General features: G+C 36.4%; 2 protein-coding genes across 3 annotated transcripts; one reads left to right on the forward strand and one right to left on the reverse strand.

Annotated features, from left to right (window-relative positions):
* Positions 1–4,768: 4,768 nt before the first annotated feature.
* LOC112698218 (uncharacterized) lies at positions 4,769–6,539 on the reverse strand. 2 transcript variants are annotated; one of them, XM_072196458.1, is made up of 5 exons: positions 6,374–6,539; positions 6,208–6,304; positions 5,883–6,120; positions 5,687–5,779; positions 4,769–5,162 (listed from the first exon to the last, which is right to left on the reverse strand). In XM_072196458.1, the coding sequence occupies exons 1-4, from the start codon at positions 6,532–6,534 to the stop codon at positions 5,688–5,690; spliced, it is 588 nt and encodes a 195-aa protein (XP_072052559.1). In that variant the 5' UTR covers positions 6,535–6,539; the 3' UTR covers positions 4,769–5,162; position 5,687. The 2 variants fall into 2 exon arrangements, with proteins under 2 accessions (XP_072052559.1, XP_025607351.1); XM_025751566.3 differs by having other exon boundaries at positions 4,769–5,165.
* A 1,535-nt stretch (positions 6,540–8,074) lies between these two features.
* On the forward strand, positions 8,075–9,892 carry LOC112805697 (protein FAR1-RELATED SEQUENCE 5-like). Its single transcript, XM_025848041.1, has one exon. The coding sequence runs from the start codon at positions 8,075–8,077 to the stop codon at positions 9,890–9,892; it is 1,818 nt and encodes a 605-aa protein (XP_025703826.1).
* Positions 9,893–72,089: the final 62,197 nt, after the last annotated feature.

A 72,089-nucleotide genomic window follows, 5' to 3' on the forward strand; every position in this document is an offset into this window, starting at 1 on the left:
GGGAACTTGCCTCTTGATCTATTCCATCCAATTCTTCATAAGGAACATGCTCTGGAGGTTGTGTACTATCCTTCTCAACATCAAATTCAAGCTTATTGGAGGAATACTCTACAATTCTGGATTCCCATAGAGGTTCAACGTCTCCTAAGTCTTCAACTACTTCTTCCTCTTCAACTATTACGGCTTCCTCCACTTGTTCCAATACAAAGTCACGTTCCTCATTGTCCACTAGAGTTTCTAGTGTCTCCTTCATGCTACGCTCTTTATTAGATTCTCCACATGTAGCTATGGGAGTTCCTTGAGTGGCCAACTGTTGGGAGGCTAATCGATTTACTACCTCGATCAAGGTAGCTGTGAATTCTAGTACCTTCTTATTCATCCTTTCTTGCCCTTGAAGAAGTACACCAAGGGTTTCATTCATTGGAGATTGGGGTGGTTGGAAGGGTTCATCGCATGGGAAGAATGGTTCATGATAGGAAGGTGGTTCTTCTTGATAAGGATAAAGAGATGGTGTATATTGAGGTGGTAGTTCTTGGGAGTAATAATTGTGTTGGAATGGGGGTGGTACTAAGTATGGTTCATAAGGATCATAGCGTGGTTGGTATGCTGGATATGGGTTAGGGTCATATGGGAGTGTTTGGTGGTAAGGGGCTTATGAGTATGGTGGTTCAAAGCTATGTTGAGGAGGGGGTTCATAGGCGTATGGTAGTGGTTGTTGATAATCAAAAGAGTGCTCACCATAGCCATTATCTTGATATGCTTCTTGGAATGGCTCTGGTCATAGTATGTTAGTGGAGGCTGTTGCCAAGAGGGTTGATCAAATCCCTGTGGCTCCTCCCATCTTTGATTCTCCCATCCTTGATGCATGTTCGCATTGTAATCTCCTCTTCCTGCAACATGATTATAACCAAACTCATAGCCAAAGGGATGAGAGTTCATAGTAGCTAAAGAAAGATAAAAACAAAAACTAGTAAAAATAAGCAACTAATTCCTAAACTGACAAGAACTAGTAAACAAGCAAAAAGCAAATATTTACAATAACTAATAATAAGGCACACATTTGCAATTCCCCGGCAACAGCGCCATTTTGATGAACGGATTTTTGTGTGGTCTAAAATTTCATAAATATGTTCTCGTTGAAAGTATAGCTTCTAAACCAACAAGGAATCCTTTCATACAAAAGTTTGGTTGTCACAAGTAACAAACCCTTAATAAAATTGATAACCGAAGTATTTAAACCTCGGATCGTCTCTCAAGGAATTACAGGGAAGTGTGCTTATAATTGGTTATGGAAAAGCGCATTTTGGGGTTTTGGATAGGAAACAAGGAAAGTAAATGGCAATGAAATAAACTAACAACTAATAGAGACTCTTGGCAAGGTATGAGAACTGGAAATTCTATCCTAGTTATCCTTATCAATTGTGATGAGAATTGTTCATCGCTCCCACTTAGTTAACCCTCTAATTTTGAAGGAAAGTCAAGTGGACGAATCAATTTGATTTCTCAAGTCCTAGTCAACTCCTAAGGAAAGACTAGCTTTAGTGGAATCCAAATCAATCAGCAACTTTCAATTATCAATCAACAAAGGATTTTGATAACTCAAGTGTCACCAGTTACTCAACCAAGGCCAAAAGGATAAAAATATACTCTAGAATCTAACCAAGCATTCTATCAAACACTTGGAGGGCATAACATAAACACATAGAAGAATAACAAGGAGTATTAAATTAAAGCAACCAATTGCAAGCATCAATAACAAAAATTAAAGAAAGCAACAAATACCATAGAAAACATAAATTGCATTAATATGGAAATTGAATCTAACATGAAATATTTATGAACTAAATTGTCAACATAAAGTAATCAACAAGTAAAATAGATAAACTAGAATGCTAGAACAAATAGAAGTAGAAGAGAAACTAAATTAAAAGAACATTGAACCTAGATTTGGTGAAGAAATAAACCTAAAACTAAGAATCCTAAAACCTAGAGAGAGGAGAGAGCCTCTCTCTCTAGAAACTACATCTCAAAACCTAAAATTATGTGAATGAGAAATTGTGTCCGAATGCCTCATGATTCTCCCACTATGCAGCTTCTATTCTGTGTTTTTGGGCTTGGAACTGGGCCAAAGTAGAGCCCAGAAATCGCCCCCAGCGTTTTCTGCACGAGGTGCATGTCACGCGTATGCGTCAGTCACGCGTACGCGCACGCGTCGCTGTGCAAATCTCCAAATCACGCGCACGCGTCAGGTACGTGCACGCGTCGCTCCTCGCTGGTTATCTTCTTTAATTCTTGTGCTCCTTCCATTTGTGCAAGCTTCCTCTCCATCCTCTAAGCCATTCCTGCCCTATATAGCTTGAAAACACTTAACGCACGGATCACGGCATCGAATGGTATAAAGGGGGATTAAAAATACACAATTTAAAGGCTTAGGAAGCAAGTTTTCAATCATAGAGCAAAATTGGAAAGAAATTGTAAAATCATGCAAATTGTATGAATAAGTGTGAGAATAGTGGATAAAATCCATTCAATTAAGCACAAGATGTACCACGAAATAGTGGTGCATCACCGTCCTCTGTATTTCGTGGTACATCTTGTGCTTAATTGAATGGATTTTATCCACTATTCTCACACTTATTCATACAATTTGCATGATTTTACAATTTCTTTCCAATTTTGTTCTATGATTGAAAACTTGCTTCCTAAGCCTTTAAATTGTGTATTTTTAATCCCCTTTTATACCATTCGATGCCGTGATCCGTGCGTTAAGTGTTTTCAAGCTATATAGGGCAGGAATGGCTTAGAGGATGGAGAGGAAGCTTGCACAAATGGAAGGAGCACAAGAATTAAAGGAGATAACCAGCGAGGAACGACGCGTGCGCGTACCTGACGCGTGCGCGTGATTTGGAGATTTGCACAGCGACGCGTGCGCGTACCTGACGCGTGCGCGTACCTGACGCGTATGCGTGACTGACGCATACGCGTGACATGCACCTCGTGCAGAAAACGCTGGGGGCGATTTCTGGGCTCTACTTTGGCCCAGTTCCAAGCCCAAAAACACAGAATAGAAGCTGCATAGTGGGAGAATCATGAGGCATTCGGACACAATTTCTCATTCACATAATTTTAGGTTTTGAGATGTAGTTAACAAAATTGGAAAGAAATTGTAAAATCATGCAAATTGTATGAATAAGTGTGAGAATAGTGGATAAAATCCATTCAATTAAGCACAAGATGTACCACGAAATAGTGGTGCATCACCGTCCTCTGGTTGGTTGTCCGCCATGGTCGTGGGATGACTTCCAACTCCCCGGCAACGGCGCCAATGTTCCGAGGGTTACCTGAAACATTGATTCGGGCCTGAACCTGAGGTCCAAATCTCTTTGTGTGGCATCGTCCGATCTCTTCGGTACCGAGGTGCCAGCTGCCCGAGTTCCTCATGAGGAGGTGGGGGTGGTACCTACAAGAGACTCCGATATTTAAGTTAGTAAGGGTTTTAGGCAGATTTTTGTAGAGTAGAACGTGAGTTATATCTAGGGGTTCCAGTGTATTTGTAGTAGAGTAGATAACCACCTTTGTTGGAGTAGTTCTATCTTTTCTGATAGATAAGCGTTTCCTTTATCTTGCGAGTTTGTTGGGATTCAACTTCTAGATGCTGTAGAGATTTTAGGGAGCAGTTGATCTACTTTGAGCGAGTAGGGCTTTTGCTCTTGAGAAATCGATATCCGACCTCTTAGAAGAAGTCGGGCTTACCCTGAGGCCTACCTTTCTTGGTGGGCCTTTTAACATTATTGGACCTGACTTTCACTCATTGGATCAGAGTATAAACAATTAACTATAATGATTTGAATGAAATTTTTTGACAGCATATTATTTTTTAATTTGAAGTAAATTTATTAAAAATTTAAAAATTTTAATCATTTTTCAAAGTTACTTTTTCTTCCAATTAAACACAATATAATTTCTAGCATACAGTTATTGTAGATTATAATATCATAATTTATCTAGATTAATATTTTAAATACTTGTGTTTTTTATGAAAAAAAATAAAAAATAAATTAAATAAAAATATTAAATAAATGACTCGGTGCATATTTTGTATAGAGATATAAACTAAAACTAGGATCTCTTGTTTTTAAAATCGTTCCTTCTTTTTCTTTTTTTTTTCCTAATTTAACCATCAAAAAGAAATTTGAAGGGAAAAGCCCAATGATCAGCCTATCTCCCAATTGACACTAACCCTAGTATTTTTTCCTCCCTCCTTTGTTATGCTGCACTTGAAAAGAGAATCAAAAGATAGGAGAAAAGAAGTTTCATTAGTGATTTTTAAAACCGAACCAAAAATATCACCGATTTTCATTAGTGATTTTTCTATAAAACCGAACCAATAATATCACCGATTTTCAATCCAATCAACCAATTCGATTTGATTTTTAAAACCGTACATTAAATTATTTATTTTTCTAAAAGATATTTAAAAAAAAATCACTTGGAAAAAGATCATTTCGCAAAAACTCACACAACCAAGCATTTTAACTTTAGTGATAATCTCTATCATAAGGCAGATAAATAAAATCTGATTTCCTATCACCACCTGTTTTGTCCCCAGAGTATATGCATTTTCTAAAACTTTCAGATCCTTTTAGCAACACATGTCAATCTACTAAAGAAGACACCTAAATGTCCATAGGTATGGATATTTTTCAGTGTCTATACCTTAGACCTCTTGCAAACGATTGAGCTTCGTGTTTTGGGAGATTAAAAATAGTTGAGATTAAATTGGGTCAATGCATATCAAGCTCTCTTGGCTTCAATTATAAGTACCACAACAATTTGGGTTTTAGTCTATTCCATCTATGACCCAAAGAAAATAGTCTATTACTCTATTGCATCTACCAAATGCCAAGAATGTCCAGGATACATAATCCAAATCAAGATGCAAGCTTTGTTTAAAAAATAAGTAACGATAACAATAGACATGAAGGAAACTGAATTCTCTGCTTGTGTTATCAGTTACTGTGTTGTCAATTAGAAAAAAGTCCAACCAACAGTTATAACTACGTACTTCTAAAAAGGTACTTCACAGTCCTTCAAGTCTTCTCTGAAAGGGCACATCGTATCATGGCTCTCAAATAGTTCATTAATTTCGGACATTTGGATCCCTACTGCATCAAATGTAAAATCAAAAAGGAAAAACGCAGAACGCAAAACAGTTAACATCATGTATAAGCATGTTGAATAAAAGTATAGAGAGTAATACTCAATTCATTTTCTAAGAAAATTTTGGTCGAAAACAAATTTTAATCACTAAATTAGTCTCTAAACCTTTTTGCTAAACAAATCAGCTATATCAAATTGTTTGTCTATATAGAGGAATTGATTTGAGAATTTAAAAAAAATTCTTAAGGACAATTATGTCTTTTATTAAATAACAATTGACCGGACTTATATTCTCGATACCAAAAATAAAAATAACGGATGAGACTGATTTATCTAATTTTGTACTAAAATTTGATATAAGAATTGATATGTCTAACAAAATAAAAGATTAGAAACAAATTTATTGATTAAAATTTGTTGAAGACTAAATTATTTCCTTAAAAAACCTTCAGAGACCGATTTGGGATATTATTTGCAGGGAAAGGTATGATCAAAAGCAGAGCAGAAAGTAGTAGTTAAACAAAACCTCATTTCCCTTTATTTTTTGCCTTCACAGCTTCCGCATCAGCAAGACCACAAACTTCGCATCGCAAGGGAACATATCGAGAAAGAGGAGTACCTGCACCATAATACAAAAAGTGAAAATAAATTGCTAACAATTTGTAGTGGCAACATTATTATTCACAGAACAAGGCAAACAACAGTTAAGAGAAAATATATACCTTTTTCTGGAGGGTTCGGATTAGGATTACGCTCACAGTAACTCACATGAACTTCATCATTAGGCATACGATGGATCAAGGCAAAAAAATCCACAGTAGGAACTTCATCTGATGAGTTGGGCAAGATTTCACCAACTCTTTTAGGCCTAGCCCTAAAGTGCAATGCATGAAAACCACCAACCTTCCCACACCACATCGATATATCCCGAACATGATCAGTAACCTTAAATTGTTCCTCCTGGAAAACAAATAACAAGGAAAAAAACTGTAAACACCAAAAAGGAAATCAACAGAAATACATAAGAATGAAATGTTAATAATAAACCTCTTTCCTGTCGTTGTTGTAGTGCTTCATTGCCATTAATGGATAAGGAAACAGTTTCTCAAGATAGTATTTCTTACATAAGCGTTCATATTGATCCCTGTAAAAGGCACTTATAAATAAAAGAAATAATGTATGTTATAATAACCAAAAAATCACGTTTACTTACTCTATTTCCTCTTGTCTAATAGGATCATCAAGTTGAACCTGTATTTCCTCCTCCTCTTTCCTAATAGATTCTTCACGTGTAACCCTTTTTGGTCTTCGATAGCTGTAGTCAACTTTACGATCACGAGGTCTAAGATTGTATGGCATTCGCGATGGTTCCATGCGTGCTGGCTTTGAATAATTTCAATAGAAACACAAACCAGAAACCATGATTTGTATATAGAAAAGAATAAATAATTACGAGCTCAATTAGTTTCTAGAGGAGGAATTCTAGTAAGGTGAAACCCTAATTAAGCATAGGGAAGTGGTGCAAGTTTTTCTAATTAGTTGCTTCTAGTCATGATCATATATTATTCATATGTTAATCAAACCTCCGTTTATCACTAATAATCATCATATATTCATAGAGACGAAGAAACCTAGCAAGGAAGAAGAGCATAACGATTTGATGAGAAGAGGGAGAAACTGGAGACGATGTATTACCTGGTTGCATGCCGCAGAGATCCTACGAGCTACGAGTGAAATTAGGAATTTTTTTAAATAAATAATTTAAATATTTTATTTACTAATATAAATTATTTATAACATATTTATTCATTTTTTACATGGTAGAGACTCTGGTGGCTTATATTTTTTTGTGGCTAAGGTGACTAAATGGGCCAAACCAAATAAATGCTGGCATGTGGCTTAGTAAGTAGAAACCCAAAGGTTTGTTTGACTTTGCTGACCATAGTAACTTAGGTAATTATACAAGGTAAAAAATTTAGATGGTAAATTAGGAATATTATCTTGAGAGTTAATTAGATTTAGAGGAAGGGCCAATTAGAAATTTCAAAAAGCTACCTAAAAAAACCTAAATGACCAAAAAGCTCTCCACACTTGAGTTTGAAAGCTTTGCTGTGGACGGCGACCATCACCCAGAGTTCATGTTGCGGTCAACTTGGGCCATTGTTGGCGGTGAGTTATTAACCGGTGGTTTCATGAGTCAGCCCCCGGTTGTTTCGGGGGAGGATTCTAGTTGTTGATCATCTTGTGGTTCGGGCGCATTTGGTACAGTAGCAGATTCAGCCACTACTGCGTCGTTCCAGGTCCGCGACATTCGCCGCCGTGTGGGTGGCTATCGACGCCGAAGCCACCTTTGATCTGAGGTAAGTGTAACTTTTGATTTGTTTTATTCTTTACATCACATTTGTCTCTTGTATGATTGACGATGAATCTGCATGTTGCCGACTTAAATGCCCAGTTAAATCCCAAGAAGAATTGCTCAGTGTGGAGAGCATTTGCACTAACTTCGTGACCTGCATACTTTTTTTGTGGTGTGGATTGTAATTAGTTTATTGTAGCAAATAAGTTCACCTTTATTCTTAGCCATTATGGTTAATTTAAATTAATTAGTTTAATTCAATGGAGGAATTTATCATCTTCCTTGTTAGCCATGATGGTGCATAGTGCTTTTGTGGTGTTGCCAGTTATTAATTTAATTCATCGCACCATGTTATCATGTTCTTTCGTAGCAAATATCATGCATGTTGTTTTTGTCTTGTTGATTGTGTTTAATTTAATTGTAGTATTTAATTTAATTCCGCTATCGATCTATCTTGTTAGCCGTTCTGCTAATCAGATATCTTGTCCTTGGTCTTTGGTATTAATAGTTAGCCTTTTTGAGAATGAGAATTTCTTTACATAGTGCTGCCAATTTGAGATGGAAAGCCATGGAGAAGGAAGTTCTGATTTCTCCGTCCAATGGACTGATGGATGGAGCACGGACTCAACAGATGATGATGAAGGAAGTGCTGCACGGTCACTAGAGACAGAGGAAGTTCAATCAGCAGCAGGGGATAGAGAAGATGGTTCAGTGGCTGGTGATGAGGGTTCCATGCCAGTACCAACTGGAATACACGTTGCGGCTGACACAGAATATGGTGACGAAGAATTGGGATCAGCGGTTTTAACTGCCGCCGCATTGGAATCAGCTGAGTATAATAGTGTGGAAGAGGCGTACAAAGCATATGTGGCTTTTGCGAAGGCAACTGGATTCGCTGTACGAAAGGGTGATTCTGTGAAAAATGAGGAAGGGAATATCGTGCAGAAGTTCTTTTATTGCAATCGACAAGGTTTGCGTGAGATGAAGCACTATGAGAGGGTCGATAGGAAGAGGGCTCATAAAGCAGAGACAAGAACCAATTGTTATGCCAAGTATGTTGTATACTTGGACATGAGTTCTAGAAAGTGGAGGACGAAAACGTTTATTGTGGATCATAATCACGATTTGGCCCCACCGGATTTCACCAACGTAATGGCGCCGCATCGGAAGCTGACTGATGGAGACAAAGCTCACATACATAGCATGCATGAGGCTGGATTCCAGACAACTCAAATCATGGGGTTCTTTGCTCACTTGTGTGGTGGATATCGGAATGTCAACTTTATCAGGAAGGATTTGTATAACTATATGGATGATGTTCGGCAATCCCGCATTGTTGAAGGGGACGCTGCGGCAGCAATTAGTTATCTAAAGGGTAAGATTGAGATGGATCCGTTAGCAGTTGTAAAATATTCTTACTGCGCTGAGAAGCATCTAGGTAATCTTTTTTGGTCAGACGGCCACATGCAATATGATTATGAGTGCTTCGGAGATGTGTTGGCATTTGACTCCACTTACAAGAAGAATCTATACAATAGGCCTCTGGTTATTTTTTCTGGTACTAACCACCATAGGCAGACTATTATGTTTGGATTTGGTTTGCTAGAGGATGAAAAGATTCCATCATATAAATGGTTGTTGGGCTGTTTTTTGGAGGTTATGCAGAGTAAGGAGCCAAAAGTTGTTGTCACGGATGGTGACGAGTCTATGAAGGAGGCGATTCGGAGTGAGTTCCCTAACGCGACCCATCGACTCTGTAGCTGGCACCTTGCTCGGAATGCACTTCAAAAAATAAAAGATAGTGATTTCTGTGCTGCGTTCAAGACAGCTGTGTATGGCCATTTTGATGTTAAGGAATTTGAAGATTACTGGGCAGAAGTGGTCCGTAGCTTTGGGTTGGAGGATAATGATTGGATTGCAAGCACATACGAGAAAAAGGAGCAGTGGGCGCATGCTTACTTGTGTGACAAATTTTGTGCAGGCTTGCAAACAACATCTAGATGTGAGGGCATCAACTCATCATTAAAGAAATTTATAAAATCTGGAAATTTTCTGCTTGAGCTGGTAGAGAACCTCGATCGTGTTGTGAAAGATTACTGCAACAACGAGTTCATTGCGGATTACAAGTCATTGTATACTGATCCTGTGCTGACAACCGGATTGGAGTCTCTTGAGCGGTCGGCTAGTAAGTTGTACACAAGGAAAATATTCTTCGAGGTAAAGAAACAAATCGAGAGTGTTGGTGGGATGATTGTACTGCACAAGGATAGGTTTGGTAGCACTGAGAAGTTTATGCTAAGGAAGTTTAGAAAGCCACATCGTGTTCATGCGGTTCTGACAAGTTCGAGTGTTCATGCAAGTTGTGGAATACTGTAGGTATTCCTTGTGGTCACATATTCTGCGTTCTGAAAGAGCTGGACGTAGAAGAGTTGCCTGATCGATTGGTTCTCAAGAGGTGGTGTAAAGATGCCAAATCCGATAGAATTAGCACAATAGAGGTCCAATCAGATCCGGACCGGGCAATCCGCGTTAGGTACGGTGCGTTGTGGGCTGCTTGTTCGAAAAGATGTGCTTCCTGGGAGCTCGGGGTTCAGAAACCTACAAAAAAGTGGTCAATGTAGTCGCGAAGACGTCTAACGAGTTAGAGTCCATGTGCTACATAGGCAACAAGGGTGGACAGGCACATCCTGCTGGAAATGACATTGACATTGGAAATCCTCATATCATAAGGTCAAAGGGTGCTCCTCGAGGCAGCACTCATGTGAAGAATGGGAGACGTTGCAGAAGGTGCTTTGGGTTTGGTCATGACCGCCGTAACTGTTTGGCAGATGAAGATAATGCGGATGAGGTTTGATTCTTCTTCATAAATGACATCAATGTTGTGCTCCATAATTATGAAGTTTAGATTTTATAATCAAATTATAAGTTAAAATTGACTACAGTGTGCATTTACTTTTAGTTTGTTCATGCTGCTTCTTAAATTGCCATATGTTTCCCTATTAAAGAACATGTTGATTTTGTTGCAGGAATCAGTTTCCAGGTCGAGGAGAAGCCACAGCCGTGGCAGGAAAAGGGGCCGGGATACATAGTATTTGCAACAATGCCAATCAATGTGGGGTTGTTGGAAATGAAGTATGTTCCATTTTGTTGTGGTCCTTTCGGTTGAAGATGTCATCACATGGATGTTGAGTTTTAATTAATTTATTTGTAAATTTTACCTGTAAAGTTTTGATGCATTTTTTAATCAGTTGGGAGATTCATATTTGACATTAATGTTATTGAAGACCTACTAGGATACCTTTAGTTCAAATAGAATTTCTCATGGTTATGCAAAGATTGTAATGCTTCATGAATTGCTTGGTTGTTATCAGGGTTTAAATAGAATATCTCATGGTTAGGCAAAGATTGTGATGCTTCATGAATTGCTTGTTCGTTCCCAGGGTAAAGGTTCACATTTGATTTGTTTGAGTTCCAGGATTACCTACTCTACAATTTTAAATTACGATGGTCTTATTGTTTTATTGTTCATGTATAGGTTAAAGTGATAATGTTCACTGCTCACTTGGAAAGGCATTTGGTGTTGTTTGATAGGGATTTTGCTGAATTTTTTGCTTAACCTACAAAACAAATTTCTATTTTATGAGTGCCACCTTTGCTAGTTTTACTAATTTGACTGTGAAGGGCTTGTGTTTGCAGTTCCAGTAATACTACAATTATCTACTTTTATCTGCAACTATCATTTATTTTTAACTGCCACAGGTGTTTTTCAGAAAGGCAAATTAGCTTCCGGAGGGGGGGGCATTGTTGTAGTGATTAATTGCATATTTAGTTGTCTCAATTGGACTGAGAAATGGTGTTGAAAAAAATAAAGAATATCTGCAGAAATTAGTCATCAACCTCAGTGTGTTCCTCTATGGACCAATGAATCTGTCAAGTATTGCTGGGTAACTAATCGAAAATTTAGGACTGTAATGTTTGATATTGTAGTTGCATCAGTAGGCACTGACCTAAAATAAGTGGTATTTAAAAGGCTAAAATGTATAATGTATAGGCACAGGCAGCTACAACACATGAACCTTATTTAAAACTAAATAGAGTCAGCTGAATAGATAAACAAAAATACACACTAGGCCTTTTATAAGATCCAAGATTCCAATAAATCTTTTTAGCATAAGTTTTGGCTCCTGAATTTATACATACCCAAAAATAAATCTTTCCTATAAATCAACATGTATAAATTATGAAATCACAAAGATGAGCTGGTTATGGCCACTTCATGTGAAAATGATGCTATAAATCAACATGTATAAATTATGAAATCACAAAGAGGACTGTAATGGCCACTTCATGCGAAAATGATGAAAATTTAGGACTGTAATGTTTGATATTGTAGTGGCTAATTTCATTTTGATTTCCCCGTAAAAGAACATAAAAGAAAAGAAAAGGGTGCTAATAATAAGAAATGAATGATGATAGATAGATAGATACTAACATGAGCATATGCAACATCTAAGTATGTAACATTGATCTCTACAGAAACCCAATCCTGCCAGACATGGAGAGTCAACACAAAAGAGACCTTACATATTTAAGTCACCGGTTCCACACCTAAATAAGTTTAAATATTCAACTTTCCGGTAATGCCCAGTATAGGATAAAATAATTTGCCTAAACTACTTCAGTGGCAAAAGAAAGCTGTATCTATGAGTGCCTTGTTTACTCCAAAATTTGCGCTAAAGTACCAAGTTCAAATGAAAAGGTTACTGTAAAGTACAGATGCTTTCAATATTAAATATTGATAATGTTTTGGAATACAAGTTTTGCACGAGCGGTAGTAGTTATGTGTTATGCAGTTTCTAGAATTGGACATAATAGATTACAGGCAACACTAAAAGAAATTTAAATTCCATGTCATCCTTAAGCACAACCATGCAATAATCAATGCGTTTAATTACAAGTCAGGAACTGGAACAAAAAATGATCCAATACATCAATACTTGTGCTAGAAATATTTACACTGACCCCTGCTATTTGTGTGGGTGTTTACCAAAAAAATAATTCTATTTCTAGCTACCTGTTGAAGTCCATGGGTGCCGAATTAGAGGGCAAAAAATACCTTTCACATTAGCTATTTCTGATAGGGTTGGTGCCAAATTACAAGGCAAAAAATACCTTTCACGTTAGCTATTTCTGATAGGGTTGTCGCACAACGAAGGGCATGATCAAAATAAAGGGAATATCGGCATGTTCATGATCAAAATAAACGGAACATCGGCATATTCAGACCTTATAGCTGGGTTTGAGGAATTGGAACAAAGTTCCTCCAATACTCCAATGCAGCATTGACGATCTTTTCCCGATTGTCATTGTGATATCTGAGCAACATGTCAACAGCTAGGCGCATGCGGCTGTAGTCGGTTACTTTCTGTAGATGTTGGTGTCAAACAGTTGGTGTATTTAAAATGAATATACAACAGATTTGTTGTGACATTGGTTTACCTCAACATCGTAATTACCCCATAGATGATACATTATCATCCATTGAGCAACAAACATCCCACAATCGTTGCTAGCATGTGCGGAGTAGTGCAAAGAAACAGAACCACAAATTAGTTCGCCGGTAAAAGAGGACAACCTAAATGAGCCCATTTGGCTAGAATAGACATGCTAATATAGACAGTAATAAAATACTTATGAATAAAGTTAAACAAGAGGAATGGATATAATTTCCAAAAAAAGTTTACAAGTTGTAGAACAACAGTTAGGCATACTCTATACTTGCATGAAAGTAGTGTAGTCTGAATGAGTTTACCTAAGCATGTGTTTTTTAAACTAATACAAGTCAACTTTCTTTAATTATATTTTAGCCTAAATTTTTAACCTGTAAAATCCTTTAGCTGAATCTGAAACCTTTAATTCAACTATTAAACTTCTAGAAGCTGCTTGTAAAATACATGAGCCACAACATTTATTCCCAATAAAACATCGGTTGCCTTTCAGTCAGGAAAAATTAACTTCTCACATTTGTGGAAACGTAAACCTTTCAAAAGGAACATAACTTATTCGAATTGCAAGAGAATAATGCAATTATTAGAACGGTCTGTGTGATGGAAAACCAATGTGGTCGACAGAAAAAACGTGAATGCATAAAAAATAGGAACATATGAACTCTTCATTATTTAATACTTTCTGCCATTCATGAAGCAAACTAGAAACGCAACTCATTACCACTGTCGACTACTCATTCTATTTTCTACAATAGTACAATTCAAAAAACATAGAACTAAAAGTACCTGTAAGGATCTTGTTGTACTACTACTGGCTCGATAATTTCATAGTCGCTGACAAGTTCTCGACCCTTCTCAGGTGCATCGTACCAACTGTCATGGTCGAGTAGCTCCTCTAGGAATGTGGTCTGTTCAAAGAATTAGGTTTTTTTAAAATTTACATCAAGTAGCAGCAATAAAATGGGAGTCAAAGGAAAGTCTGTGTGTTTTGCTAACCACTTTCTTGATCTCTCTACGACGCTTTGCTCTTGTATCTGCCGACTTGAGTGAATCAAGATAAACTACTTGCCGGCGAACTACGTCGATAACCACAAGAAACCAGTGATTCTCACACCAGATGGGACAGTATATCTGTGGATGTCATACATGATTAACATACCTGGTCAGCCATTTTAGCGTCAGAGTGGACAAGGCCAGGTATTAGTACAAAATTGCTGTTGGCTTACCTTGCAGACACGGTTGACCTTGCCCATGAATGTTGTCTCGATGGCTGTTAAAGTTGCCTGCGGAATCGGGCCTCTGCTTGTTGCAATTTGCTGTGAACGAAAAATGGCACACCCCATGAAGTGTTCATGTTACAGAATATGAACTTTGGGGACGACCGATAAGTCAACCATGAGAAAGTTGTAAAACAATACACAATAATTAACGATATACTCACTGCAAAGGTTGTTGGCAGAAACCAGTGTAACTCAGTTGTCTCCATTCTAAGCCTTGACGCCACAAGAATCAGAACCTGCACCATAGTTAATGGAAAAAGACAAACGAGATTGTGTTGCATGCGGAAATTAATTTAATATTTGAGGCTAACAGGTTAATTACGTCATCTACGACTTGTTTTCCTGGTTCTAGCGACCTCAGCGCCCTCCTGGTGATTGCGCAGTGTGCGTTTGGAACAAGCAACTCCCTACAACAATAAAAGCAGGTTTAGTAATATTTCTTAAAACATCACCACTTGATTAACAAACTGCAAGGTTGTATGGTGGAAGGAAACCTACTCTTGATCCATTACTGGGCTGAATATATATGCTGCAGTGGCTAAGTCAACTCCAAGAATCTTCATGTCATTGGTGGGGACGAACGTCATCGGCATTCCCTTAGATAAAAAATGGTTCAAAGATTACTTGTGTGAGATCAGAGGTATGTGACCACTCCTCTACGAGACTTGGTTTTAAAGAAACATTTAGTAGAGATGCATTTTACCTCAGGAACCAAGGGCCCAATCTCATTTGCCCATGGGCTAGGATCAATACATCGTTGCTGGAGGAAGTTTGGGCGGTCTGAGGTTAACATAATCCGATCTGTGCTAGTAGTGACATATGACCTGTCTTTGTTCAAACCCTCATTCCTATCGGTCGACGAATCGAACAGAATCCTTTTTCCCTTACGCAAAATGCCTATAGACCCCTTCTTCCCAGATGATTTGGATCGGATGTGACGGCGAATAAAGTGGAAGGAGCCGTTGTCCGAGCTTGTCAGTGGTGTAGCTGTGGGTACATAATCAGGATCTTCTCTACTAGTGGTTCTTGTACTAGTCTTTCGCATCTTGTACGCATGGGTTGTCCTCTTTGCATCGTTTGTCGTTATGCTAGCCTTTGGAAAAGCTTTCATGTTTGACTGCATTGCGTGTGGAGAGTTACTGCCAATGACCGGAGAATCCACCCTGGGATCCAGAGCTTGTTTGAGCATTCCCATCACAGACTCATTGAATTGACCCTGGTTTGCCACGATAGACTTCAATTCCATTATCTGGTTCTGGATTAATTTGACTTCGACCGCCAGGGCGGACCTATCCTGTGCGCTGCCTGCCATTGCGTCACCGTCATCCTTACTGTACATAGATAACACAATAACACAGCTCAGCCGATAAACAAACTAGATTCATTTTGAAACCAAAATAAACAATTACAAGCAAGGTCAGGTCTAACGGGGTTGAGTACTGTCCTTGTCCCCCAAGATTTTGAAGACGTATATATATCAAGTATGTGAATGATAAAGAAATAAATATTTAGCGATCGTATACGTAATTATTTTTAATTGTGTGATAGGTTTAAGCTTTAGTTATCTACTTCAATATTTCACTTAATCAAATTTATATCATACACTCAGGCCTTTATACTCTTTCAAATTAATTTCAATATGCTGAATTGTACAGATATAATAACGTACATCATCTCATTTTAACATCGTACTCTCTATTTTAGATACTTGTTTCTTGTAAATAATACAGAGTACTTTTCTATTTGTAATATTTTTTATATGTAATTCTCATATGGAAAACAAAATTACAATCGAAATTTCTATATTTTCTCTTCAGAAATCCTTAAAAGTTAAAAAAATGGCAACTAAGGAAATAAATATCATTCATAAATTACTCCTATATAATAAATAATACAGATAAATAATAAAAATTTTACATAAATAAATTGGCTCCTGCATCAAAATTTTTAGATTCGTCCCTGATTATAAGACAGTTCGATTACAAGAAACGATTATAAGAAACGATTATATGAAAACGATGAAACGAAGTTGTGATTAGGATGCGACCAACCTGGTATTCGGAACCACTGTTGTGGAGCCCCTTTTTCTACGAAGCACGCGATTAGGTTGCGGTTGTTTGTATCGATCCGCGGTAGACTTTGGGACCTCCTCATCGGAAGAAACGTCCACCGTGGTTGGGCTCCTAATTGACGCCATGAGATTCGTAGCGTGGACCTGGTATGAGAAGCCATAGTTAATTCTCCACTCGTTGAATGGTGCGTGCAGGTTTTCAGCAATTAGGAGATATGATAAATTGTTTTTAACGAGTGTGTGAGGGTTTCCATGTTAGAAGCAATTGACCTCTAAAACAAAGAGATAACCATTGTGGTTAACAGTTCTGGGCCCAAAATAAAGAGCAGTTCTTTTTGGCTGCCAAGGCCCTAATCATTCTCCTTATTTGGGGCTGCTCATATGGGCTTTTCCCAAAAGCCAAGTTAAAAACAAATAAAGATTATACTGAGATGATTATTGGGCCAAGCATGTGCTCCATTGATTCAAGTAAGTCTCACGTGAATAACATAGCGTCTGCCGGGACTCACACATGTCAGTTCTGGTGCAATCAATAGAACACCGATACATGATTAAGAAGTCAACATTTTAGTATTTTACACTTGTGTTTACTTACTAACACGACAATGGCTAGTTTGTTAATGTTTTCTAGAAGAAAAAAAGAAGACAAAATTGTCCCAGCTGACTTTGGTAACTAAAACGATATTAATTATCAACAATATTAGTTTACCATGTGAACAATTAAGAATTTCATTTCGCAAAAAATTTTGAATGCAAAACTTGAACATATTCATAGCCGAGAATGATTACAAAACTTGTAGAACCATTTTCTGGAAATAAAAAAAAATACAAAAAATCATAAAGTATCCTTAATCACAAGCGGCTGGTAACGACATTTTGATTATTAGGATAGAGGCAATAAGAATCTTCAGCAACAAGACAAATGGACTAGTCATATAACATTTAATAGGATATTGGGTGTTTAGTATAAAACCTAAAAAAAGGTCAATCTTGTGGTACTTTTTTTCCTATCACTGCTACAGACTGGTCTGGATTTCCACTTGTGTAGTCGGCAGTTTTGACGGCGACACACATTTAAACTGTTACCTGTATGGATTAATGTTGCACTGTGTATTATTTTAAAATCCCGTCAATGGTGCCTCCCCGTCTGCTTGGATGCATTCCACTGCAACACACGTGTAGTCCCAAAGCAAGAAGATTCTCTAAAAATAAAGAAGAGTTCCTCAATAACGTATCAACATCGAAGAAAAGACTATCGCAGATAGTGCCATGGAAAGATGCAAGAGAACTGATCGAAGGGTGTGGGTAGTATCGGTTTAACCATGCGAAGAAGACAGAATAAAAAATAAAGGAGATGTCTTTAGTGGCCTAGAAATCCCCGTGGAGTAGGTGAAGAGCACACGTTTTTAGTAAATCCTTTGGCGCCAAGAAAATCTACCCACATGGTTCACTCATAGTATAGTCACATCATTTGATGTATCCAGCTTTTTCAAACCAGTAGGAGTTGCTTGGCAAACTACATTGTATAGGGTACCTTTGGATTAACCTTGATAAAAGGAAGTTTGTTATAATTTATTTCTTGTCATATGTCTAACAAGATCAATATTCTTCAATTAAAATATTTGTTAATTTTAAATAATAACGATAATTAACTGAACATCAACAAAGTTACTACACACCATCTCGACCAACACGTGGAAGCAGAACTTAAAAATAAGCTAATTCATGTAAAATTTTTTGAGAGTTTATCTATTTATGTTATAAAATTGACTTAAATTTTTAATTCATTTCTTATGATTAAGACTTTCAAGTCAATTAAGAATAGAATAGTCGTCTTTTAAAATGATATTTTTTTGTAATTTTTATTTTTTTGTCATTTTGCGGACAAATTTAAGAATAATTTTTTTTATAACTGTTATTTTAATATAAATATTGTTATAAAATGTTTATTCTAAAATTTTGTATTTTAACTGGAACACATATTTTTAATTTCCGCCACGAAATTACAATGTCAATAATCGTAGGATATTGATTTTTAGGTTAGAATGTAAATCAGTACTAGCTGGGAATATTTATGAGCTAACATTAGGTGACTATTATTCCGCTAGTCAAGTAAAATCCAGAATATTAGTTTAGTACCAATTGAATCGATTAATAGCTTTAAAAGTGTTGTGATTTGTTACCATTTTGTTCGAATTACATCGGTTAATATTTATTGGAAGTGTAAATTAAGGATAAATGTACTCGAAAGATTTTGTGGTTGAAAACAATGTACTCCAATTTTGTCTGCGACAAAAATGTCATCAATTAATATAAAAATATGACAAAATTATCTGTAATTAAACATGTCTTTCTTATAAAATACTTGAGACCGAGTGTTTTTATTTTTTATTTTTACAAGTATAATTAGAAAAATGAGATATTATCCTTTTTAAAATTTTGTTATTTTTCGCTCAGTATGTATTTTCTGTGTTTTTTTTTAAGTATTATTAGTTGTTACAAAAAAATAAAAAATATATTTAGTGAACAATCACCAAATAAAAATATTAAAATATCTTTTTTTAAGCATAAGATATGTAAAATTTTTGAAATATTTTATGAGGGGAGGTATTTATTGTTGGACATAATAGAAATATTTTAAAATTATTTGAGAATATTTTTATCTATAACTAGATGTGATGAGGCTATTTTTGTTATCAACGGAATTTTTTATTTGTGTTTTTAATAGTTTACCTTTCATTTAAAATTTAATTTCCAAGAATGTGATATTTTGGCCATTCAAAAAGGATAAAATCTAAACTTAGTATGAATAACGTAACTCCTCTTTTATGTTACAAAATAATTAATACGATCAAAATTTATGTATGATATGATTTAAATTAAAAAATAGTTCACAAAGAGAGATAAAAAACTCTTAAAATTTTTTGACAATATTATTGCTACTCTTAGAATCAAAAGAATATTAGATATCTTGGTTTAGTGATTTTACTAATAGTACGTGTTTGGATTCATTAAATCGGTCAATAAAAAAAAAATTTATTGAGCAAAGGTATTTTTTTGTTTTTAATAGTGTTTAACACATTTCTAATAGAAGATGTAAAAGTACTAAAAAATTGATAATAATAATAATAATAATAATAATAATAATAATAATAATAATAATAATAATAATAATAAAAAGAACCTTTTTTTAGTGGTTACGTTTTACTTTTTTTTTTATTAATTCCCTACAAAAAGATTTTCTTCGCATAATAAATGAGAAGAAAACTATTTTTATTCTATTTTATCCAAGCATAATTCATAAATAAATATATCTTTTTACATGAGATCTCTAGAATTAAGATAACTTTCATTCTTGTAAAAGATCTCTTGAAAAAATAACACCTGAAGGAAAGATATTATTCGAGAATGGTGCCATAAAGAATATCTTTTTTTTCAATGAAAAGGGATTTTTTTTTGTGTTTAACAAATTTGTAATAGTAAAAGTAAAAGCAGTAGAAAAATAAAAAAACGTCAGTAAAAAGGCTATACTTTATATAATTTTTTTAAAGATCTATTTTTCTAAAAAAAATATTTTCTGCATAATAAATGACTAACAAAAATATTTTATATTATTTTATTCAAATATAATTGATAAATAAAAATATCTTTTTACATTATATATGCAAACATAAAATCACTTCTACTTTTATAAAATATCAATTTAGAAAATATCATATTAGAAAAAATATTTTTCCGAAAATAGTCTGTGCTTAAAAATACTTAATTAACAACAAAATATTTAACTACTTAGGATACGAGTTAATCATAACCTATAAACTATTTCAATACTATTTACAAAATGTGAATTACTAAAAATGTTACACGGTCTTTGGATATATATCATTATAATAAGGAAACTATTTGATTTGAAGACTTATTGACCTGCGTTTATAGTTCTCAATAACCGTCGTTACTAGAATGTGTATGCGTATATGTAACACAAAAGAATACCATCATCCACTATATTTCTTACCTATAAGACGGAAAAGTGAAAAACTCAATGTCCAGCTTTTTTATGTTATACATAAACATCACTCGTAGAGTAATGGAATTCTTGTGTTCAGTGGGCCACCCTCATCCTTAACCACCAGTAAAACTAACATCACCTCAACACAAACACCTTTTCTTATCAGTTATACCACTAAAAAATCTTTTGTACTCCCTATAAAACTAACATCACCTTATGCTTCCTACTTGAAGTAGCACCTATATATCCTAACTCCACAAAAATCATGGAGCCTGAACACGGTGGAGGATACTTCTGCGTGTTCAAGGGATGGGTACCAGGTATATACACCACTGTGGAAGAGGTTCAGGAGCAGATGGACGACTATGATGATAAATGCTGGAAGCACTACGAAACACTGAAGGAAGCGCAATATGGGTGGGAAAAGTACTTCGGCGTAGGAAATCATATAGAAGGCCGACGACGGATTCAGGAAGGAAGCGCACCAATGGGGATTCAACCTGCTATCCGCCGGGAGAAGGAGCATATGGCTATCCATATAATGAAATTGCACTACAAGCAGTACCGTGAGACCATGTTCGAGAATCTCAAAGGTAAGCCCAATCATAATAGTTATTTACAAAGCGGTTCTGTTACCACATGCTCACCTATTTTGAGTTGTAGGTGATGATTTTGTTCCAGACCCGCCAGCCTCCCCCCTCATTAGCCCAAGCTTGCAAGATTGGCTACTAAAAGTATGCAAACAGCTAAGTATCCCAGACCCCATATACCGAAGTGTTGTTGGGACCGCGGGAGATGCTCGCCGATGTTATCGCTATCTAGTTGCCTTGGTTCCACCTGAATCTGCAACTGTAAGCGTCCTCTGTAGCCGAATATCTTTCGATCCCGCAATTGCCCATGAGGATGCTGCCCGGGTCGGCCTCGACATGCTTTCTCGGTTGCTGGGAAGACCAATTCATGACTACAATTTTGAAGTGGTTGACAAGTGGAAGGATAGGTTCACAGAGCTTTCAGTTGATCTAGAAGCAATAGAAGTCAAACTTGACTACTTGAACTACGCAAAAAATCAACTGGAGGACACACTTGACAGTATCGGTAGAGCTCATCACCCAAGGGGAGGACGTGGAAGAACCAGCCGCCGCAGGGGTTAGTATTCATGTGGTAAACTCTCACATACAACTCACAACTTGCATGCACGTAGCTACCTCACGCTTTATCAAGCTAATATTACTTTATGTCGTCCACTAAGTTGAATCTCTATCACAATCTTCAGCGATATATTTACGAAAATGTAATCGTGCCCAATATGTGGTCGTGGTCATGCTATTTCGAAAAAGGAAATGTATTCATCGTTTGATTAAGATCATTTAACCAGGTATTATAGAATTAAAATGACAAGTTCATCTTAATTACGCATGAAAAGGGGTTTCATAGATTGCACAACATGAGTAAGAACAATTAATTGTCTTTACAGATTAATTATAACATAAAAACAAGTGGATTTTTTATGATTATTTTTGTTTTTTTAATATTGGAAATAAATTTTATTAAGATTTTTTTTAACTGTTGTCATTCACATTGGAATATATTTAACATAAGAAAAAGTCTAGGGGCATTCAACTTTGTTAAATTTTGGCCAGTATGTAACCAGCAAAGAAAAGTGAACCATTGAATGAAATCTCACATCAATCTCACACCATTAAAACCATCATTGATGACTATTTGATTGCTACAAATCAGAAAAGTTGGTAGCCCCTAACATTCCTCTTCATAATTTACGATGGGTAAATATTATCGAAACTAAAGTTCAATACAGTAAAATAATTTTTATAGGAATTGACCCTAAAATACGTTTTTATAACATTATTAACTTTGATTGTGCTTTCGAGGATAATATCTCATTTTTTTATCATAAACAATTTAAGATGTAGTCTTTTGGATGCAACACCATATTATTGAAGTTTTATATTCTCCTTTTAAAGCAAATATTTTTCTGTTAAAAAATATACCAAGTTTTTATTTTGTGATTCGCGTAGTTAGTTGTACAAAATTTGGAATGTATAAAATGTCATGTATTTAACAAATCCTTCACATTAACAAACAGCTAAAAATATCTCAAACTATTAAATATCAAAATGTCTCACACTATTTAATATCTGAGTGTCTCTTTTTATTAAGAAATTTTAATAAAACATGCATGAAGAATTAAATAATACACTAGGTCTAGTAAATTACAAACATTTCAGTTTTTAAAAATTTTAAAAAGTTATTAAAATTTAGAAGGATTTTGTACTTCTGTATTTATTAAATTATGTAATTTGATTACACAAAATTTAACAAGATAAATATAATGCATGGAAGGTTTATGTTGTAAATTGTTAGAAGATCTTGATACAATTGTGCATGAATTTAAAGTCAAATATTCGGTCATACTCGACTAGGATAACAAAAAAATCAAAGAATATAATAATTATTTTACATGTCACAAAAGTTTTAATTTTTATTCAAGAAATTTATCAGAGCAATAACAACTCATTGTTAACAAACAACTTTAATAAAATAACAGATATTTATGCTGTAAATGATAATTAAGAAAATGTATGTTTTTAATATTTTTATTGTAATATGTATGATATCTATATCGTAATTTGTATTTGTGCCCATCTTTAAAAAAAATTTAGTTGTGTCTTAAATATTTTTTATATTATTAAATATTCAAACAATATTAAAAGTTTTTGTATTACATAAATATAATTTGTTAAAGTCAAATTTATTTATGATAAGAAAAACAAAAAAGATAAAATAACCATAACCGAAAATTTTTGCCACACAGACCGAGTAGTTAATCAAGTAAAGCTAAGCTTAATTTGTCAAACATGAAAGATATTATTAGTTATTAATAGTTTTCTTAAATTTATATATATAAAATTTAATTATTTTTATTATGTTATATAAAAAAAACTATTCGTATACTGAAATTAGTCACCGAAATTAACAATTAATATATTTGTACGAAAATACATGTGTGACTTAATTTAAATTTGACTAGTATTTTTATCCAAAATAACATTAAGAGAATATAAATCTCACAAACTTATGTCGGTCCTAATATTGTTGATTATGCGTAAAAAAAATTATAGTATTTAACTACTTTTACAAAAAAGGTTGTAAAGAATAAAAGTCTCCTTTAAATACGACGACTAGGGTCTCTGATCCATAGATACAAAAAAATAAATAATCAATTCTTTAGTTATTATTTTCATATAAAAGAACTTAATTTTTAATTAATTACTAATTTTTATATTCGTCATGTAAAATTTGAAAGAATTTAACTTGTATACTCTTATATTTGATTAGGTATTAAGTCTGTTGCATAAATAAAAATAATTTATTTTTATATTTGTCATTTAAAATTAATATTTGTCACCCTATATATATATATATATATATATATATATATATATATATATATATATAAATATAATTACATATTAGCATAAAAAATTTATATCGGTTCTAACTTTTAATAACCATATTAGTATTTTTTTAAATTATATATAATAAATATTTGATAGTACAAAGTAAAAACATAGATAAGAAAGATATCCAATAAAAATTTAAAGCTAAATAAAAAAAATATGCATATAATTATATTTTTTATTTAAATTATATCATATTGTTAATTTTATGTTTTGTAGAACAAAAGAATAGAAAAAAATAGAGAATGACAGAAAAGCGAGAAGAAGATAAAAAAAAAACAGGAAAAGGAGTTTGTCAATTTTGTAGGTTAAATTAAAATTTTATTTTAGTTACAATAAAACAAATTTGGTAGTACATTTTGATTTGTCAAATTACTAACATAAAATATAAATTATATATAGAGTGCGGCGAATATAGAGAAATAGAAAAGAAACAGAGGCATATAAGAAAACAAATGTCCAATCTGAAAAAAACGACTCCGAGAATAGGCATGCGAGTCCGCGATGGAGTGGAGGTGCACCGGCAAAAAAATACCGTCAACATGGCTTACAGTAACCTGAGCGACGCCGACGGAAAAATTAAAGTTGGAGGAATCAGCATGGCTTACAGTAACCTGAGTGACGCCGACGGAAAAATTAAAGTTGAAGGAAGAGGTTAGCTTTTATCCGGCGGCTACGGCACCGTATGGCCGACGGAGAGTCCATGGGCAATGAAAAACGTGGATTTCAGTAGCTGATAGGGTTCAGTCAATGTGAATTTGTCTTTAGTTTTTGAAATTAGTTTCAAGCTCACTTTGCTAGTAAAGGAAAACAAAAGAATCAAAATTACTAATTAACTTAGTGTCTCTCGTAATTTAGTTTTACTGTCCGTTAAAAATGAGCTTATTGTTATCAACTTCTTATTAGTAAATGCTATATCAGTTTTGCAATTTTAATTTAACCATAAATTGTTAAAGAATATGTATTTTTTAAAAAATGGGTTACAAAAATAAGTTTCTAACATCATTGTTACATTTTAATTTTAACAAAATGCTACTAAAATGATTTTTTTTTGTGACTACTACTAAAATGATTTGATTTTCCATCTCTCTTTACAAATTAATTTAAAGCTTATTGTTTGTGAAATACGATGGAAAATAGGTAACGTGAGATTTTTTTTCTCTTATGAATCAATATTTTCTAAACGAAAAAAAAGTCGGTAATAACTTAATAAAATAAACAATTAATTAGTCTTAAATTAAAGTAATAAAATATATTTTATAAAAGTCATAAAATTAACGATAATTAATTTTTTTATTATTTTAATTTTTTCATCTTAAAATATTTAAATTTTTTTATGTATAAAAAATTCATTATATCATGATTTGGAAGTGGCGTATTGATTTTCGCCTGTTTATGAGAGACGTAAAAATCGTAGCGGACACCATGACAAAGATGGTGATAAGATCACACTCTCTATATGTCGATTTTGTAGTGCCTTACAAGGAGTTTGAGTTGAGTATTCAACGAGACCGTGTACATCTTGTTAATCTTTTAGAATTTTTTTTCTTTTCTTTTCTGTTTGGTTTTTTTTTGGTCACCAAATGACAAAAAAAAAACAATGAGCTTCCTACTAAGTAAGAGATGATTTATATCTACTAATATAATATTACAAGCGGATGAAATATTGAAAACTCAATTTTTTACCATATCTGATTTAAAATACTGTGAATCAAACGACAGTAAAGTCTTTTAAATATTCTTTGAATTTAGCTGCTCTTAGTTTTTTATTATATTTTTATTTGTAATAAGAAGAAAATACATGATATAATTAATGAGTATATTTTTAACAAATGCTTTTAAAATGAATATATTAAAATATAATAAATATAACCGTTAATTTAACATTTATTAATGGATAATTACCAAAAACAAAAAAATATTGAATAAATAATATAATTTAATAAAATATAGACTAATTTATACTATTAAAAGAAAATAAAATAAAAAATAAATATATAATTATAATTTTCTATATGTGGTACGATGTTTTTTTAAAACATAATAAGCCATAATATTCTTATACATAAAAATGTAAAATTTAATATTACTCTTTTTTGGGTTTATTTCTATACAAAGAATAATAATAATAGAAAAGAATAATATGTGATACAATTAGAGAATTTAAGTAAAATACTAATTGATAACTTAAAAAATAATGAAACTAAAGATAACTTAATAAATCAAATATAAAATAAAAAAATACAATATTATTTTTTATGAGAATTATATAAAATTAATAATTTGGTAATAATTTTTGTTTATTTGAATAAAATCGAAAATGAGTTCTATATGCTTTTGAAAATATGAGAGTTTTGATTATTATAGAACCCATGGTTATATATATATATATATATATATATATATATATATATATATATATATATATATATATATATATATATATATATATATATATATATATATATATATTCCAAAAATAGAAAAATTTAAATCTATGATCTCTAATTGAGTATGGAAAAATTATGCCATTTGAGTGATAGTTCGTTAGCGTCGAAAGAGTCTTGATTATTATAGAATTTTACAATTTATTATTTCATACGTCATATATATTATTATTTTATATTTGACATTTCAGAATTATAGTAATATAAAATTATGAAAAAAACAAATGGCACTAAATTGAGAACCTCCATAACCATAGTTAATCTTAATTTTCAAAGGGTAAAAAATACGTTAAATTATTACCTTTTTTTTAATTTTGGTGTTTTCATCCATATTGGCCTCTACAAATTATTAAATGGTTTATGTCTAAAGTCCAAAATTCATTTATTTATCTTTTTTGGTTGGAGACCAAACAGGCTTTTAATTTGATTAGTTTTTGTCCACACACTTATAGGCCCACTTAGCATAAATGATGTTTGACCTGTAAAATTACATAATTGTCCATGCGGTAAACTTTTTGAAGTTACCATACTTATCTAAAAGCTAGTTACATAATACAACATTGATTCACTATATTCACAAAATTTTTCTTGCCACTTGTCCTCAAATTATTGGCTGATCAAATCTTGGGCATTCTTAGCCACTACTATCCATGCTACCACAAAACTCACCTTTTTACATATCTTGTTTACAAAAATATAATTTTTAAAAATAATAAAAAATATTAATAATTTAATTTGGATCAATTTAAAAAATAAAAGTTAATATATTTTGTTATTATTTATATCAACTTTAATTAATTTATATCTCATCTATATTTTAAATTTTAAGTTAATAATTTTGTTAGTTTGTGCTGAATTCTTAAAAATATAATTTTTTAAATAATAGAAAAGATGGTGATTTCAAAGAATAAGAAAATAAATGGATTTAAAATAAGAGACTAGCATACACAATTATTTTAGTGTTGGATACTTCAATCTTCTTCATGCCAAGCAGATTACTACATCACTTAATCACACGAAAAAAATTACATAAAACAACTGGAAATTTTATTTATCAAAATTGTATAAATTATCTCACTAAAAAAGTTTAAATAGGCCCCTAACAAACTAACTAAAAGATAAGATAAGATAACTTAATTTAAATCTTCTAAAGATAAGATAACTAATTTAAATCAGATTTAATCTTATTGGATTAGATCAGATTTGATTTAAATTTAAAATCTTAAAAATATGATAACTAAGATTTAACCTTATTAGATTATATCAGATTTGATTTAAATTTAAAATTTCTAAAAATACTACTAAACAAATCAGAAGTAAATAAAATCTTTTAGCAAATTCTAATAGCAAAATAAACTAAAATAAAGGCCTAATAAACGTGACAAGATTACTATTCTATCCCTTGTTTTTAAAATGACGAAAATGACCTTCTAAACGAGTATCATCCTCTCCCTCTTCAAAAAGATTCGTCCTAGAATCTTGTCTACAGTTTAGAATTAGTTGTCTTTCTTCCTCTTCATCCAAATTAATGCCTCCATAATTGACTAGTGAATCTGCAAAACTTTGAACAATTTCTTTGGAATTCAATGATACTAATGTGCTCTTGTATAAGCTAGAACCATCTAGGTCTCTCTCACAAGTGTGTTTGTGTCTCTCAATTTCTTTTTCGCTCATTGACTCTTCTCGCTCACTATTCTCCTATTTTCTCTTAAAACTCGTTTTCAATCAAACAGGGATGCTTTTCACTCAAACACTCATTCTTTTTCTCAGTTTCTTTTCTCTCATATTTTTCAAATTGCTCACATCCTAAGAATCCAGTTGAGAAATTCTGCACATTTAGATCCTCCAAGACACATCTTTATCTACAGCATACTCAACAAATTTTTTCACCCCTAGCTTTGAAGAAGAATTAAAGATAAGCGTATTCTTCTTGAAATCAGGAACTTTGACTTTTGTCTGATCATCAAATTTTTCTCCTTTGGAACCCCAAGTTGCTAAAAATTGTTACATCTGCTCCATGTCAATGGCCAATTTGACCAAAACTCCATGGTCGCATAATGATAACGTTGGACTTTATCTGCAAGTTCTGCGTTTAATCCAAATAAAAATCATTCCATAAGAACCTCAGGACTCCTTTTAATATTAGCCTTGTCCGTTAAATACAAAAACTCCTTGTAGTACTCCATCACTGATTGTGAACCTTGCTGCAACATACAAAATTTTTTAAAAAATTCGTTGTGGTACGATGATGGCACAACCCGATTCCTTATGTGGTATGATGATGACACAAATTGGTTTCTCATAATTTTCTTCATCTTCTCCCAGCTGCAAATTGGATTTTTTCCGTACCGTTTTCTAGATTTTTCTAATACAATCCATCATATACGGGCATTGATGAGCAGATAATTTATATACTTTTTGGCATTATTTTTAGGTAGTTTATAGTAGGATCTAGCTACTTTTAGGGATGTTTTTATTAGTTTTTATGCAAAATTCATATTTCTGGACTTTACTATGAGTTTGTGTATTTTTCTGTGATTTCAGATATTTTCTGGCTGAAATTGAGGGACCTGAGCAAAAATCTGATAAGAGGCTGAAAAAGGACCATAGAAACTATTGGATTCTGACCTCCTTACACTCAAAATGAATTTTCTGGAGCTACAGAACTCCAAATGGCGAGCTCTCAATTTCGTTGGAAAGTAGACATCCAGGGCTTTCCAGCAATATATAATAGTCTATACTTTATTTGAGTTTCGACGATGCAAACTGGCGTTCAACGTCAGTTCCATGCTGCATTCTGGAGTAAAACGCCAGAAAGACGTCACAAACCAGAGTTAAACGCCAAAAACACGTTACAACTTGGCGTTTAACCCCAAGAGAAGCCTCTACACATGTAAAGCTCAAGCTCAGCCCAAGCACACACCAAAGTGGGCCCCGGAAGTGGATTTCTGCACTTAGACTTATTTCTGTAAACCCTAGTAGCTAGTCTAGTAATTAGTATAAATAGGACTTTTTACTATTGTATTAGAGAGTTTTTGGATTATCTTTTGATCCTTTGATCACATTTTGGGGGCTGGCCTCACGGCCATGCCTGGACCTTTAGCACTTATGTATTCCCAACGGTGGAGTTTCTACACACCATAGATTAAGGTGTGGAGCTCTGCTGTTCCTCGAGTATTAATACAATTAGTATTATTCTTCTATTCAATTCAACTTATTTTTATTCTAAGATATTCGCTGTACTTCAACATGATGAATGTGATTATCTATGACACTCATCATCATTCTCACCTATGAATGCGTGCCTGACAACCACTTCCATTCTACCTTAGATCGAGCGCGTATCTCTTAGCCTCCATTCCAAAAGATCGAAGTCTTCGTGGTATAAGCTAGAATTATTGGCGGCCATTCCTAAGATCCAGAAAGTCTAAACCTTGTCTATGGTATTCTGAGTAGGATCTGAGATGGGATGATTGTGATGAGCTTCAAACTCGCGAGTGTTGGGCGTAGTGACAGACGCAAAAGAATCACTGGATTCTATTCCAACATGATCGATAACCGACAGATGATTAGCTGTGCTGTGACAGCGTATTTGGACCATTTTCACTGAGAGGATTGGAAGTAGCCATTGACAACGGTGACACCCTACATACAGCTTGCCATAGAAAGGAGTAAGAATGATTGGATGAAAGCAGTAGGAAAGCAGAGATGCAGAAGGAACACAGTATCTTCATGCGCTTATCTGAAATTCCAACCAATGAATTATATAAGTATCTCTATCTCTAATGTATGCTTTATTCATCTTTATATTCGAAAACCATTATAACCATTAGAATTTGCCTGACTGAGATTTACAAGATGACCATAGCTTGCTTCATACCGACAATCTCCGTGGGATCGACCCTTACTCATGTAAGGTATTACTTGGACGACACAGTGCACTTGCTGGTTAGTTGTGCAAAGTTGTGAAAAAAGAGTGATATTACAATTGTGCGTGCCAAGTTGTTGGCGCTGTTGAGATCACATTTTCGTGCACCAAGTTTTTGGCGCCGTTGCCGGGGATAGTTTGAGTTTGGACAACTGACGGTTCATCTTGTTGCTCAGATTGGGTAATTTTCTTTTCAAAAACTTTTCAAAAATCTTTCAAAAAAATTTTTTATTTTGTTTTCGTTTTTCTAAAAAGAAATTTTCAAAAAACCTAAAAAAATTTAATAAAATCATAAAAACCAAAAATATTTTGTGTTTCTTGTTTGAGTCTAGTGTCAATTTTTAAGTTTGGTGTCAATTACATGTTTTTATTTTTTTTCTCAAAAATATTTTCGAAAAACTCATGCATGGTGTTCTTCATGATCTTCAAGTTGTTCTTGATAAGTCCTCTTATTTGATCTTCATATTTTCTTGTTTTGTGTCTTACCTTATTTTTCATATGCATTTTTAGTTTGTTAGTGTCTAAGCATTAAAAATTTCTAAGTTTGGTGTCTTGCATGTTTTTCTTTTCTTGAAAATCTTTCAAAAATAAGTCTTGATGTTCATCTTGATCTTTAAAGTGTTCTTGGTGTTCATCTTGACATTCATAGTGTTCTTGCATGCATCATTGGTTTTGATCCAAAATTTTCATGTTTTGGGTCATATTTGTGTTTTTTTCTCTCCTCATTAAAAATTCAAAAATAAAAAATATCTTTCCCTTATTTTACTCTTAAATTTCGAAATCTTTGGGTTGATTTAGTAAATTTTTTTTAAAATAGGTTGTTTCTTGTAGTCAAGTCAAGATTTCAATTTTAAAAATCTTATATTTTCAAAATCTTTTTCAAAATCAATTCTTTTTCCTTTTGTTATTTTCGAAAATTTTTTTAAAATTAATTTTCAAAATCTTTTTCTTATCTTTATTTCAAATTTTCGAAAACTTTACAAACAATTAATGTGATTGATTCAAAAATTTGAAGTTTGTTACTTTCTTGTTAAGAAAGGTTCAATCTTTAAATTCTAGAATCATATCTTTTAGTTTCTTATTAGTCAAGTAATTAATTTTAATTTAAAAAAAATCAAATCTTTTTCAAAACAAATCTCAACCATATCTTTTTCAAAATCAATTTCAAAAAAATCTTTTCTAACTCCTTATCTTTTCAAAATTGATTTTCAAATCTTTTTCAACTAACTAATTAACTTTTTGTTTATTTCTTATCTTTTTCAAAACCACCTAACCACTTTTCTCTTTCTAATTTTCGAAAATCACCATCCATCTTTTTCAAAATTCTTTTTAATTAACTAATTGTTTCAAATTTTAATTTTGATTTAATTTTCGAAAATCACTAACTATTTTTCAAAAATAATTTTCGAAAACTCCTCTCTCTCATCTCCTTCTATTTATTTATTTATCTACTAACACTTCCCTTCTACTCATAATTTGAACCCTCTTCTCTTCTCTCCTCTGTGTTTGAATTTTTTTCTCCTCATTCTTCTATTCTTTTCTTCTTCTACGCACATAAAGGAATCTCTATACTGTGACATAGTGGATTCTTCTTCTTTTCTGTTCTCTTCTTTTTCATATAAGCAGGAGCAAGGACAAGGACATTCTTGTTAAAGCAGATCCTGAACCTGAAAGGACTCTGAAAGAGAAGCTAAGAGAAGCTAAAGCACAACAATTCAGAGAAAACCTTACAGAGAATCTCGAAAAAGAAGGAGACATGGCCGAACCCAATAATAATGCAAGGAGGATGTTTGGTGATTATACTACACCTACTTCCAACTTTTATAGAAGAAGCATCTCAATCCCTGCCATTGGAGCAAACAATTTTGAGCTGAAGCCTCAACTAGTTGCTCTAATGCAATAGAACTGCAAGTTTCATGGACTTCCATCAGAAGATCCCTATCAGTTTTTAACTGAGTTCCTGCAGATCTGTGATACTGTTAAGACTAATGGAGTAGATCCTGAAGTCTACAGGCTCATGCTTTTCCCTTTTGCTGTAAGAGACAGAGCTAAAACATGGTTAGACTCACAACTTAAAGATAGCCTGGACTCTTGGGATAAGCTGGTCACGACCTTCTTGGCCAAGTTCTTTCTTCTTCAAAAGCTGAGCAAGCTTAGAGTGGATGTTCAGACCTTCAAGCAAAAAGATGGTGAATCCCTCTATGAAACTTGGGAAAGATACAAGCAGTTGACCAAAAAGTGTCTTTCTGACATGCTTTCAGAGTGGACCATTTTGGATATATTCTATGATGGTCTATCTGAGTTTTCTAAGATGTCACTGGACCATTCTGCAGGTGGATCCATTCACCTAAAGAAAATGCCTGCCGAAGCTCAAGAACTCATTGACATGGTTGCAAATAACCAATTCATGTACACCTCTAAGAGAAATCATGTGAGTAATGGGACACCTCAGAAGAAGGGAGTTCTTGAAATTGATACTCTGAATACCATATTGGCTCAGAACAAAATATTGACTCAGCAAGTCAACATGATTTCTCAGAGTCTGAATGGATGGCAAAATGCATCCAACAGTACTAAAGAGACAACTTCTGAAGAGGAAGCTTATGATCATGAGAACCCTGCAATGGCAGAGGTGAATTACATAGGGGAAGCCTATGGAAACACCTATAATTCCTCATGGAGAAATCATCCAAATTTCTCATGGAAGGATCAACAAAAGCCTCAACAAGGCTTTAATAATGATGGAAGAAATAGGTTTAGCAATAGCAAGCCTTTTTCATCATTTTCTCAGCAACAGACAGAGAATTTTGAGCAGAGCCCTTCTAGCTTAGCAAACATAGTCTCTGATCTATCTAAGGACACTTTAAGTTTCATGAATGAAACAAGGTCCTCCATTAGAAACTTGGAGGCACAAGTGGGTCAGCTGAGTAAGAAAATCACTGAAACTCCTCCTAGGACTCTCCCAAGCAATACAGAAGAGAATCCAAAAAGAGAGTACAAGGCCATTAATATTATCAAAATGGCCGAATCCAAAGAGGAAGGGGAGGACGTGAATCCCAATGAGGAAGACCTCATGGGACGTCCTCCAGACAGAAAGGAGTTCCCTATTGATGACCTAAAGGAATCTGAGGCTCATATAGAGACCATAGAGATTCCATCAAACTTCTTTCTGCTATTCATGAGCTCTGAGAACTATTTTTCCTCTGAAGAAGATGAAGATGTAATTGAAGAGCAAGTTGCTCAATATCTAGGAACCATCATGAAGCTGAATGCCAAATTGTTTGGTAATGAGACTTAGGAAGGTGAACCTCCCTTGCTCATTAGTGAACTAAATACATGGGTTCAGCAAACTTTACCTCAAAAGAAATAAGATCCTGGTAAATTCTTAATACCCTGTACCATAGGCACCATGGCCTTTGAGAAGGCTCTGTGTGACCTGGGATCATGTATAAATCTTATGTCACTCTCTGTAATGGAGAAATTGGGGATCTTTGAGGTACAAGCTGTAAGAATCTCATTAGAGATGGCAAACAAGTCAATAAAACAAGCTTATGGATTGGTAGAGGACGTATTAGTGAAGGTTAAAGGCCTTTACATCCCTACTGATTTCATAATCTTAGACACTGGAAGGATGAGGATGAATGCATCATCCTTGGAAGACCCTTCCTAGCCACAGCAGGAGCTATGATTGATGTTGATAGAGGAGAGCTAGTCCTTCAATTGAATGGGGACTACCTTGTGTTTAAAGCTCAAGGATCTTCCTCTACAACCATGAAGAGGAAGCATGAAACGTTTCTCTCAATACAGAGACAAACAAAGCCCCCACAATCAAACTCTAAGTTTGGTGTTGGAAGGCCACAACCAAACTCTAAGTTTGGTGTTGAACCCCCACATTCAAACTCTGAGTTTGGTGTTGGGAGGTCCCAACAATGCTCTGAACATCTGTGAAGCTCCATGAGAGCTCGCTGTCAAGCTATTGACATTAAAGAAGCGCTTATTGGGAGGCAACCCAATTTTTATTTATCTATATTTCTATTGTTCTTTTATGATTTATTAGGTTTATGATCATGTGGAGTCACAAAACAATTGCAAAAATTAAAAACAAAATAAAAAATAGCAAAAGAAAAAGCACACCATGGAGGAAGAGCTGTCTGACATTTAAACACCAGAAACAAGCATCTGTCTGGTGTTTAACGCCAGAAACAAGCACCAAGCTGGCATTTAATGCTAGAAACAAGCATCAGGCTAGCGTTAAACACCAGAAACAGGCTACATGTGGGTGTTTAACGCCAGAAACAAGCATCAGTTTGGCGTTAAATGCCAGAATTGCATATAAAGGGCATTTTACACGCCTAAAAGGTGCAGTGACGAGAAATCCTTGACACCTCAAGATCTGTAGACCCCACAGGATCACCTCAGGATCTGTGGACCCCACAGGATCCCCACTTACCCTACTTCTCTCTTCTTCACACAATTCAATAACACTATATCCTTCACCAATCACCTCAATCTCTCTTCCCCATTACCCCTTCACCAATCACATCCATCCACTCTTCCCCATAAACCCCACCTACCTTCAAATTCAAAATCTCTTTCCCATCCAAACCCACCCTAAATGGCCGAAACCAAACCCCTCTCCCTCTACTATATAAACCCTTCCATCCTTCTTCATTTTCACATAACACTACCCTCTCTTCTCCCCCTTGGCCGAAACCCACACCTCTCTCCCTCTCCTCCATATCTTCTTCTTCTTCTTCTATTCTTTCTTCTTTTGCTCAAGATGAGCAACATTCTAAGTTTGGTGTGGTAAAAGCATAGTGGTGCACAAATTTGTAATCCGCACAACTAACCAGCAAGTGCACTGGGTCGTCCAAGTAATACCTTACGTGAGTAAGGGTCGATCCCACGGAGATTATTGGTTTGAAGCAATCTATGTTTATTTTATTAATCCTAGTCAGGATGTCAATAAGATTAATTGGATTTAATGATAATAAGTCAAAGTATTTGGAATAAGGAATTGTTACTTTATTAATGGAGAATATGTTGGAGTCTTGGAGATGCTTTGTCCTCTGAATTTCAACTTTTCCTTGAAATCCTCTTCCCACACGCAAAGTTCCTTCCATGGCAAGCTCTATGTAGGGTGTCACCGTTGTCAATGGCTACTTCCCATCCTCTCAGTGAAAACGTTCCTATGCTCTGTCATAGCACGGCTAATCATCTGTCGGTTCTCAATTGGGTTGGAATAGAATCCATTGATTCTTTTGCATCTGTCACTAACACCCAGCCTTCAGGAGTTTAAAGCTCGTCACAGTCATTCAATCCCAGAATCCTACTCGGAATACCACAGACAAGGTTTAGACTTTCCGGATTCTCATGAATGCCGCCATCAATTCGGCTTATACCACGAAGATTCTGATTAAGGAATCTAAGAGATACTCATTCAATCTGATGTAGAACGGAGGTGGTTGTCAGGCACACGTTCATGGATTGAGGAAGGTGATGAGTGTCACGGATCATCACCTTCTCCATAATTAAGCGCGAATGAACATCTTAGATAAGAACAAGCGTGTTTGAATGGGAAATAAAGGAATTGTATTAAATCATCGAGACGCTGCAGAGCTCCTCACCCCCAACAATGGAGTTTAGAGACTCATGCCGTCAAAAAGTATGTAATTCAGATCTGAAAATGTCATCAGGTACAAGATAAGTCTCTAAAAGTTGTTTAAATAGAAAACTAGTAACCTAGGTTTACAGAATATGAGTAAACTAAGATAGTTGGTGCAGAAATCCACTTCTGGGGCCCACTTGGTGTGTGCTGGGGCTGAGACTAAAGCTATTCACGAGTTGAGGCCTTTCTTGGAGTTGAACTCCAAGTTATAACGTGTTTTGGGCGTTCAACTCCGGATCATGACGTTTTTCTGGCGTTTAACTCCAGACAGCAGCATGTACTTGGCGTTCAACGCCAAGTTACGTCGTCTATCTTCGCGCAAAGTATGGACTATTATATATTTCTGGAAAGCCCTGGATGTCTACTTTCCAACGCCATTGAGAGCGCGCCAATTGGACTCCTGTAGCTCCAAAAAATCCATTCCGAGTGCAGGGAGGTCAGGATCCAACAGCATCAGCAGTCCTTTTTCAGCCTAACTCAGATTTTTGCTCAGCTCCCTCAATTTCAGCCAGAAAATACCTGAAATCACAGAAAAACACACAAACTCATAGTAAAGTCCAGAAATATGATTTTTGCCTAAAAACTAATAATATTCTACTAAAAACTAATTAAAACATACTAAAATCTACATGAAATTACCCCCAAAAAGCGTATAAAATATCCGCTCATCACAACACCAAACTTAAACTGTTGCTTGTCCTCAAGCAACTAGATAAATAAAATAGGTTTTAATAGAAATTAAGAAGTAATAATATTTTAGAGTTTTAAATGAAGCTCAGATTCTTATTAGATGAGCGGGGCTTATAGCTTTTTGTTTTCTGAACAGTTTTGGCATTTCCTTTTATCCTTTGAATTTCAGAATGATTGGCATCCATAGGAACTCAGAATTCAGATAGTATTATTGATTCTCCTAGTGTAGTATGTTGATTCTTGAACACAGTTATTTTATGAGTCTTGGCCGTGGCCCTAAGCATTTTGTTTTCCAGTATTACCACCAGATACATAAATGCCACAGACACATGACTAGGTGAACCTTTTCAGATTGTGACTCAGCTTTGCTAGAGTCCCCAGTCAGAGGTGTCCAGAGCTCTTGAGCACACTCTTTTTGCCTTGGATCACGACTTTAACCACTCAGTCTCAAGTTTGTAACTTGGACCTGCATGCCACAAGCACATGGTTAGGGACAGCTTGGTTTAGCCGCTTAGGCCTGGAACTATTTCCTTAGACCCTCCTATCCACTGATGCTCAAAGCCTTGGATCCTTTTCACCCTTGCCTTTTGGTTTTAAGGGCTGTTTGGCTTTTATTCCTTTTGATTCAAATTTTTTTTTTTGACTGCTTTCTCTTGCTTCAAGAATCAATGCTCATGATTTTTCAGATCATCAATAATATTTTTCGTGTTCCTCATTCTTTCAGGAGCCAATATTCATCAAATTCAAAGTACAAGTTATGCACTATTCAAGCATTCATTCAGAGAACAAAAAGTATTGCCACCACACATAGTTAATTATAATTTTTATTATTAAGAACTCGAAAAATATAGATTACTTCTTTATTCTAAAAAAATTCTACTACTTTATTCATGCCTGATGATGATGAGAAAAATAAATTATAGCTTAATTGGAAATAAAATCAAAATAGATATACTAACTACTACTACTATATATCTCCTAAGGTAAATTTCTATAATAACACTATCACTAAGTTAAAGCAGAAAAATTGGAGCTCAACAACCTTTTGTTTTGAGGAGTAGATGTTCCTCTAATCTGTGGGGTGTTTTTCAAGGATTAATTTTTGGCGCTTCAGCTCCCTTAGATCACGCCCTTGCTCTTCCTGTTCCTTAAGCAGTTTGCAAAGCATGCTACTTTGATTGTTCTGTTCTTCCTTTATTTGGTCCATAGCTTCTTGCAATTTGGAAATAGAAGCCTCAAGATGTCCCCAATATTCGAATTGAGGCAGTTCTGGGAGGGCTTCCTGTGCTCTTCTCTTGGCTGAATCATCTTGTTACTGTTGTCTGACCATTGATATTCCAGTAATTGGCCTCTCAACTGGGATATACTCTGTTATTCCCATCTTCACTCCAGCATCTTTGCAGAGCATAGAAATTAAGCTTGGATAGGCCAATCTGGCGTCCTTGGAATTCCTGTTTGCTATTTTGTATAGCTCACATGAGATCAGTTGATGGACTTCTACTTCTTTTCCCAACATGATGCAGTGAATCATTACTGCTCTTTTAACAGTAACTTCAGAACGGTTGCTGGTGGGCAATATGGAACGCCCTATGAAATCTAGCCAACCTCTGGCTACTGGTTTTAGATCTTCTCTTTTGAGTTGATTTGGGATGCCAGTCGTGCTGGTGGTCCACCTGGCTTCAGGGATGCATATATCCTCTAGAATCTTGTCCAGACCTTTATTTACCCTCATCATTCTCCTATTAAAGGAGTCTGGGTCATCTTTCAGTTGGGGAAGCTTAAATATCTCCCTGATCATGTCAGGATGGGTATGAATAATCTTTCCTCTGACTAAGGTCCGATGGTCATAGAGAGCAGCTCCAATTATTCTTTGCCTGTCTGTCTGCCATAGATTAGCATAGAACTCCTGAACCATGTTCCTTCCCACTTTCATTTCAGGATTGACCAGAATTTCCCAGTTCCTGTTTCGAATTTGCTCTTGGATTTCCGGATATTCATCTTCTTTCAGATCAAATTTGACTTCCGGGATCACTGATCTGTGACTCATTATTTTGTAGTAATGGTCTGAATGTTCTTTAGTTAAGAACTTCCCTTGATTCCAAAGTGGCTTTGGAGTGTTTTCTTTCTTGCCTCTTGGGGTGGGTTGCTTTCCTTTAGGAGCCATGATCTTTAATGAGTATGTTTTTGTGATCACGGATAAACATACCAAACTTAGAGCTTTGCTTGTCCTCAAGCAAAAGAGAAGAAAGAAGAGGGATAGGAGGAGAGCAAGTGTGGTATGGTGAGAATGAGAGGGGCGCCGAATTCAATATATAGAGGGAGGGGGGTGGGAAATTTTCGAAAATAAGAAAAAGATAGGATAGAAGATATGATTTGTAAAAGATAGATATGATAAGAAAAAGATATAGTTTAAAAAGAGAAAGATTTGAATAATAATTAAAAGATAGATCTGAATTTTTTAATTTTGAAAAAGATTTTAAAAAGATAATTGGGTTTTTGAAAACAAACTTAAAAGAGTTGGATTGGAAAACAATTTGGCTTTATGGATTAAGATATATTTGAAATTTTTGAAACATGGATTTTTAGAAATCAGGATTTTTAGAAAACTAATTGGATATGAGGGATGTCAATTTGAAACATGTTTATGTAAGAAATCATGAATTAAAACATAAAAATTTAGAAAAAAATTAAAAAAAAAAACGAATTTTTACCTCCTCCCACCATCCTGGCGTTAAACGCCCAAACGATGCATGTTTTGGGCATTTAACGCCCAAACGCTGCTTCTCCTGGGCGTTCAACGCCCAACTGATGCTTCTTTCTGGCGTTGAACGCCAGGAGGTCCTTTGTTACTGGGCGTTTTTCTGAACGCCCAGGATGCTAACAATCTGGCGTTAAACGCCCAGAAGGTGCTTCTTTCTGGCGTTCAACGCCCAGAAGATGCTCCTTTCTGGCGTTTAACGCCCAGATGACTACCCTTACTGGCGTTGGACGCCCAGTGGGTGCTTCTTTTGGGCGTTCAACGCCCAAAATGTTTCTTACTGGCTTTTTCACGCCAGTGAGCTTCCAAATTTCCTTGTAACTTTGTGACTTCAAGCAATTGCTATTTCACCTTTTGAAGATACTCTGGCATCTACCTGTAAAACTTAATCAATTTAGAAAAACAAAACAAATAAAATTAAATTTTGTGAATGGCTGGGTTGCCTCCCAGCAAGCGCTTCTTTAATGTCATTAGCTGGACCATCACTGAGCTTTTTAATCAAGTCTCAGTTTTGAGCATTCTTGCTCAAAATTGCCTTTAAGATAATGTTTAACTCTCTGTCCATTAACAATGAACTTTTTGTTAGATTCATTATCCTGAAGCTCTACGTATCCATATGGTGATACACTTGTAATTACATATGGACCTCTCCACCGGGATTTTAATTTCCCAGGGAATAATTTGAGCCTAGAATTAAATAGCAGAACTTTCTGCCCCGGCTCAAAGACTCTGGATGACAATTTCTTATCATGCCATCTTTTTGCTTTCTCCTTGTAAATTTTTGCATTCTCGAAAGCATTGAGTCTAAATTCCTCTAGCTCATTTAGCTGGAGCAATCGTTTTTCTCCAGCTAACTTGGATCAAGGTTTAGGAATCTGGTTGCCCAGTAGGCCTTGTGTTCCAGTTCCACTGGCAAGTGACATGCCTTCCCATACACAAGCTGGTATGGAGAGGTCCCTATAGGGGTCTTGAATGCTGTTCTGTATGCCCACAGAGCATCATCCAAGATTCTTGCCCAATCCCTTCTACGGTTAATTACAGTCCATTCCAGGATTCTTTTGAGTTCTCTATTTGATACTTCAGCTTGCCCATTAGTTTGTGGGTGATATGGGGTAGCTACCCTGTGGCTAACTCCATAGCGTACCAGAGCAGAGTAAAGCTGTTTATTGCAGAAATGAGTGCCCCCATCACTGATTAATACTCTAGGGATACCAAATCTGCTGAAGATGTATTTCTGGAGGAATTTTAACACTGTTTTAGTGTCATTAGTGGGTGTTGCAATAGCCTCCACCCATTTGGATACATAATCCACTGCCACCAGAATATAAGTGTTTGAGTATGATGGTGGGAAAGGTCCCATGAAGTCAATGCCCCATACATCAAACAACTCAATCTCCAAGATCCCTTGTTGAGGCATGGCATAACTGTGAGGTAGGTTGCCTGATCTTTGGCAACTGTCACAATTAAGCACAAACGCTCGGGAATCTTTATAAAGGGTAGGCCAGTAGAAGCCACTTTGAAGGACTCTTGTGGCTGTTCGCTCACTTCCAAAATGTCCTCCATACTGTGATCCATGGCAGTGCCATAGAATCTTTTGCGCTTCTTCCTTAGGCACACATCTACGGATTACTCCGTCTGCACATCTCTTGAAGAGATATGGTTCATCCCAAAGATAGTACTTCGCATCTGTGATCAATTTCTTTGATTGCAGCCTACTGTACTCTTTGGGTATGAATCTCACTGCCTTGTAGTTTGCAATGTCTGCAAACCATGGCACTTCCTGGATGGCAAACAGTTGCTCATCCAGAAAGGTTTCAGAGATCTCAGTGAGAGGGAGGGACGCCCCTTCCACTGGTTCTATTCGGGACAGGTGATCTGCTACTTGATTCTCTGTCCCTTTTCTATCTCTTATTTCTATATCAAACTCTTGCAGAAGCAACACCCATCTTATAAGTCTGGGTTTTGAATCCTGCTTTGTGAGTAGATATTTAAGAGCAGCATGATCAGTGTACACGATCACTTTTGATCCTACTAAATAGGATCTGAATTTGTCAATGGCGTAAACCACTGCAAGTAGCTCTTTTTCTGTGGTTGTGTAATTCTTCTGTGCGTCATTTAGAACACGGCTAGCATAGTAAATGACGTGCAGAAGCTTGTCATGCCTTTGTCCCAACACTGCACCAATGGCATGGTCACTGGCATCACACATCAATTCAAATGGTAATGTCCAGTCTGGTGCAGAGATGATTGGTGCTGTAACCAATTTAGCTTTCAGAGTCTCAAATGCCTGCAGACACTCTTTATCAAAGATAAATGGCGTGTCAGTAGCTAGCAGGTTGCTCAGAGGTTTGGCGATTTTTGAAAAATCCTTTATAAACCTCCTATAGAATCCTGCATGCCCCAGAAAGCTTCTGATTGCCTTAACATTAGCAGGTGGTGGTAATTTTTCAATTACCTCTACCTTAGCTTGATCCACCTCTATCCCCTTGTTTGAGATTTTGTGCCCAAGGACAATTCCTTCAGTCACCATAAAGTGACACTTCTCCCAGTTTAAAACCAGGTTAGTCTCTTGGCATCTCTTTAAAACAAGTGCTAAATGGTTAAGGCATGAGCTGAATGAGTCTCCAAATACTGAAAAGTCATCCATGAAGACTTTCAGGAATTTTTCCACCATATCAGAGAAAATTGAGAGCATGCACCTCTGAAAAGTTGCAGGTGCATTGCACAGGCCAAATGGCATTCTTCTGTATGCAAATACTCCAGATGGGCAGGTGAATGCCGTTTTCTCCTGATCCTGGGGATCTACTGCAATTTGATTATAACCTGAATATCCATCCAGGAAGCAGTAGTATTCATGACCTGCTAGTCTTTCTAGCATTTGGTCTATGAATGGTAAAGGAAAATGATCCTTTCTGGTGGCTGTATTGAGCCTTCTATAATCAATGCACATACGCCACCCTGTAACTGTTCTTGTAGGAACCAGTTCATTTTTTTCATTATGAACCACTGTCATGCCACCTTTCTTAGGGATAACTTGGACAGGGCTCACCCAGAGGCTGTCAGAAATAGGATAAATAATCCCAGCCTCTAGTAATTTAGTGACCTCTTTCTGCACCACTTCTTTCATAGCTGGATTCAGCCGCCTTTGTGGTTGAACCACTGGCTTGGCGTCATCCTCCAGTAAGATCTTGTGCATGCATCTGGCTGGACTAATGCCCTTAAGATCACTGATGGACCACCCAAGAGCTGTCTTGTGTGTCCTTAGCACTTGAATTAGTGCTTCCTCTTCCTGTGGCTCTAAGGTAGAGCTTATAATTACAGGAAAGGTATCACCTTCTCCCAGAAATGCATATTTCAGGGATGGTGGTAATGGTTTGAGTTCGGGTTTTGGAGGTTTCTCCTCTTTTTGAGGGATTTTCAGAGGTTCTATTATCTTCTCTGATTCCTCCAAATCAGGCTGAACATCTTTAAAGATGTCCTCTAACTCTGATTCGAGACTCTCAGCCATATTGACCTCTCTTACCAGAGAGTCGATAATATCAACACTCATGCAGTCATTTGGGGTGTCTGGATGTTGTATGGCTTTGACAACATTCAACTTAAACTCCTCCTCATTGACTCTCAAGGTTACTTCCCCTTTTTGGACATCAATGAGGGTTCGGCCAGTTGCTAGGAAAGGTCTTCCTAGAATGAGAGTTGCACTCTTGTGCTCCTCCATTTCCAGCACCACAAAGTCAGTAGGGAAGGCAAATGGCCCAACCTTGACAATCATGTCTTCAATCACGCCTGATGGGTATTTAATGGAGCCATCAGCAAGTTGAAGACATATCCTGGTTGGTTTGATTTCTTCAGTCAAACCAAGCTTTCTGATAGTAGATGCAGGTATTAGGTTGATACTTGCCCCAAGATCACATAAAGCTTGCTTGGTACAAGTACCCTCTATATGTGCATGGTATCATAAAGCTCCCAGGATCTTTAAGCTTCTCAGGTAAGCTTTTCAGAATGACTGCACTGCATTCTTCAGTGAGGTAAACTTTTTCAGTTTCCCTCTAATCCTTCTTATGACTTAAGATCTCTTTCATGAACTTAGCATAAGAGGGTATTTGCTCAAGTGCTTCTGCAAACGGAATCTTTATTTCAAGAGTCCTGAGATAGTCTGCAAAGCGGGCAAATTGCTTATCCTGTTCCGCTTGGCGGAGTTTTTGAGGATAAGGCATTTTGGCTTTGTATTCCTCAACCTTAGTTGCTGCAGGTTTATTACCTACAGGAGTGGGTTGGGAAGCCTTTTTAGAAGGGTTGTCATCAGCACTTGTATGTGACTGATCCCCCACTGGCATTTGAATACCAGGGGTGGAAGCTGGAGTGGCGTTAGACGCCACCTCCTTGCTTGTTACTGGCGTGTGAACGCCAGAACCATGTTCCCTTTGGGCGTTCAACGCCGGATTCATGCTTGTTTCTGGCGTTGAACGCCAGAAATGAGCATGGTCTGGGAGTTCAGCGCCAGCTTTATTCCTCTCTGGGCTCTGATTGTCCTCAGAGGGATTTTGAGTAGCCATTTGTTCATTTCTTGGCTTCCTGCTGCTTTGAAGTGAGGTATTTAATGTTTTCCCACTTCTTAGCTGAACTGCTTGGCATTCTTCTGCTATTTGTTTTGACAGTTGCTTTTCTGTTTGCCTTAACTGTACTTCCATATTCCTGTTGGCCATTCTTGTTTCCTGTAGTATTTCCTTGAATTCGGCTAGCTGCTGAGTTAAAAAGTCTAATTGCTGATTGAATTCATTAGCCTGATCCACAGGACTGGGTTCAGCAGTTACTGTTTTAGCTTCTTGTTTTATGGAAGGTTCACTGCTTAGATACAGATGCTGATTTCTGGCAACTGTGTCAATAAGCTCTTGAGCTTCTTCAATTGTTTTTCTCATATGTATAGATCCACCAGCTGAGTGGTCTAGAGAAATCTGAGCTTTTTCTGTAAGTCCATAGTAGAAGATGTCTAATTGCACCCATTCTGAAAACATTTCAGAAGGACATTTTCTTAGCATCTCTCTGTATCTCTCCCAGGCATCATAAAGAGATTCATTATCTCCTTGTTTGAAGCCTTGGATGCTTAGCCTTAGCTGTGTCATCCGTTTTGGAGGGAAATAGTGATTCAGGAATCTTTCTGACAGTTGCTTCCATGTTTTTATGCTGTTCTTAGGCTGGTTATTTAACCATCTCTTAGCTTAATCTTTTACAGCAAATGGAAACAGTAATAATCTGTAGACATCCTGATCCACTTCTTTATCATGTACTGTGTCAACAATTTACAAAAAGTGTGCCAGAAACTCTGTAGGTTCTTCCTGTGGAAGACCGGAATACTGGCAGTTTTGCTGCACCATGATAATGAGCTGAGGGTTCAACTCAAAGCTACTGACTCCAATGGAGGGTATACAGATACTACTCCCATATGAAGCAGTAGTGTGGTTAGCATATGATCCCAGAGTCCTCCTGGACTGTTCATTCCCACTTAATTCCATGATGGAATAAAAGAGATGATATGTATGTTGATATTATTTATTTTATAAAAATTAATTTTTATAAAATAAAATAAAAACGAAACAAAATAAAAGAAATTGAAAATATTTTGAAATTGAAATCTGAATTTTTATATAAAATTTTCGAAAATATAGTTTAAAATAAGTTAGAAAAGATATATATTTTTTTTTGAATTTTGAATTTTGAATTTTATGATGAAAGAGAAAAACACACAAAAGACACAAGACTTAAAATTTCTAGATCCAATGCTCCTTATTTTCGAAAATTTTGGAGGGAAAATACAAAGGAACACCAAACTTAAAAATTTTAAGATTAAAACACAAGAAAGACTCAAGAACAAAAGAAAGAACACCAAACTTAAAATTTTTAGAAAGACAAGATAAATTTTCGAAAATTAAAGAGAAATTAACAAGAAAACACCAAACTTAGAGTTTGGCACAAGATTCAATCAAAGAAAAGAAGAAAAAAATTATTTTTGAAAAAGATTCCAAAGGGGATACCCAATTATCAAGAACAACTACTAAAGCTCCAGGCAATTGGGCAGCAACATCAGTGTTGATTTTAAAGATGTATTATTTTTATGGATAAAATAAATTTTTGAAAACTAATGTTTTGAAAAAGCACAAGAAAAACAAGAAAAGACACAGAACAAGAAAAATTAAAGATCAAACAAGGAAAATAAACAAGAACAACTTGAAGATCAAGGAAGAACAAAGACACTAATACGAAAATTGTAGAGAAAAATATAAAAGATGCAATTGACACCAAACTTAGAACAAGACACTAGACTCACGAAAAATTAACAATTAATAAAGAAAAATAATATTTTTGAAAAGAGATTTTTGAAAAGAAACTATCCTATCAGGATTTGATGACTCTATGACAATAAAAATAAATTATTCCTAATCTAAGAAATAAAATAAGCCTTCAATTGTTCAAACTCAAATAATCCCCGGCAACGGCGCCAAAAACTTGGTGCACGAATTTGTAATCCGCACAACTAACCAGCAAGTGCACTGGGTCGTCCAAGTAATACCTTACGTGAGTAAGGGTCGATCCCACGGAGATTATTGGTTTGAAGCAATCTATGTTTATTTTATTAATCCTAGTCAGGATGTCAATAAGATTAATTGGATTTAATGATAATAAGTCAAAGTATTTGGAATAAGGAATTGTTACTTTATTAATGGAGAATATGTTGGAGTCTTGGAGATGCTTTGTCCTCTGAATTTCAACTTTTCCTTGAAATCCTCTTCCCACACGCAAAGTTCCTTCCATGGCAAGCTCTATGTAGGGTGTCACCGTTGTCAATGGCTACTTCCCATCCTCTCAGTGAAAACGTTCCTATGCTCTGTCACAGCACGGCTAATCATCTGTCGGTTCTCAATTGGGTTGGAATAGAATCCATTGATTCTTTTGTGTCTGTCACTAACGCCCAGCCTTCAGGAGTTTGAAGCTCGTCACAGTCATTCAATCCCAAAATCCTACTCGGAATACCACAGACAAGGTTTAGACTTTCCGGATTCTCATGAATGCCGCCATCAATTCGGCTTATACCACGAAGATTCTGATTAAGGAATCTAAGAGATACTCATTCAATCTGATGTAGAACGGAGGTGGTTGTCAGGCACACGTTCATGGATTGAGGAAGGTGATGAGTGTCACGGATCATCACCTTCTCCATAATTAAGCGCGAATGAACATCTTAGATAAGAACAAGCGTGTTTGAATGGGAAATAAAGGAATTGTATTAAATCATCGAGACGCTGCAGAGCTCCTCACCCCCAACAATGGAGTTTAGAGACTCATGCCGTCAAAAAGTATGTAATTCAGATCTGAAAATGTCATCAGGTACAAGATAAGTCTCTAAAAGTTGTTTAAATAGAAAACTAGTAACCTAGGTTTACAGAATATGAGTAAACTAAGATAGTTGGTGCAGAAATCCACTTCTGGGGCCCACTTGGTGTGTCCTGGGGCTGAGACTAAAGCTATTCACGAGTTGAGGCCTTTCTTGGAGTTGAACTCCAAGTTATAACGTGTTTTGGGCGTTCAACTTCGGATCATGACGTTTTTTTGGCGTTTAACTCCAGACAGCAGCATGTACTTGGCGTTCAACGCCAAGTTACGTCGTCTATCTTCGCGCAAAGTATGGACTATTATATATTGCTGGAAAGCCCTGGATGTCTACTTTCCAACGCCGTTGAGAGCGCGCCAATTGGACTTCTGTAGCTCCAAAAAATCCATTCCGAGTGCAGGGAGGTCAGGATCCAACAACATCAGCAGTCCTTTTTCAGCCTAACTCAGATTTTTGCTCAGCTCCCTCAATTTCAGCCAGAAAATACCTGAAATCACAGAAAAACACACAAACTCATAGTAAAGTCCAGAAATATGATTTTTGCCTAAAAACTAATAATATTCTACTAAAAACTAATTAAAACATACTAAAATCTACATGAAATTACCCCCAAAAAGCGTATAAAATATCCGCTCATCACATAGCTTTTTTGTTTTTTCATAAATATTGATGGCACCTAAGGCCAGAGAAACCTTAAGAAAGAGCAAAGAGAAGGCAATTGCTTCCACCTCTGAGTCATGGAAGATGGAGAGATTCATCTCAAAAGTCCATTAAGACCACTTCTATGAGATTGTGGCCAAGAAAAAGGTGATCCCTAAGAGGTCATTTTTAAGCTTAAAAAGGGTGAATATCCGGAGATCCGACAAGAAATTAGAAGAAGATGATGGGAAGTTCTCTCCAATCCCATTCAACAAGTCGAAATCTTAATGGTTCAAGAATTTTATGCAAATGCATGGATCACTAGGAACTATGATCAAAGCATGAACCCAAACCCAAAGAATTGGCTTACAATAGTTCGGGGGAAAGGCTTAGATTTCAGTCCGGAGAACGTAAAGTTGGCGTTCAACTTGCCTATGATGCAAGAAGACGCACGCTCCTACACTAGAAGGGTCAACTTTGATCAAAGGTTGGACCAAGTCCTCATGGATATATGATCCATAGCATCATGATTGGAGATGAAGTAGAAGTTCATGAAGTCATCTCTCTAGAACTCTACAAAGTGGCCGAAAAGTTCTCCACCTTGGCAAGGCTAGCTTTTCCTCATCTAATTTGCCATCTATGCAACTTAGCTGGAGTTGTCATAGAAGGAGACATCCCCATTGAAGACGAAAAGCCCATCACTAAGAAGAGGATGGAGCAAACAAGAGAGCCCATTCATGGATCTCAAGAGACGCATGAGGAAGCTCATCATCAAGAAATCTCTGAGATGCCTCAAGGGATGCATTTTCCTCTAAATAACTATTGGGAACAACTCAACACTTCTCTAGAAGGATTAAGTCATAACATGAACCAATTAAGGGTGGAACACCAAGAGCACTCCATCATTCTCAATGAGATTAGAGAAGATCAAAGAGCTATGAGGAAGGAGCAACAAAGGCAAGGAAGAGACATAGAGGAGCTCAAGGACACCATTGGTCCTTCAAGAAAAAGGCGCCACCATCACTAAGGTGGACTCATTCCTTAACTTCCTTGTTCTTATCTCTCTGTTTTCGATTTTTGAGCTTCATGTTTGTTTATATTTGTGTCTTTATTACATGATCATTAGTGTCTAGTGTTTATGTCTTAAGGCTATGAATAATTCCATGAATCCTTTACCTTTCTTAAATGAAAAATGTTTTTAATACAAAAGAACAAGAAGTACATGAGTTTCGAAATGATCCTTGAAATTTAGTTTAATTATATTGATGTGGTGACAATACTTTTTGTTTTCTGAATGAATGCTTGAACAGTGCATATTTTTTATCTTATTGTTTATGAATGTTAAAATTGTTGGCTCTCGAAAGAATGATAAACAAAGAGAAATGTTATTGATAATCTAAAAAATCATGAAATTGATTCTTGAAGCAAGAAAAAGCAGTGAAAAAGAAGAAGCAAAAAAAAAAGCAAGCAGAAAAAGCCAATAGCCCTTAAAACCAAAAGGCAAGGGTAAAAAGAATCCAAGGCTTTGATCATCAATGGATAGGAGGGCCCAAGGAAATAAAATCCAGGCCTAAGCGGCTAAATCAAGCTGTCCCTAACCATGTGCTTGTGGCATGCAGGTCTAAGTGAAAAGCTTTAGACTGAGTGGTTAAAGTCGTGATCCAAAGCAAAAAGAGTGTGCTTAGGAGCTCTAGACACCTCTAACTGGGGACTTTAGTAAAGCTGAGTCACAATCTGAAAAGGTTCACCCAGTCATGTGTCTGTGGCATTTATGTATCCGGTGGTAATACTGGAAAACAAAGTGCTTAGGGCCACGACCAAGACTCATAAAAGTAGCTGTGTTCAAGAATCAACATACTTAACTAGGAGAATCAATAAAACTATCTGAACTCTAAGTTTCTATGGATGCCAATCATTCTAAACTTCTAAAGGATAAAGTGAGATGCCAAAACTGTTCATTAGGCATTGCTTTTTAGGTAGTTTATAGTAGGATCTAGCTACTTTTAGGGATGCTTTTATTAGTTTTTATGCAAAATTCACATTTCTGGACTTTACTATGAGTTTGTGTATTTTTCTGTGATTTCAGTTATTTTTTGGCTAAAATTGAGGGACCTGAGCAAAAATCTGATAGGAGGCTAAAAAAGGACTACAGATGCTATTGGATTCTGACCTCCCTGCACTCGAAATGGATTTTCTGGAGCTACAAAACTCCAAATGGCACGATCTCAATTGCGTTGGAAAGTAGACATTCAGGACTTTCCATAAATATATAATAGTCTATACTTTATTCGATTTTAGATGACGCAAACTGGCGTTCAACACCAGTTTCATGCTACATTCTGGAGTAAAATGCCAGAAAGACGTCACAAACCAGAGTTAAACGCCAAAAATACGTTACAACTTGGTATTTAACCCCAAGAGAAGCCTCTGCACATGTAAAGCTCAAGCTCAGCCCAAGCACACACCAAAGTGGGTCCCGGAAGTGGATTTCTACACTTAGACTTATTTCTATAAACCCTAGTAGCTAGTCTAGTATAAATAGGACTTTTTACTATTGTATTAGAGAGTTTTTGGATTATCTTTTGATCCTTTGATCACATTTTGGGGGCTGGCCTCACGGCCATGCCTGGACCTTTAGCACTTATGTATTCTCAACGGTGGAGTTTCTACACACCATAAATTAAGGTGTAGAGCTCTGCTGTTCCTGGAGTATTAATGCAATTAGTATTATTCTTCTATTCAATTCAGCTTATTTTTATTCTAAGATATTCACTGCACTTCAACATGATGAATGTGATGATCCGTGACATTCATCATCATTCTCACCTATGAACGCGTGCTTGACAACCACTTTCGTTCTACCTTAGATCGAGCGCATATCTCTTAGCCTTCATTTCAAAAGATCGGAGTCTTCGTGGTATAAGCTAGAATTATTGGAGGCCATTCCTAAGATCTGGAAAGTCTAAACCTTGTTTGTGGTATTCCGAGTAGGATCTGAGATGGGATGACTGTGACGAACTTCAAACTCGCGAGTGTTGGGCGTAGTGACAAACGCAAAAGAATCACTGGATTCTTGATAAACCCCATTTGTAGGGTTTATCTTGTGCTTGATTTAGGGGATTTTATAACCTTTTACCCACATTTATCCATTGAAATAGCATGGTTTTATAACTTCTCCTTTAATTGTGCTTAAGAGTGAAAACATGCTTTTTAGGACTTAAAATAGCTAAATCTAATTCTCCTTAATTCTATTAGATGCCTTGATATGTTTGCTAAGTGATTTCAGATTTCGGAGGCGAGGATTGGACCAAGGGAATGAAGGAAAAGCATGTAAAGTTGGAGAACTTATGAAGAAATGAAAGAACCGGAAAGCTGTTAAGCCTGACCTCTTGGCACTTGATCGACCATAACTTGAGCTACAAAGGTCCAAATGATGCGGTTCTAGTTGGGTTGGAAAGCTAACATCCGGGGCTTCAAAATGATATAATATTTGTCATAGTTGCTACATGTATGGTGACGTGTACGTGCACTGTACGTGCACGCATCGTTGCTGCCATATGATCCACTTAAAGTAATATGTGGCCAGCGAATTCTAGAGCCTTGTGGGCCCAATCCAACTCATTTCTGATGCTATTTAAGCCAAGGATTGAAGGAGGAATCAACATACTTAACAACATTTAGATGTTAGTTACCATTAGTTATAGCTTAGTTTGAGAAGTAGTTTCTAGAGAGAGAAGCTCTCACTTCTCTCTAGGATTAGGATTAGGATTAGGTTTAGTTCTTATATCTAGATTTTAATTCATCTTCTTCTACTTCTATCTTCTCAATTCCTTGTTGTTACATTCATTCTTCTTCCATTCTTTTGTTATAATTTCCTTTATGTTGTTCTTGTATTTTGTTGTAGATCTACTTTTGTTTCTTCTACTCTCTTTCAATTCAATCAAGGTAATTCATAATAAATGTGTTTCTTTTGATTGTTGTTGTTAATTCCTTTCAATAATTGTTGTTAGATTTCATTCTTGTTGTCAATTTACTATGATTTTCTTTTGTGCCTTCCAAGTGTTTGAGAAAATGCTTGGTTAGATTTTAGAGTAGAGTTTTATGTTCTTGGCTTGGAAAGGTAACTTAGGAACTCTTGAGTTACTAATATCCAAGTAATTGATGATTGGGATCCATTGACTCTAATTCTCACTAATTGAATTAGTGGAGAGTTAGGACTTATGGACTAGGATTGATATAGCTCATTTGACTTTCCTTTACTACTAGTTAGAGGATGATTTAATGAGATTAATCCTTGCCAATTCTCATATTGTGGTTAGTGATTAGGATAGAGATCCTTGACCACCAACCCTTGCCAAGACCTTTTTAGGCCTTAGTTTACTTTCTTGCCATTTATCTTTCATGTTTCTTATTAAAACCCCAAAAATAACTCACAACCAATAACAAAACACTTCATTACAATTCCTAGGGAGAACGACCCGAGGTTTGAATACTTCGGTTATTAATTTTAGGGGTTTGTTTTAGTGACAAACAATCTTTTGTATGAAAGGATTATTGTTGGTTTAGAAACTATACTTGCAACGAGAATTCATTTGTGAAATTCTAAACCGTCAAAAATCCAATCATCAAAATGGCGCCGTTGCCGGGGAATTGCAATGGTGTTATGTTATTGGTTATTGTATATATGTGAATATTGTGAATAACTTGTTAGTTTTTGCTAGTCTTAGTATTTTGTTTCATTATTTCTTATTAGTTTTTATTTCTTATTCTCTCTTGCTACCATGAATTCTCATTTTGGCTATGAGTGTGATTACAACTATGTTGTAGGAAGTGGAGATTACAATGAAGAAGTGTATCAAGGATGGGACAATCAAAGGTGGGAGGAACCATATGCTTATGATCAATCCTCATGGCAACAACCCCCACCAATGCATTATGAAGAAGAGCCATTCTATGATGCATATCAATCCAATGGCTATGGTGAATCACCTTGTGACTTTCAAGAACCACCACCATATGCCTATGAACCATATCCTCAACATAACTCTCAACCATACTCACAAGCCCCTTCTTACCAACCACCTTCATATGACCCTAATCCATATCCACCATTCCAACAACCATGTGAGCCATATGAACCACACATAGAGCCACCACCGTCCCAACATCACCACTTTCAAGAGCCACCTCCTCCACATTATTACCAAGATGAACCACCTCCAATATATGAACATTTTCAACCGCAAGATGAATACTACTTTCCACCACAACCTCACATGGAAGAATATTCATGTCCATCGATCCAAGACCCATATGATCTCTATCATGATATCCAAGCGGAACAAGAGTCAAGGGATCATCTCAAGGAAGCATTGGATCAATTTCAAGCAACCATGGAGTGTGTTGTGCAACAAGTGAAAAGAATGGAAAATATAGAACCACCACAACTCTACCAAGAAGAACCACCTTCCTACTATGAACCCTTTTCCCAAAATGAGGAACCCTTCCACCCACCCCAATCTCTAATGGATGAAACCCTTGGTGTTCTTGTTCAAGGGCAAGAAGAGATGAAAAGGGATGTGCAAAATTTCATGGCCGCCTTGGATGCGGTAACAAATCAATTAGCCTCCCAATGCTTGAACACTCAAGGAACTCCCACGGCTACATGTGGAGAATCGAATGAAGAACATAGCATGAAGGAGAGATTGGAAAATCCGGTGGGAAATGAGGGAAGTTGCTTTGTATTGGAACAATTGGAGGAAGCTTTAATTGTTGAAGACAAGGAAGAAGTGGTAGAAGACTTAGGAGATGCGGAGCCTCCATGGGAACATAAAGTTGAAGAAAATCCCTCCAAGATGATTGAAATTGATGCTAGGGAGGAAAGTGCACGCCTTCCAAGGCATATTCCATATGAAGGCTTGGATGGGATAGAGAAAGAATTGAGTTCCCTTGGTGATGAAGATCAAGCATCAAGTCTTAGTGGTGAAGAATCCTTTGAGCATGAAGAACCTTCTCCGGTTGGATTTGAAAGCGTTGAGGAGGTAAATTTTTCTCACCCTCCCTATTATGATTTGAGTAAGGGAAAAGGTTTTGATAAAATTGTTGAACAAAGGATTGATATTAAGAGATCTTGTGAAGAGGTGGAAGTCCCTAGAAATAGAAGAACGAGGGTTGGTTATGCTTTGTCAAGATCTTTGGAAGCATCTTGGAAGCATCTTTGCCTAGGTTGCCATCTGCACCTTCATTTGAGTGGGTGAAATTCATTTCTATTAGCTTTATTATCCCACTTGAATATGGGTTGCTTGAAACGGATGGCCAACTTAGGGAAGTTTGTGGGATGAACCGTAAGCAAAAAAGGTTTTGTGGTGGGCGTTGCAAATCAAGGCTCATTTTGGTTGATACTTCAAGAGTTGAATACAAAGGTGGGAATAGTGCTCAAATAGATGGGTCTAACAGGATTATTGGGCACTTCATAGAGGATTCTTCTTGTTCACCACCCGAATGGACTAATAATGATGATCAACCTCAAGACGGGTGTGAAAACAAAGTGTGGGATCCCGGATTACAAGAAGATGATCAACTTTGGGAGCCCCAAGCTTGTGAAGAACTCCATCAACACTTGGCTCAATCCATAAGAAATCTTGGGGCACAATGGAGAACCAAGCATTGGTGGGAGTTCCAAGATGAGTACAAGCACAAGCCACCTTGAGAGAAGCTCCCCATAAGTCCAACTTAAGGACAATAAATAAAAGTGCTAGGTGGGAGACACCCCACCATGGTAATATCTTTTCATTTTCTCTTTTGTAAATATTTGGTAGAATTAGTCTAATTTCATGTTTTGTTTAGTTAGTTGAGTATATTTGGTAGTTTAGTATGTTAAATAAGGTTTTATGTTATTTTGGTAGCTGTTTGGAGGTTTGGAATGTTTGGATTGGTGCAAAAAAACATAGCAAAAATTTTTGAAAAACAGAGCACCATCCATGCGTACGCGCACTTCACGCGTACGCGTGCACGTACGCATGCATCAAGCACTTTCGACCATCCACGCGCGCGCGCCATGCGTGCGTACACGTGGATTGAGAAGTTCCACATTCCATACATTTTCCAGAAAGTTGTGCCTACGCCGCGCCAACATTGTGCCTTTGGCATAACCTCACTCGCGCGCACGCGCACATGACGCGTACGCACAACTCTTGAAATAAGCCATCGACGCGCGCGCGCCATGTGCGCGTACGCATGGATGCCCATCCTTCAATCCACTCCTTTTCTTCTCCTCTTTCCATTTCTTTCCTCCTCCTTTCTTCTTTCCCTCTCCTACCCTTCTTCCAACACTTCCAAACACCATGGATAACCATTTATTTTAGTTAGTTAATTAGTTAGTTTGTTTGTTTGTTAGATAGCTTTAGTTTAGTTTTCATTTTATTTTCTCCATTTTCATCATAAGTGTTGGATTATTGACTTTGTTTACTATACATTGTTGCCTCTTATTGCCTAAATGCTATTTTAGCATGAATGTTTTTAGATAATCTTTGTTGGATTCTATTATTGAGGTTATATTTTGCTACTTGGTTTTGAGTTTTTCATGCTTACCTTTTAAGAATACCAAGTGATGAGAATTGCCTTCGATCTTGTAACTCTTTTTGAATTGCATGATTTGGCCACCATGTGATTTGAGCCTTATTTTGTGATTAGGCAACTTCTTGATGGATGTTATGCATTTACCCTAATGCATTGTATTTCTTGATTCTATGCATCCATATATGTTTAGCTTGAATGCTTTCATGCTTCTTCAATGCTTGTTTTACCTTACAAGTTCACTTAAAGCATCTCAAGCATACTAGAATGAGTAAAGTGCATGATTCTTTTGTGACATAGCTTTTTATGCTAATGTGTGTTCTAAACCGCGCAATTTAGAATTCACACACCTATTTGTCATCAATGTCACACTAATTCACTCACTCATTTCTAGTGATTTACCTCATTCCAACAATGTATGCTTCCTTGCTTTTATATCTTCTCATCTTATGGTGTTATATTTTTGTTTTTTATGATGAATGCACCACAAGCAAACATGGAAGCAGGAAGAAAGAACACGCAGCAATCTGGAAATTCGCCGTACCCCCTTACTCATCTTTGAGTGCACCGAGGACGGTGCAAACTTTTAAGTGTGGGGAGGTCGTCCGACCGGTCGGCGATTTTGGGTGACAAATTTCTAATCCCAACACTTTTGCATTTCATTTTAGGTTTTTAGGATTTTTACTTGCATTTTCTTAATTTTTGCATATGTATACACAATATGCTTAGTCAAAATAACGAAATTTTTCAAGATTTCTATCTATAGGGCACCAATTGATTTGAGTGAAAACTTTTCATAGAACTTGCTTGAATTATATATCTTGTGGATCATGTTTTTGAGCTAAGAACACAAGCAAGTGAGACTTGAGCCTAATGGTGTGGTTACATCTTATAACCACTTATTTTCCTTCTTGTGTGCATTATTCTCTTTCTATGATTGTGATCTTTGATTTGTTTGATTCTTTATATCCATTATTTTGTGTATTTATGCATTTATATGATTGAGGCCATCATTTTATTTAGCTTACTTACCCAAAAAGCCTTACCTTTTATCTTCCATTGTTAGCCAAATTTGAGCCTACGATTAACCCACTTGTTCTTAATTTTAGCACATTACAAGCCTAAAGCGAAAAACAATAAATGTCCTTAATTTGGATCTTTGATTAGTTTAGGCAAGTGTGTGTGAGTATCATTCAAGTGTGGGAATCTTGGGACATTGGGTGAATAAAAGGATAGTTTTGTATTTTTATTGAAAATATTGGGAATTGGGTACATGCTCATGTATTGATCAAATGTATAGACCTTATGCATTGATGCTCTTGTATATAGAAAGAAAAAAATGATAAAAACAAAAGAAAAAAAGAAAAGAAAAAAAGAAAAATAATATGGAAAAGAAAAAGAAAAAAATAGAAAAAAAAAGAAAAAGAAGAAAAAGAAAGTAATAAAAAGGGGACAAAATGCCCCAAAGCAAGGTCCAATAAAACTCAATGCATATGTGTTGTGAAATGAAAAGAAATTGCATGAGTATGTGAAAAAGTGAGAAATGGGTAGTTAGGTTAGCTTTGAAATTGTATAGGATGTCATAGGTTAGGTGGGAAGTTTAAGCTTATCAAAGATTCAAATTTCAAGCTCACTTGACCAAATATGCATCCTACCTTGACCCTAGCCCCATTACAACCAAAGAAAAGACCTCATGATATATGTATGCATGCATGAAATATTTGTTAATTGTTAGAAGAAAAACAAATCTTAGAAAGCATGATTAGGAGAGAATTGAGAGAATCAACCCTAAACACTTGAGCGAATAGAGTGCAAACACTACCGGTGAGGGTTCGATTGCTCAATTACATGTTTCCACCCATGATCATCTCCTTTCATGCAAGTTTGTAAAAATATTTAATAGCCCAATTCAATTGTGGAGTAGACTTGCTAGTCCTTAGCCCTTGTGCATATATGCTTCTTGGGAACTGATTTATTTTGGCCAAGCAATTGCATTCATTTAGATAGTTGCATATAGGTAGATTGCATTTAGTTAGTTCCATTGAATAAATGCCATGCCCTTTACTTCATTCTTGGTTTAAGCATGAGGACATGCTTGGTTTAAGTGTTGGGAGGTTGATAAACCCCATTTGTAGGGTTTATCTTGTTCTTGATTTAGGGGATTTTATAACCTTTTACCCATATTTATCCATTGAAATAGCATGGTTTTATAACTTCTCCTTTAATTGTGCTTAAGAGTGAAAACATGCTTTTTAGGACTTAAAATAGCTAAATCTAATTCTCCTTGATTCTATTAGATGCCTTGATATGTTTGCTAAGTGATTTCAGATTTAGGAGGCAAGGATTGGACCAAGGAAATGAAGGAAAAACATGTAAAGTTGGAGAACTTATGAAGAAATGAAAGAACCGGAAAGCTGTCAAGCCTGACCTCTTGGCACTTGATCGACCATAACTTGAGCTACGGAGGTCCAAATGATGCGGTTCTAGCTGGTTTGGAAAGCTAACATCCGGGGCTTCAAAACGATATAAGATTTGCCATAGTTTCTATATGTATGGTGACACGTACGCGCACTATACACGCACGCATTGTTGCTGCCATATGATCCACTTAAAGTAATACGTGGCCAGCGAATTCTAGAGCCTTGTGGGCCCAATCCAACTCATTTCTGATGCTATTTAAGCCAAGGATTGAAGGGGGAATCAACATACTTCACAACATTTGGATGTTAGTTACCATTAGTCATAGTTTAGTTTGAGAAGTAGTTTCTAGAGAGAGAAGCTCTCAGTTCTCTCTAGGATTAGGATTAGGCTTAGGTTTAGTTCTTAGATCTAGATTTTAATTCATCTTCTTCTACTTCTATCTTCTCAATTCCTTGTTGTTACATTCATTCTTCTTCCATTCTTTTGTTATAATTTCCTTTATGTTGTTCTTGTATTTTGTTGTAGATCTACTTTTGTTTCTTCTACTCTCTTTCAATTCAATCAAGGTAATTCATAATAAATGTGTTTCTTTTGATTGTTGTTGTTAATTCCTTTCAATAATTGTTGTTAGATTTCATTCTTGTTGTCAATTTACTATGATTTTCTTTTGTGCCTTCCAAGTGTTTGAGAAAATGCTTGGTTGGATTTTAGAGTAGAGTTTTATGTTCTTGGCTTGGAAAGGTAACTTAGGAACTCTTGAGTTACTAATATCCAAGTAATTGATGATTGGGATCCATTGACTCTAATTCTCACTAATTGAATTAGTGGAGAGTTAGGACTTATGGACTAGGATTGATATAGCTCATTTGACTTTCCTTTACTACTAGTTAGAGGATGATTTAATGAGATTAATCCTTGCCAATTCTCATATTGTGGTTAGTGATTAGGATAGAGATCCTTGACCACCAACCCTTGCCAAGACCTTTTTAGGCCTTAGTTTACTTTCTTGCCATTTATCTTTCATGTTTCTTATTAAAACCCCAAAAATAACTCACAACCAATAACAAAACACTTCATTACAATTCCTAGGGAGAACGACCCGAGGTTTGAATACTTCGGTTATTAATTTTAGGGGTTTGTTTTAGTGACAAACAATCTTTTGTATGAAAGGATTATTGTTGGTTTAGAAACTTACTTGCAACGAGAATTCATTTGTGAAATTCTAAACCGTCAAAAATCCAATCATCAATTCTATTCTAACATGATCAAGAACCGACAGATGATTAGCCGTGCTGTGACAGTGCATTTGGACCATTTTCACTGAGATGATGGGAAGTAGCCATTGACAACAGGGACACCCTACATACAGCTTGCCAAAGAAAGGAGTAAGAATGATTAGATGAAAGCATTAGGAAAGCAGAGATGCAAAAGGAACACAGTATCTTCATGCGCTTATCTGAAATTCCCACCAATGAATTACATAAGTATCTCTATCTCTATTTTATGCTTTATTCATCTTTATATTTGAAAACTATTATAACCATTAGAATTCGCCTAATTGAGATTTACAAGATGACCATTAGCTTGCTTTATACCGACAATCTCCGTGGGATCGACCCTTACTCACGTAAGGTATTACTTGGACAACTCAGTGCACTTGCTGGTTAGTTGTGCGAAGTTGTGAAAAAAGAGTGATATTACAATTGTGCGTACCAAGTTGTTGGCACCGTTGAGATCACAATTTCGTGCACCAGGCATCATCGGAAAAATTGGCTTGTACCAGTCAAACCTTCTTTTTCTCTAAAAGGATGCAATTTGCAAAAATTGACTCTACTTTTCTTTTCCATCCGAAATAAGTTTCAGGATCATTCTTTCCTCTAAATGCAGGGATTTGTAACCAAAAACCCTTTTTCAGATATGAGATTCCTTCATCATCACTATTGTAATACCAATCATTTTTTTGTAACTTTTTCTATTTTTTTTGCAGACACTAACTTTAAGATAGAATAATTGCAGAAATAAAAATTAAATAAGAATGTTTTTTATTTTTGTGGACTCTAAAGTGAATTTGTAGAAATTAAAAAGAAAAAACAAAAAGACTAAATAAGAACCATAGAACGTATAGATAAATAAGAATTTACCTACGACCTGTAACTGATACCAGATGATAAATAAGAATTTGCAACAAAGAGTAACATCCGAGTCTTTTTATGAACTAATTTGAACCAATTTAAACAACAAGAATTAGAATAATGTTAGCCATAACTTGTTTTTGTTATGTTAGATCAACTTGGTTAGACTTAGTTAAGAAAAAGACTTGAATATGTAGCATTATTATCAAAATAATAGGAGAGATGCACGGTTTTAACTCACTGATTAGTGGCCGATTGGGTATATCAAATAATTTGAAACTGCCTATGTATGAGGTCGGATAAGTAGATGAGACAACCTTTTTGGGTGGGCTTTTATTCTGTTTGGGCCTGGCTTAATATTTTGGGCTAGGGTATGAACAGTTTTCCTGCTTGATGGTGCAAAATTTAAAGTTCACAAATTAACTGGCAAGTACACCGGGTCATACCAAGTAATACCTTAGGTGAGTAAGGGTCAATCTCACGAGGATTGATGGACTGAGCAACAATAGTTGAATGAATCACTCATCCAGGCAAGCAAAAAATGGTGTTTTGAGGTTCAAAAGCATTAAAATACCAATGCAGAGAGTGAGAAAACAAACAGTAGAATTTGTGTGAAATGTGTGTGAGAAGACAATTAAGGTTTCAGACGGAGTTATTTATTCTTCCGGATTAAGTTTTTCTTACCAACTATTTTAATCATGCAAGATTCATTTCATGATAAACTGTAATTGACTAAACCCCAATTCCTTAGTGATTTAATATCCTTTAACCTAATCAACTGCCAATTCCTTGGTCATTTAATGTAGATTAGAGGGTTAGGTTCAATTCTAGTTTATTGGCCGATGATTATATGCCACATATCCCATTATGTCCAAGTAATTAGTAGTTTATGAGGAATTTACTTTCAAGCTATAATTTGAATGAGATAACTTTTCCAGGAATCAACAAGAATGCATATAGAATAAGGGTTGTTTTTCTGATATACCCAAATTCATAGGATGAAGAACAAAAGGAATCCTTGAAACTGAATCAATACATCAATTAAAATAGAATGATAATAGTCTTAATTCATATAAATAAATAGAGCTTTTAACCTTAACCAAGGAGGTTTAGTGGCTCATGACTCAGAGAGAAAACTAGGGTTCAGAAAATGTGAAAGTGCATAAGAGAGAAGATCCGCTAAAGGGTTGAATCTATTCCCTTTTATATCTGACCTAATTCAATTTGAAGCTAAAATAAAATAATAAATTTTAAACCTAGAAGATTTTGTTTGTAACTAAAAATAACTAAAATAAATAAAATAGAACAATTAAAAGTTAAATCCACCTAAAGATGCTCTTTTGGTGAAAGTGGATCCGCATTGTTTGCGCTAAACGCCAGGTTGGGCGTTTGGCGTCCTAGGGGACAGAATCTCACCTTTCAATTTTGGCTTGCTGGCACTAAATGCCAGGCTTGGCATTTAGCGCCCTAGTGGGCAAAGAGCTCCCTTATTTTTCTGAGTTGCTGGCGCTAAAGGTCCAAGTTTGCATTTAGCGCCAGCTTGGCAGCTTCCAAATTCTTCTCTTTTTTTTTTTGCGCACAAACTCTGCAAAACCAATCCAAACTTCATATGAAATAATTAAAACACTAAAGCAACTCAAAGTAGCATCCAAAGAGGTTTCAAATACTAAATTTTAATTAAAACTCAATAAATTTGTATCTAAAATAAATAGAAAATAAAGAAAAGATGCTCACGCATCACAACAGCAAACTTGAACTATTGTTTGTCATTAAGCAACTAAAAATAATATAGGACTAAGAAGAGAAATCGCCTAAGACTCAAGTGTTTGTTTAAGCTCCTATCCAATTACTGAGTGAGGTTAATGACACTGTGATTCAAAATAGGTTTGGCATCTCACTATCTTTCAAAGCTCAAAAATGTTGATATCCTTCAAAACTAGAACTCGGATGGTATTATGGATTCTCTTCCTCCTTAAGCTCTGATTAATCCTTGAACACAACTTTTTCTTATCTTTTCTTTAGTGCTTTGTACCTTGAGCCTAGCCGTGACTCTAAGTATTTTATCTCAAACTTAGCTTGACACAAGAACACCACAAGCACTTAATTGAGAAACTCTTTAAGTTCTAATTTTTTATTTTAATTTCTCCCAGTCAATGGTACTTAGAGCCTTTGGCATACTCTGTAATTGCACTTAGTCCCGACTCTTAGTACTCTATCTCAAGGGTTACTGATGAGCGGATAATTTATACAATTTTTGGCATTGTTTTTAGTATGTTTTTAGTATATTTTAGTTAGTTTTTGTTATATTTTTATTAGTTTTTAGTTAAAATTCACTTTTCTGGGCTTTAATATGAGTTTGTGTGTTTTTCTGTGATTTCAGGTATTTTCTGGCTGAAATTGAGGGACCTGAGCAAAAATCTGATTCAGAGGCTGAAAAGGACTGCAGATGCTGTTAGATTCTGACCTCCCTGCACTCGAAGGGGATTTTCTGGAGCTACAGAAGCCCAATTTCCGCGCTCTCAATTGCGTTGGAAAGTAGACATCATGGGCTTTCCAGAAATGTATAATAGTCCATACTTTGCTCGAGATTTGATGGCTCAAACCGGCTTTGCAAATCAGCTTTAGAATTCCCGGCGTTTAACGCCGGAACTGGCAAAAAAATTGGAGTTAAACACCCAAACTGGCATAAAAGCTTGCGTTTAACTCCAGAAAAAGTCTCTACACATGAAAGCTTCAATGCTCAGCCCAAGCACACACCAAGTGGACCCCGGAAGTGGATTTTTACGTCATTTACTCATTTCTGTATACCCTAGGTTACTAGTTCACTGTTAATAGGACCTCTTGATATTGTATCTGTACCTTATGACACTTTACACGTTTCTCATTGCATCTTCCACAGCATGAGTCTCTAAACCCCATGGTTGAGGGTGAGGAGCTCTGCTGTGTTTTGATGGATTAATGCAATTACTACTGTTTTTCATTCAATCACGCTTGCTTCTATTCTAAGATATCACTTGTTCCTAAACTTGATGAATGAGATGATCCGTGACACTCATCAACATTCTCACCTATGAACGTGTGCCTGACAACCACCTCCGTTCTACCTTAGATTGAGTAGATATCTCTTGGATTCCTTAATCAGAATCTTCGTGGTATAAGCTAGAATTGATGGCGGCATTCAAGAGAATCTGGAAGGTCTAAACCTTGTCTGTGGTATTCTGAGTAGGATTCAAGGATTGAATGACTGTGACGAGCTTCAAACTCCTGAAGGCTGGGCGTTAGTGACAGACACAAAAGAATCACTGGATTCTATTCCAACCTGATTGAGAACCGACAGATGATTAGCCGTGCTGTGACAGAGTGCGTTGAACATTTTCACTGAGAGGATGGGAGGTAGCCATTGACAACGGTGAAACCCTATATACAGCTTGCTATGGAAGAAGCCTTGCGTGCATGAAGAAGAAGACAGTAGGAAAGCAGAGATTCAGAAGATAGAGCATCTCCAAAACCTCAACATGTTCTCCATTACTGCAAAACAAGTACTTATTTCATGTTCTTTTACTTTTCACAATCAACCCTGATAATTATTGATATCCTGACTAAGAGTTACAAGATAACCATAGCTTGCTTCAAGCCGACAATCTCCGTGGGATCGACCCTTACTCACGTAAGGTATTACTTGGACGACCCAGTGCACTTGCTGGTTAGTTGTGCGGAATTGCAAAAGTGTGATTGCAATTTTGTGCACCAAGTTTTTGGCGCCGTTGCCGGGGATTGTTCGAGTTTGGACAACTGACGATTTATCTTGTTGCTTAGATTAGGACTGTTTTATTTTTGTTGGTTTAGAGTCTTTTATTTGAGTTTAGTTTCATATTTTAAGTTTGGTGTCAATTGCATGCTTTTGTTTACTTTTGTTTTTCGAATTTGCATGTCCTTAGTCCTCTCTTGATCCTTAGAAATTCTAAGTTTGGTGTCTTCTTTGTGTTTTCCTTTAAGTTTTCGAAAATTTGTGCCTGATTTTCTAAAAATTTTAAGTTTGGTGTCATTTTGTTGTTTTTCTCTTTCCTCATTTCAAAAATTAAATCTTTTTCAAAATAATTTTCAATCATATCTTTTCAATTGCTAATTCCAAAATCTTTTTTTAATTAACTAATTGATTTAGTTTTCAATTTGTTTTGATCTCATTTTTTTTAGTTTTCGAAATTTTATTTTATTTTATTTTAAATTTTTTTGTCACCTTTAATAAAAAAGAAATTACTGTACTTGTGAATCCATATCATATTCCTTTTCTCCATCATGGACTTAAGTGGAATTGAGCAGTCCAGAAGGACTCTGGGGTCGTATGCTAACCCCATTACAGCTGCATATGGGAGTAGCATCTGTATACCTCCCATTAAAGCAAGCAGCTTTGAGCTAAATCCTCAACTCATTATCATGGTGTAGCAAAATTGCCAGTATTCCGGTTTTCCATAGGAAGAACCTACTGAGTTTCTGGCACAATTCTTACAAATTGCTGACACAGTACGTGATAAAGAGGTAGATCAGGATGTCTACAGATTATTACTGTTTCCATTTGTTATAAAAGATCAAGCTAAGAGGTGGTTGAATAACCAACCCACAGCAAGCATAAAAACATGGAGACAGTTATTAGACAAATTCCTGAATCAATTTTACCCTCCAAAAAGGATGACACAGCTAAGGCTGGACATCCAAGGCTTTAAACAAGAGGATAATGAATCCCTTTATAATGCCTGGGAGAGGTATAGAGGTATGCTAAGAAAATGCCCCTCTGAAATGTTTTCAGAGTGGGTACAGTTAGACATCTTCTACTATGGGCTTACAGAAAAAGCTCAGATGTCTTTAGACCACTCAGCTGGTGGATCTATACATATGAGAAAGACGATTGAAGAGGCTCAAGAACTCATAGATACAGTTGCTAGAACAACATTTGTACTCTAGCAGTGAGTCCTCTGCAAAAGAATAAGCTATGGCAGTAGCTACTGATCCTAATCCTCAAGAACATATTGTTGAGCTTAATCAACAATTACTCCTGATGACAAAACAGTTGGCAGAATTTAAAGAGATGTTCCAAGAAACAAAAATTGCCAACAAGAACATAGAATTACAGTTGAATCAAACAAAACAGCAGTTATCTAAACAGATAACAGAAGAATGCCAAGCAGTTCAACTGAGGAGTGGGAAGATATTGAATAACACTGCTCAAAGTAGCAAAAAGCCAAGAAAGGAACAGTTGACAGAGGATAACCAAACCACTGCTCAAAATCCCTCTAAGGACAGTAAGAGCCCAGAGAGGAATACTCCTGGCGTTCAAACGCCAGAAAGGGGGGAAAAGCTGGCGTTAAACGCCCATTCCTTTCCCAGTTCTGGCATTCAAACGCCAGAAAAGGGGGAAAAGTTGGCGTTAAACGCCCATTCCTCACCCAATCCTGGCGTTCAAACGCCAATGAGAAATCAGACACCTGAGAGTGTTGATAGTAACCCCTCTAAAAAGGCTTCTCCAACCACCTCTGTAAGGAATAAACCTGCAGCAACTAAGGTTGAGGAATATAAAGCCAAGATTTCTTATCCTCAGAAACTCCGCCAAGCGAAACAGGATAAGCAATTTGCCCGCTTTGCAGACTATCTAAGGACTCTTGAAATAAAGATTCCGTTTGCAGAGGCACTTGAGCAAATACCTTCTTATGCTAAGTTCATGAAAGAGATCTTAAGTCATAAGAAGGATTGGAGAGAAACTGAAAAAATGTTTCTCACTGAAGAATGCAGTGCAGTCATTGATGAGCGGATAATTTGTACGCTTTTTGGCATTATTTTTAGTATGTTTTTAGTATGTTTTAGTTAGTTTTTAGTATATTTCTATTAGTTTTTAGTTAAAATTCACTTTTCTGGACTTTACTATGAGTTTGTGTGTTTTTCTGTGATTTCAGTTATTTTCTGGCTGAAATTGAGGGACTTGAGCAAAAACCTGATTCAGATGTTGAAAAGGACTGCAGATGCTGTTGGATTCTGACCTCCCTGCACTCGAAGTGGATTTTCTGGAGCTACAGAAGTCCAATTGACGCGCTCTCAACGGCGTTGGAAAGTAGACATCCTGGGCTTTCCAGCAATGTATAATAGTCCATACTTTGCCCGAGATTTGATGGCCCAAACCGGCGTTCCAAATCAGCTCAAAACTGCCCGGCGTTAAACGCCGGAACTGGCACAAGAATGGGAGTTAAACCCCCAAACTGGCACAAAAGCTGGCGTTTAACTCCAAGAGAAGTCTCTACACGAAAATGCTTCAATGCTCAGCCCAAGCACACACCAAGTGGGCCCGGAAGTGGATTTTTATGTCATTTACTCATCTCTGTAAACCCTAGGCTACTAGTTCTCTATATATAGGACCTTTTACTATTGTATTTTCATCTTTTGATCACTTTAGATCTCTAGATCATCTTTGGACATCTAGTTCTTAGATCAGATCTTGGTTCTTCTGGTTCCCTCTCTGGGGCCGAAGCCAATGATCACTATTATCACTTATGTATTTTCAACGGTGGAGTTTCTACACACCATAGATTAAGGTGTGGAGCTCTGCTGTACCTCGAGTATTAATGCAATTACTATTGTTCTTCTATTCAATTCAGCCTATTCTTGTTCTAAGATATTCATTTGCACCCAAGAACATGATGAATGTGATGATTACGTGACACTCATCATCATTCTCACTTATGAACGAGTGCCTGACAACCACATCTGTTCTACAAGCAAACAAGGCTTGAATGTTTATCTCTTGGATCCCTTAATCGGAATCTTCGTGGTATAAGCTAGAATTGATGGCGGCATTCAAGAGAATCCAGAAAGTCTAAACCTTGTCTGTGGTATTCTGAGTAGGATTCAATGATTGAATGACTGTGACGAGCTTCAAACTCGCGATTATGGGGCGTTAGTGATAGACGCAAAAGAATCACTGGATTCTATTCTGACATGATCGAGAACCGACAGCTGAATAGCCGTGCCGTGACAGGGTGCGTTGAACATTTTCACTGAGAGGATGGGAGGTAGCCACTGACAACGGTGAAACCGTACATACAGCTTGCCATGGAAAGGAGTAAGAAGGATTGGATGAAGACAGTAGGAAAGCAGAGAGACGGAAGGGACAAAGCATTTCCATACGCTTATCTGAAATTCTCACCAATGAATTACATAAGTATCTCTATCTTTATCTTTATGTTTTATTCATACATCATCCATAACCATTTGAGTTTGCCTGACTAAGATTTACAAGGTGACCATAGCTTGCTTCATACCAACAATCTCTGTGGGATCGACCCTTACTCGCGTAAGGTTTATTACTTGGAGGACCCAGTACACTTGCTGGTTAGTTGTGCGAAGTTGTGATAAAGAGTTGAGATTACAATTGTGCGTACCATGTTGATGGCGCCATTGATGATCACAATTTCGTGCACCAGTCATTCTGAAAAGCTTACCAGAAAAGCTTCAAGATCCAGGAAGCTTTATGAAACCATGCACATTAGAAGGTGCTTGCTCCAAGACAGCACTGTGTGACCTTGGAGCAAGTATCAATCTAATACCTGCATCTACTATCAGAAAGCTTGGGTTGACTGATGAAGTCAAACCAACCCGGATATGTCTCCAACTTGCTGATGGCTCCATTAAATATCCATCAGGCATAATTGAGGACATGATTGTCAAGGTTGGGCCATTCGCCTTTCCAACTGACTTTGTAGTGCTGGAAATGGAGGAGCACAAGAGTGCAACTCTCATTCTAGGAAGACATTTCCTAGCAACTGGATGAACTCTTATTGATGTACAAAAAGGGGAAGTAACCCTGAGAGTCAATGAGGATGAGTTCAAGTTGAATGCTGTAAAAGCTATGCAGCATCCAGACACACCAAATGACTGCATGAGCGCTGACATTATTGACTCTTTAGTAGAAGAAATCAATATGACTGAAAGTCTAGAATCAGAGCTAGAGGACATCTTCAAGGATGTTCAGCCTGATCAGGAAGAACCAGAGGAAACAAAAGAATTTTTAAAAATTCCTCAGGAAGAGGATAAGCCTCCTAAACCTAAGCTCAAACCACTACCACCATCCCTGAAGTATGCATTTCTGGGAGAGGGTGACACTTTTCCAGTGATCATAAGCTCTGCTTTAAATCCACAGGAAGAGGAAGCACTGATTCAAGTGCTAAGGACACACAAGACAGCTCTTGGGTGGTCCATAAGTGATCTTAAGGGCATTAGCCCAGCAAGATGCATGCACAAGATTCTATTGGAGGATAATGCCAAACCAGTGGTTCAACCACAAAGGCGGCTAAATCCAGCCATGAAGGAGGTGGTGCATAAAGAGGTCACTAAATTACTAGAGGCTGGGATTATTTATCCCATTTCTGATAGCCCCTGGGTGAGTCCTGTCCAAGTTGTCCCCAAGAAGGGAGGCATGACAGTAGTTCATAATGAAAAAAATGAACTGGTTCCTACAAGAACAGTTACATGGTGGCGTATGTGTATTGACTACAGAAGGCTCAATACAACCACCAGAAAGGATCATTTTCCTTTACCATTCATAGACCAAATGCTAGAAAGAATAGCTGGTCATGATTATTACTTCTTTTTGGATGGCTATTCAGGTTACAACCAAATTGTAGTAGATCCTCAGGACCAAGAGAAAACAGCATTCACTTGCCCTTCTGGCATGTTTGCTTACAGAAGAATGCCTTTTGGTCTGTGTAATGCTCCTGCAACTTTTCAGAGATGCATGCTATCCATCTTCTCTGATATGGTGGAGAAATTCCTGGAAGTCTTCATGGATGACTTATCAATATATGGAGACTCATTCAGCTCCTGTCTTAACCACCTAGCACTTGTCCTGAAAAGGTGCCAAGAGACTAACCTGGTTTTAAACTGGGAGAAATGTCACTTTATGGTGACTGAAGAAATTGTCCTTGGGCACAAAATTTCAAGCAAGGGAATAGAGGTGGATAAAGCAAAAGTAGAGGTAATTGAAAAATTACCACCACCTGCCAATGTTAAGGAAATCAGAAGCTTTTTGGGGCATGCAGGATTCTACAGAAGGTTTATAAAGGATTTTTCGAAAATTGCAAAACCTCTGAGCAACCTGCTAGCTGCTGACACACCATTTGTGTTTGACACACAGTGTCTGCAGGCATTTGAGACCCTGAAAGCCAAGCTGGTCACAGCACCAGTCATCTCTACACCAGACTGGACATTGCCATTCGAACTAATGTGTGATGCCAGTGACCATGCCATTGGTGCAGTGTTGGGACAGAGGCATAACAAGCTTCTGCATATCATTTATTATGCCAGCCGTGTTCTAAATGATTCACAAAAGAACTACACAACCATAGAAAAAGAGTTACTTGCAGTGGTCTATGCCATTGACAAGTTTAGATCCTATTTAGTAGGGTCAAAAGTGATTGTGTCACTGACCATGCTGCTCTTAAATACTTACTCACAAAGCAGGATTCAAAACCCAGGCTCATAAGGTGGGTGCTGCTTTTGCAAGAGTTTGATATAGAAATAAGAGACAGAAAAGGGACAGAGAACCAAGTAGCTGATCATCTGTCCCGAATAGAACCAGTAGATGGGGTGTACCTCCCTTCTACTGAGATCTCTGAGACCTTCCCAGATGAGCAACTCTTTGCCATTCAGGAAGCTCCATGGTTTGCAGATATTGCAAATTATAAAGCTGTGAGGTTCATACCCCAGGAGTACAGCAGGGTGCAAAGAAAGAAATTAATTTTAGATGCCAAGTACTACCTATGGGATGAGCCATATCTCTTTAAGAGATGTGCAGACGGAATGATCCGCAGATGTGTACCCAGAAAGGAAGCACAAAGGATCCTATGGCACTGCCATGGATCACAGTATGGGGGACATTTTGGAAGTGAGCGAACAGCCACTAAGGTCCTCCAATGGGGCTTCTACTGGCCTACTCTCTATAGAGATGCCCGAGAGTTTGTGTGTAGCTGTGACAGTTGCCAAAGAGCTGGTAACTTGCCTCATGGATACGCCATGCCTCAACAAGGGATCTTAGAGATTGAATTGTTTGATGTATGGGGTATTGACTTCATGGGTCCGTTTCCACCATCATACTCAAACACTTACATTCTGGTGGCAGTGGACTATGTATCTAAATGGGTAGAAGCAATTGCTACACCCACTAATGATACTAAGACTGTGCTGAAATTCCTCCAGAAACACATCTTCAGCAGATTTGGTGTTCCCAGAGTCCTAATCAGTGATGGAGGCACTCATTTCTGCAACAAACAGCTGTACTCTGCTATGGTCCGATATGGAATTAGCCACAAAGTAGCAACTCCGTATCATCCACAGACAAATGGGCAAGCTAAAGTCTTTAATAGAGAGCTAAAAAGAATCCTAGAACGGACTGTAATTGCCCATAGAAAGGATTGGGCAAAGAGCTTGGATGATGCTCTGTGGGCTTACAGAACATCATTCAAGACTCCTATAGGAACCTCTCCATACCAACTTGTGTATGGCAAGGCCTATCATCTGCCCGTGGAACTGGAACATAAAGCGTACTGGGCAACCAGATTCCTAAACCTGGATGCTAAGTTAGCTGGTGAAAAAAGATTACTCCAGCTAAATGAGCTAGATGAATTTAGACTCAGTGCCTTTGAAAATGCAAAAATTTATAAGGAAAAGGCAAAGAAGTGGCATGACAAGAAGTTGTCATCCAGAGTCTTTGAGCCAGGACAAAAAGTTCTGCTCTTCAACTCTAGGCTCAGACGGTTCCCAATAAAACTTAAATCCCGGTGGAGGGGTCCGTATGTGATTACAGGAGTGTCACCATATGGATATGTTGAGCTTCAGGATACTGATTCTGACAAAAAGTTCATTGTTAATAGACAAAGGATCAAGCATTATCTTGAAAGCAATTTTGAGCAAGAATGCTCAAAACTGAGGCTTGAATGATTCTCAGTGAAGGTCCAGCTAAAGATAATAAAGAAGCGCTTGCTGGGAGGAAACCCAGTCATTAGCAGGTTATCTATTTTGTTTAATCAAAGTTTGATACATATTCTCAAAGGGCAATCATCAAAATTGAAGGAATTCACAGAGTTACAGAAGGATTCAGTGCAAAAAGCAGAGAAAAGGAGCTTGCTGGCGAAAAAATGCCAGTAAGGGGTACTTTGGGCGTTAAACGCCAGAATGGGCACCATTCTGGGCGTTTAACGCCAGTAAAGGTGCCATTTTGGGCGTTAAACGCCAGAATGGGCACCATTCTAGGCGTTTAACGCCAGGTGTGCAGCATCCTGGGCGTTTAGCAAAACGCCTAGTGATGAAGGGGTTTCTGGCGTTTAACGCCAGCCAGGGTACCTGGCTGGGTGTTAAACGCCCAAATTGGCCAACATTTGGACGTTAAACGCCAGAATGGATACCATTCTGGGCCTTTAACGCCAGAAAGGTAGGGGACAGAGATTTTGCTTTCCACTTCAAATTTTTTCAAACTTTCCTGTTTTGATCCATGATTTTCTACATAAACACATTTCAAACTTTCATCATTCACCTTCAAATTTTCAAAATTAAAATCATTCTTCAAATCTCTTTCAAATCATTTCCAAATCTTCTTTAAAAAACTCAAATATCTCTCAAATTCTTTCCATATCTTCTCAAATCTCCTTCAAAATTTTAAAAAACTCTCCCCCTTCCTTATAAATATATGTTCGGCCACACCCCCCTTCCCCACCATTCGAATTTACTCTCCTCCTCTCTCTCTTCTTTCCTTTCTTTTGCTTGAGGACAAGCAAACCTCTAAGTTTGGTGTGTTTTTCCGTGATCACTAAGTTAAGGCTCATCAAGATCATGGCTCCCAAAGGAAAACAAACCAATTCAAGAGGCAAGAAAGAGAATGCTCCAAAAGACCTTTGGAGTCAAGAGAAGTTTTTAACCAAAGAACATGCAGACCATTACCACAAAATAATGGGTCTAAGGTCAGTGATCCCGGAAGTTAAATTTGATCTCAAAGAAGATGAATATCCAGAGATCCAAGAGCAAATTTGAAACAGAGGATGGGAAGTTCTAACCAACCCTGAGACAAAGGTTGGGAGAAATATGGTTCAGGAATTCTACTCAAATCTGTGGCTGACAGATAAGTAGAGAATGACTGGAACCGCTTTTCATACCTACAGAACCATGGTCAGAGGGAGAATTATTTACTTCCATCTGGACAAAATAAGAGAGGTCTTCAAATTACCTCAACTACAAGATGATCCTGAATCCTTTAATAGGAGAATGGTGAGAGTAGATAAGGGGTTGGATCAAGTTCTAGAGGACATATGCCTCCCTGGAACTAAGTGGATGACCAATTCAAAAGGTGTCCCAAACCAACTCAAGAGGGGAGATCTCAAACCAGTTACAAGAGGCTGGTTGGACTTCATAGGGCATTCTATCTTGCCCACTAGTAACCGTTCTGAGGTTACTATCAAGAGAGCAGTGATGATTCATTGTATTATGCTGGGAAAAGAAGTGGAGATTCATCATCTGATTGCTTGTGAGATTTACACAATTGCAAACAAGAAC

The sequence above is a fragment of the Arachis hypogaea genome, chromosome 6, assembly GCF_003086295.3.
Source record: "Arachis hypogaea cultivar Tifrunner chromosome 6, arahy.Tifrunner.gnm2.J5K5, whole genome shotgun sequence".
Lineage (NCBI taxonomy): Eukaryota > Viridiplantae > Streptophyta > Magnoliopsida > Fabales > Fabaceae > Arachis > Arachis hypogaea.

What these genes read in the sequence shown, in the direction of transcription:
- LOC112698218 (XM_072196458.1), bottom strand. Translation starts at nt 6,534, where the DNA reads ATGGAACCATCGCGAATGCCATACAATCTTAGACCTCGTGATCGTAAA. An exon ending in ACAACAACGACAGGAAAGAG is followed by an intron (nt 6,121 to 6,207) that starts GTTTATTATTAA and finishes TTTGTTTTCCAG; the next exon opens with GAGGAACAATTTAAGGTTAC. An exon ending in TCCGAACCCTCCAGAAAAAG is followed by an intron (nt 5,780 to 5,882) that starts GTATATATTTTC and finishes ATTATGGTGCAG; the next exon opens with GTACTCCTCTTTCTCGATAT.
- LOC112805697 (XM_025848041.1), top strand. Translation starts at nt 8,075, where the DNA reads ATGGAAAGCCATGGAGAAGGAAGTTCTGATTTCTCCGTCCAATGGACT.